Source organism: Zea mays, chromosome 8, assembly GCF_902167145.1.
Source record: "Zea mays cultivar B73 chromosome 8, Zm-B73-REFERENCE-NAM-5.0, whole genome shotgun sequence".
Lineage (NCBI taxonomy): Eukaryota > Viridiplantae > Streptophyta > Magnoliopsida > Poales > Poaceae > Zea > Zea mays.
The window spans coordinates 139,517,172-139,588,264 of record NC_050103.1 but is presented as its reverse complement, the minus strand read 5'-3'; the positions used below and the strand labels follow the sequence as shown (position 1 = coordinate 139,588,264).

Here is a 71,093-nt window from a genome sequence, read left to right as displayed (position 1 = left end):
ACTTCAACTCTCAAGCTACAACCATACTCCTCGCCTCTCTAAGCAAGGAGGAATACAACAAAGTGCAAGGGTTGAAGAATGCAAAGGAGATTTGGGACCTACTCAAGACCGCGCACAAGGGTGATGAACTCACCAAGATCACCAAGCGGGAAACGATAGAGGGGGAGCTCGGTCGTTTTCGTCTTCGCCAAGGGGAGGAGCCACAAGATATGTACAACCGGCTCAAAACCTTGGTGAACCAAGTGCGCAACCTCGGGAGCAAGAAGTGGGACGACCACGAGGTGGTTAAGGTTATTTTGAGATCACTTATTTTCCTTAACCCTACTCAAGTTCAATTAATTCGTGGTAATCCTAGATATACACTAATGACTCCCGAGGAAGTAATCGGGAATTTTGTGAGCTTTGAATGTATGATTAAAGGCTCAAAGAAGATCAACGAGCTTGATGAACCCTCCACGTCCGAGGCACAACCGGTGGCCTTTAAGGCGACGGAGGAGAAGAAGGAGTCTACACCGAGTAGACAACCAATTGACGCCTCCAAGCTCGACAATGAGGAGATGGCCTTAATCATCAAAAGCTTTCGGCAAATCCTCAAGCAACGGAAGGGGAAGGATTACAAATCCCGTTCCAAGAAGGTTTGCTACAAGTGTGGTAAGCCCGGTCACTTTATTGCTAAATGTCCATTATCAAGTGACAGTGATAGGGATAACGACAAGAAGGGCAAGATGAGAGAAAAGAAGAGGTACCACAAGAAGAAGGGCGGCGATGCCCACGTGTGCCGCGAGTGGAACTCCGACGAGAGCTCCACCGACTCCTCCTCCGACGACGAGGACGCCGCCAACATCGCCGTCACCAAGGGACTCCTCTTCCCCAACGTCGGCCACAAGTGCCTCATGGCAAAGGACGGCAAAAGGAAGAAGGTTAAATCCAAATCCTCCACTAGATATGAGTCCTCTAGTGATGATAATGCTAGTGATGAGGAAAGTAATTTGCGTACCCTTTTTGCCGACCTTAACATGCAACAAAAGGAAAAATTAAATGAATTGATTAGTGCTATTCATGAGAAGGATGATCTCTTGGACTCTCAAGAGGACTTCCTTATTAAGGAGAACAAAAAGCATGTTAAGGTTAAAAATGCTTATGCTCTTGAGGTAGAAAAATGTGAGAAATTATCTAGTGATGAAAATGCTAGATTAATTGCTAAGGTTGATTCTCATGTTTGTGATGCTTCAGTTCCCGATCTTAGAAATGATAATGATGATTTGCTTGCTAAGATTAAGGAATTGAATGATTCTCTTGCTAGCCTTAGAATAGAAAATGAAAATTTTATTGCTAAGGCTAAAGATTTTGATGTTTGCAATACTATTATTTCCGACCTTAGAACTAAGAATGATATGTTGCATGCTGAGGTTGTAGAATTAAAATCTTGCAAACCCTCTACATCTACCATTGAGCACACTTCTATTTGCACTAGATGTAGAGATGTTGATATCAATGCTATTCATGATCACATGGCTTTAATTAAACAACAAAATGATCATATAGCATTATTAGATGCCAAAATTGTTGAGCATAACTTAGAGAATGAAAAGTTTAAATTTGCTAGAAGTATGCTCTACAATGGGAGACGCCCTGGCATCAAGGATGGGATTGGCTTCCAAAGGGGAGACAATGTCAAACTTAATGCCCCTCCAAAGAATTTATCTAACTTTGTTAAGGGCAAGGCTCCCATGCCTCAGGATAACGAGGGTTACGTTTTGTACCCTGCCGGTTATCCCGAGAGCAAAATTAGGAGAACTCATTCTAGGAAGTCTCACTCTGGCCCTAACCATGCTTTTATATATAAGGGTGAGACATCTAGCTCTAGGCAACCAACCCGTGCTAAGTTGCCTAGAAAGAAAACTCCTAATACATCAAATGATCATGCTATTTAATTCAAAACTTTTGATGCATCATATGTGCTTACTAACAAATCCGGCAAGGTAGTTGCCAAGTTTGTTGGGGGCAAACACAAGGGCTCCAAGACTTGTGTTTGGGTACCCAAAGTTCTTGTTTCTAATGCCAAAGGACCCAAAACCGTTTGGGTACCTAAAATCAAGAACTAAAATTGTTTTGTAGGTTTATGCATCCGGGGGCTCAAGTTGGATACTCGACAGCGGGTGCACAAACCACATGACAGGGGAGAAGAAGATGTTCTCCTCATATGAGAAAAACCAAGATCCCCAACGAGCTATCACATTCGGGGATGGAAATCAAGGTTTGGTCAAAGGATTGGGTAAAATTGCTATATCACCTGACCATACTATTTCCAATGTTTTTCTTGTAGATTCTTTAGATTACAATTTGCTTTCTGTTTCGCAACTATGTCAAATGGGCTACAACTGTCTATTTACTGATGTAGGTGTCACTGTCTTTAGAAGGAGTGATGAGTCAATAGCATTTAAGGGAGTGTTAGAGGGTCAGCTATACTTGGTAGATTTTGATAGAGCTGAACTCGACACTTGCTTGATTGCTAAGACTAACTTGGGTTGGCTCTGGCACCGCCGACTAGCCCATGTTGGAATGAAGAATCTTCACAAGCTTCTAAAGGGAGAACACATTTTAGGACTAACAAATGTTCATTTTGAGAAAGACAGGATTTGTAGCGCATGCCAAGCCGGAAAGCAAGTTGGCACTCATCATCCACACAAGAACATCATGACTAGTGACAGGCCACTGGAGCTCCTACACATGGACCTATTCGGCCCGATCGCTTACATAAGCATCGGCGGGAGTAAGTACTGTCTAGTTATTGTGGATGATTATTCTCGCTTCACTTGGGTGTTCTTTTTGCAGGAAAAGTCCCATACCCAAGAGACCTTAAAGGGATTCTTGAGACGGGCTCAAAATGAGTTCGGCTTAAGGATCAAGAAAATTAGAAGCGACAACGGGACGGAGTTCAAGAACTCACAAATAGAAGGCTTCCTTGAGGAGGAGGGCATCAAGCATGAGTTCTCTTCTCCCTACACTCCACAACAAAATGGTGTAGTGGAGAGGAAGAATCGAACTCTATTGGACATGGCAAGAACCATGCTTGATGAGTATAAGACACCGGATCGGTTTTGGGCCGAGGCGGTCAACACCGCCTGCTACGCAATCAACCGGTTATATCTCCACCGAATCCTCAAGAAGACATCCTATGAACTCCTAACCGGTAAAAAGCCCAATATTTCATATTTTAGAGTTTTTGGTAGCAAATGCTTTATTCTTATTAAGAGAGGTAGAAAATCCAAATTTGCTCCTAAAACTGTAGAAGGCTTTTTACTAGGATATGACTCAAACACAAGGGCATATAGAGTCTTTAACAAGTCCTCAGGACTTGTTGAAGTTTCTTATGACGTTGTGTTTGACGAGACTAATGGCTCTCAAGTAGAGCATGTTGATCTTGATGAGATAGGTGAAGAACAGGCTCCATGCATAGCGCTAAAGAACATGTCCATTGGGGATGTGTGTCCTAAGGAATCCGAAGTGCCTCCGCATGCACAAGATCAACCATCCTCCTCCACGCAAGCATCTCCACCAACCCAAAATGAGGACAAGACTCAAGTTGATGAAGTAGAAAATCAAGAAGATGAACCACCTCAAGATGATGGCAATGATCAAGGGGGAGATGCAAATGATCAAGAAAAGGAGGATGAACAAGAACCAAGGCCGCCACACCCAAGAGTCCACCAAGCAATACAACGAGATCACCCCGTCGACACCATCCTCGGCGACATTCATAAGGGGGTAACTACTCGATCTCGTGTTGCACATTTTTGTGAGCATTACTCTTTTGTTTCCTCTATTGAGCCACACAGGGTAGAGGAAGCACTTCAAGATTCGGATTGGGTGATGGCAATGCAAGAGGAGCTCAACAACTTCACTAGGAATGAGGTATGGCATTTAGTTCCACGTCCTAATCAAAATGTTGTAGGAACCAAGTGGGTCTTCCGCAACAAGCAAGACGAGCATGGTGTGGTGACAAGGAACAAAGCTCGACTCGTGGCCAAGGGGTATTCACAAGTCGAAGGTTTGGATTTTGGAGAAACCTATGCACCCGTAGCTAGGCTTGAGTCCATTCGCATATTATTAGCCTATGCTACTTACCATGGCTTCAAGCTTTACCAAATGGACGTGAAGAGTGCCTTCCTCAACGGACCAATCAAGGAGGAGGTCTATGTTGAGCAACCTCCCGGCTTTGAAGATAATAAGTACCCTAACCATGTTTATAGGCTCTCTAAGGCGCTTTATGGGCTCAAGCAAGCCCCAAGAGCATGGTATGAATGCCTTAGAGATTTCCTTATTGCTAATGGCTTCAAAGTCGGCAAAGCCGATCCTACTTTATTCACTAAGACTCTTGACAATGACTTGTTTGTATGCCAAATTTATGTTGATGATATCATATTTGGGTCTACTAACGAATCTACATGTGAAGAATTTAGTAGAATCATGACACAAAAATTCGAGATGTCGATGATGGGGGAGTTGAAGTATTTTCTAGGATTTCAAGTCAAGCAACTCCAAGAGGGCACCTTCATTTGTCAAACGAAGTACACTCAAGACATTCTAACCAAGTTTGGAATGAAGGATGCCAAGCCCATCAAGACACCCATGGGAACAAATGGGCATCTCGACCTCGACACGGGAGGTAAATCCATCGATCAAAAGGCATACCTGATATGACCATGCCATTAAGCAACACATTACAACCCCCAAGTTATACTACATCAACTCAAGTACAACCAATATCGTCACCAACCCGAGTCTTTGATGGACCAATTACACGTAGCCGAGCTAAGAAGCTACAGCAAGAGGTGCACGCGCTAGTCTTTGATGGACCAATTACGCGTAGCCGAGCTAAGAAGCTACAGCAAGAGGTGCACGCGCTACTTTATGAATTTCAATTAAACACTAATGCGAACTTTATGCTACCTAAGTCGTGTATGTTGATATTACTTAGGTTCACCAAGAGGAAGGACAAAACATATCAAAGGCGAATCAGCAAGAAGAGCTACGTCCGAGTCAGTCCAGCGCTAGAGAACCGTCCAGAAGAAACAGTCATAACTTTTGATTCCCAAAAGCTATGAAGGCCCATAAGTACTTTTTGGAAAGCTCTTGAAGTCTAGTTTCCAATGCTTCTACAGCCGACTTAACCACATCTACCAGAAAGGCAGCCGACCTACTTTAGTGCTGACTGGTCAGAAGGTCAACAGTCTGCTTGATGACCAAGTTTTCGTATTAAACTGCATCATTCTACGAAGTTTCATTAAGCATGCTATATATGGTGAGAAAGCTTATCAAGTTAGCTTTCCAATGCAACCAGTCCCACGTCATTTGAAGATTCCTAGAAGAAGTTATTGTCAAAATACTGAAGGCTGCGCAGAAGTCAAACAGCCACACGGAAATCAGCTCTGCAGATCTCCCGAAGAGGCTCCTTCACATTAGCACGTGAAAATACTTTTGTTTCGTGTTTATACCTCGCTAAGGCTGGTTGTTACTAGTATAAATACCCCCCTATGTATATGATGTAAGGCAGCTTATGATAATCTAAAACAGAACCCATTTGTTCAGCTGTGTGCTAACAAATATTGAGAGTGATCTCTACCCCTTTGCTCTTGTGAATTCCTTCGCGGGATTGCAGAAGCGGCGGCTTCATCCGCTCCCAATTGGTGCTCCTACTCCCTTCGAGGTCTCCTCGATTGATTGTAGGCTGTGTTGGTTGGTTCTTTGAGAGTGTGGTTGGGCGAATCCTCGATTCAGGCTGCCGGTTAAAGACGGTGGTTGGCTTCGAGTTTTATTTGTCAGGTTGCACTAGTTATCGCTGCTTGCAGCAAGTTATCTTGGCTTCTTTGAAGCTAGTTATCTGAAGATTGATCCTACGTCGTGAAGATCGGGCATCGTGACGCATCATCTGGTATCAAAGCCTCAGTTGCCACGGTAGGATTCTTTACCCTTAGCTACATATATTTTGTGTTCGTCCTATCCACCAAAAAGCCATAAAATATTTTGTCATAGCCCTTTGTTTCAATCTGTTATTCTAGTGAGTTTTGTTAAGTTTCAGTCCTTAGAGTCTTTGTTTAGTTGCTGGTCACTCTATCCTTTGTGTTCCCTTTGAGCCTCTTATATATATCTGAAAATATCCACAAAAAGAAAAATCTGAAAACTCTCATCATTTCCTTCGCGTTAACTTTGATCCTATTTAAGTTATAGCTGCTGGTTGAGTTCTTTGTTAAGTATTATAAAGTGTGCAATATCATATCAGATCTCTGTGTTTAGTTCTATAAAAAAAGAGTATCAAAAAAAAGAGAAGAAAGAAAAGTACCAAAGAAAAGTGTTGAACAAGATTGTGAAAGAAAAGTAGAACAATCAGTTTGTTTATGTGCACAAGTGCTGAAAATTTTATCAAGTTGTTCAACCAGTTTGCTATTGTCATTTGGTGCAAAATTTTGGTTGGATCTGATTGCAACACTTGCATTCCAATCATACTCCTTGTCTGCATCAAATCTGAAATTTCTTACGCGTGTGTTTGATCTATTTACATCACTCGTATCTTGTGGTCAGCACTAGGCAGGGAACTTCTAGTCGGATGGTTATTTAACTTAACAACAACTAGAATTCAGATTGTATCCCTTGTTTATTAATCCCCACCAAGCTCCACATATAAGCCATCGTAATCGGTACTCTGGTCTTGTATTCGCTTAACCACCACTTTCTTGTTACCACCACACATTTTCTTGCAACCCGCAGGGAACTCATAAGAGCTTTGGTTGGTAAGAGTGGTGAGGTTGTGAGATTCTATATAGCTTCATATTCCACCTATATTTGTTGCCTTGTTGCCACTAACTTCGCAGGAAGATGGATCCCAACGTTGAGATTGAAGAATGTGTCTCCCTGATACAATTCAATGAGCTCAAACAAAGCATAGAAGCCAAGCAAGATCTGTTGGCACAAGATCTTCAAACACTTATGGCTGAAATCAGAGGTCGTCGTCGACTCCCCGACGGTGCAAGAAACCATGATGAAGATGGGGAAGAAGATGAAGGAAATTATTCTAGAAGAGCAAGTGAACATGGGAGGAGAAATCAAGGTGCTGCATATGGTAGAGGAAGAGGCCGGAACCAAAGAAATAATGACAATGAAGAATCTGAATTTGGGGATGATCGGTCTCAACATCGCTATGGTCGTCGTCATCATAGAGGTGTCAACCAAGAAGAGAGATTTGGGAAACTTAAGTTTACCATGCCAAAATTTGATGGTAGATCTGATCCTGAAGATTATTTCACATGGGAATTGAAGGTGGAGAAAATCTTCCGCCTACATAATTATTCAGAGGAGAAGAAACTTGCAATGGCATCTCTTGAGTTTGAAGGATATGCTCTGATTTGGTGGGAGCAACTTCTTCGTGATCGTGAAGAAGATGGAGAGGACCCTATTATTACTTGGCAAGAGATGAAGCGAGAAATGAGAATTCGTTTTGTGCCGAAGCATTATCGGCGTGATCTTTTTGATAAATTGCAGAATTTGAGGCAAGGAAGTTTCTCTGTTGAGGAGTATTATAAGGAGATGGAGAAGGCCATGATTAGAGCCAATGTGTATGAAGACGAAGAGCAAACCATTGCACGTTTCATGGCTGGGTTACACCGCAACATTCAGCGTATTGTTGAGTTTCAGCCGTACCAAAGTCTTATTGATTTGGTACATCAAGCCACCAAAGCTGAACGCCAGCTGCAACAAGATGCTAAGAGCAGCAAGCCCTTGTCATATGGTGCACGAACCATGACTGGAGGAAGCAAATCGATCTCAAGGTTTACTGCTGCATCCTCAGCAACAAAAGGTTCAACTGGAGGCTTGCGATGCAATATTCAAGGCAATTCTAGTGGAAAGAACGGTGCTACTCCAAACACGAGTTATAAACCAGCCGCATCCACTTCAACATCAGTGGGTTCAACAACCAAGAGTAGTGGTATTCAGTACTTCAAGTGTGGAGGTCGTGGTCATGTCATAAAGGAGTGTCCAAATAATCGTGTGATCCTTGTGACTGATGATGGAGAATATACATCAACTAGTGAAGAGGAAGCTGAAGCAGGAAATGAAGATGACATTGATAAATCTGAAGAACATACGGGATGTGAATTTGAGCATGGTACTACTCTTGTGGTTACACAAATCTTGAGTGTTCAAATGAAAGAAGCCGAAATTGGACAACGACATAATCTTTTTCAAACGCGAGCCAAAGTGCAAGACAAAGTAGTAAAGGTGATTATTGATGGAGGGAGCTGCCATAATCTTGCAAGTCGTGAGATGGTTGACAAGCTTGGTTTGAAGTTGCAGCGACACCCTCATCCATATCATGTACAATGGTTGAATGAATCAGGAGATATCAAGATTGGTTATAAGGTGAAAGTTCCGTTCAAGATTGGAGAGTATGTTGACACAGTGGAGTGCGATGTTGCACCCATGTCTGTGTGTCACATGCTGCTAGGAAGACCTTGGCAATATGACCGATATTCTCAGCATTGTGGAAGAACAAATCAATACACACTAGATCTGAAAGGGAGAAAGTTTGTACTCAAGCCTATGACCCCTCAACAAATCATGGCTGAACACTTACAAAAGAAAACTGAAATTAGTGCAGCAAGTAGAGGAGGAGAAGAGCAAAAGAAATTGAGTGCCATCCACAATTCGGTGAGTGAGTGCTACAAGCCAAAATCCAAAGATAAAAAGAAGGAAGAGGGAGAACATCTAGTTATGCTAGCCACAAAATCTGAGCTGAGAGAAGTGAGGAACAACCCATATCAAGTGCTCTTTGTACTTGTGAACAAATATGTTTTGATTTCTCCTAACGACATAACATCTCTTCCTAGTGTTGTGGCTGATCTTTTGCAGGACTATGAAGACGTATTTCCACAAGAAACACCGGCTGGACTACCTCCAATTCGAGGGATTGAGCATCAAATCGATCTTATTCCATGGGCTGCACTTCCTAACCGTCCACCATATCGAACCAATCCTAAAGAAACTAAGGAAATACAAAGGCAAGTACAAGAACTTCTTGATAAAGGTTTTGTTCGTGAAAGCTTAAGCCCTTGTGCTATTCCTGTGATTTTAGTACCTAAGAAAGATGGATCTTGGAGGATGTGTGTTGATTGTAGAGCTATAAATAATATTACCGTTCGCTATCGCCATCCTATTCCACGGCTAGATGATATGCTTGATGAATTAAGTGGTTCCACAATTTTTACTAAAATTGATTTGAGAAGTGGATACCATCAAATAAGAATGAAAACTGGAGATGAATGGAAGACTGCATTTAAAACAAAATTTGGGTTGTATGAATGGTTAGTGATGCCCTTTGGGTTGACTAATGCTCCTAGTACCTTTATGAGATTAATGAACCATGTTTTAAGAACTTTCATTGGAAAATTTGTTGTTGTCTACTTCGACGACATTCTAATTTACAGCAAGTCTTTTGATGAACATGTGAAACACATTCGACAAGTTTTAGATGAGCTTAGAAAGGAGAAATTATTTGCTAATCTTGAGAAGTGCAGTTTTTGCACAGACCATGTTGTGTTTCTTGGCTTTGTTGTTTCAGCAAAAGGAATAGAGGTGGATGAATCCAAGGTGAAAGCCATCAAGGATTGGCCAACTCCAACGAATGTAAGTCAAGTAAGAAGTTTTCATGGTCTTGCTGGTTTTTATAGAAGATTTGTGCGAGATTTTAGTACCATCGCTTCTCCTTTAAATGAATTGACAAAGAAAGGTGTTGAATTTAAATGGGGAAACTCACAAGAAGATGCTTTTATAGAATTGAAGAAACATTTGACTGAAGCACCTGTACTTATTCTTCCTGATTTCACTAAAACATTTGAAGTAGAATGTGATGCTAGTGGGATTGGGATAGGAGGAGTTTTAATGCAACAAGGAAAACCTATAGCATATTTTAGTGAAAAATTGGGAGGTGCTCAATTAAATTATTCTGTGTATGACAAAGAATTGTATGCTTTGGTCCGAGCGCTTGAAACATGGCAGCACTACTTATGGCCAAAAGAGTTTGTTATTCATTCCGATCATGAAGCTTTAAAGTATTTGAAAGGGCAAGCCAAACTGAACCGTCGCCATGCCAAATGGGTTGAGTTTATCGAAACATTTCCATACATTGTGAAATATAAGAAAGGTAAGGACAATGTGGTCGCTGATGCCTTATCTCGAAGGAATGTGTTGTTGAATCAACTAGAGGTAAAAGTTTTGGGTCTTGAAAATTTGAACGAAATGTATAATGATGATCCTGAATTTTCAGAACCATACATTCATTGTAAAGATGGAAAAGGTTGGGAAAAATATCATATACATGATGGATTTTTGTTTAGAGCTAACAAACTTTGTGTACCAAATTCTTCGATTAGATTGCTTTTATTGCAGGAGCCACGAGGGAATGATCCATTTCGTGTTCTTGCCAAGATCAATGATAATGCATACAACATAGATCTTCCACCGAGCTATGGTGTGAGCAACACGTTCAATGTTGCTGACCTCTTACCATATACAAGTGAAGACACTTTAGAGTCGAGGACGACTCCTTTTCAAGGGGGGGAGGATGATATGACCATGCCATTAAGCAACACATTACAACCCCCAAGTTATACTACATCAACTCAAGTACAACCAATATCGTCACCAACCCGAGTCTTTGATGGACCAATTACACGTAGCCGAGCTAAGAAGCTACAGCAAGAGGTGCACGCGCTAGTCTTTGATGGACCAATTACGCGTAGCCGAGCTAAGAAGCTACAGCAAGAGGTGCACGCGCTACTTTATGAATTTCAATTAAACACTAATGCGAACTTTATGCTACCTAAGTCGTGTATGTTGATATTACTTAGGTTCACCAAGAGGAAGGACAAAACATATCAAAGGCGAATCAGCAAGAAGAGCTACGTCCGAGTCAGTCCAGCGCTAGAGAACCGTCCAGAAGAAACAGTCATAACTTTTGATTCCCAAAAGCTATGAAGGCCCATAAGTACTTTTTGGAAAGCTCTTGAAGTCTAGTTTCCAATGCTTCTACAGCCGACTTAACCACATCTACCAGAAAGGCAGCCGACCTACTTTAGTGCTGACTGGTCAGAAGGTCAACAGTCTGCTTGATGACCAAGTTTTCGTATTAAACTGCATCATTCTACGAAGTTTCATTAAGCATGCTATATATGGTGAGAAAGCTTATCAAGTTAGCTTTCCAATGCAACCAGTCCCATGTCATTTGAAGATTCCTAGAAGAAGTTATTGTCAAAATACTGAAGGCTGCGCAGAAGTCAAACAGCCACACGGAAATCAGCTCTGCAGATCTCCCGAAGAGGCTCCTTCACATTAGCACGTGAAAATACTTTTGTTTCGTGTTTATACCTCGCTAAGGCTGGTTGTTACTAGTATAAATACCCCCCTATGTATATGATGTAAGGCAGCTTATGATAATCTAAAACAGAACCCCTTTGTTCAGCTGTGTGCTAACAAATATTGAGAGTGATCTCTACCCCTTTGCTCTTGTGAATTCCTTCGCGGGATTGCAGAAGCGGCGGCTTCATCCGCTCCCAATTGGTGCTTCTACTCCCTTCGAGGTCTCCTCGATTGATTGTAGGCTGTGTTGGTTGGTTCTTTGAGAGTGTGGTTGGGCGAATCCTCGATTCAGGCTGCCGGTTAAAGACGGTGGTTGGCTTCGAGTTTTATTTGTCAGGTTGCACTAGTTATCGCTGCTTGCAGCAAGTTATCTTGGCTTCTTTGAAGCTAGTTATCTGAAGATTGATCCTACGTCGTGAAGATCGGGCATCGTGACGCATCAATACCGGTCGATGATTGGTTCATTGCTTTATTTATGTGCATCTCGACCGGACATTATGCTTTCCGTTTGCATGTGTGCAAGATTCCAATCCGACCCTAAGGAATCCCACCTTACGGCCGTAAAACGAATCTTGAGATATTTGGCTTATACACCTAAGTTTGAGCTTTGGTACCCTCGGGGATCCACATTTGATTTGATTGGTTATTCGGATGCCGATTGGGCGGGGTGCAAAATCAATAGAAAGAGCACATCGGGGACTTGCCAGTTCTTGGGAAGATCCTTGGTGTCTTGGGCTTCAAAGAAGCAAAATTCGGTCGCTCTTTCTACCGCTGAAGCCGAGTATATTGCCGCAAGCCATTGTTGCGCGCAATTGCTATGGATGAGGCAAACCCTGCGGGACTACGGTTACAAACTAACCAAAGTTCCTCTTCTATGTGATAATGAGAGTGCAATCCGTATGGCGGATAATCCCGTTGAGCATAGCCGCACTAAACACATAGCCATTCGGTATCATTTTCTTCGGGATCACCAACAAAAGGGGGATATCAAGATTTCATACATTAACACTAAAGATCAATTAGCCGATATCTTTACCAAGCCTCTTGATGAACAAACTTTTACCAAACTTAGGCATGAGCTCAATATTCTTGATTCTAGGAATTTCTTTTGCTAATTTGCACACATAGCTCATAAATATACCTTTGATCATGTCTCTTTGATATATGCTATGACTAATGTGTTCTCAAGTATATTTCCAACCAAGTCATAGGTATATTGAAAGGGAATTGGAGTCTTCGGCAAAAACAAAGGCTTCCACTCCACTCTACTACTCATTCTTCGCCGTCGCTCCGCTTCACTCTCCGTCTTTGGTACAATCTTCACTCATTTATTTATGACCAAAGGGGAAGAAAGTGCTTCTAAGGGTTCTAATGATTCCGTTTTTGGCGATTCATGCCAAAGGGGGAGAAAGTATGAGCCCAAAGCAAAAGGACCGCACCACCACCCTAATTTTAAAATTAATGGTTTTCAATTGGAAAATTTCAAATTGGTATCTCTTTGTGTTCTAAAGGGGGAGCAAGTAGTATTTTCAAAACTTGATATCTTAAAATCCTCTTGAACACTAAGAGGAGAATTTATTTGAGGGGGAGTTTTGTTTAGTCAAAGGAAAAGCATTTGAAACAAGGGGAGAAAATTTCAAACTTGAAAATGCTTTGAAAAATCTTATTCATTTACCTTTGATTATCTTGCAAAAGGACTTTGAAAAGAATTTACAAAAGAGTTTGCAAAAACAAAACTTGTGGTGCAAATGTGGTCCAATATGTTAAAAACAAAGAAACAATCCATGCACATCATGTAAGTATTTATATTGGCTCAATTCCAAGCAACCTTTGCACTTACATTATGCAAACTAGTTCATTTATATTTGCTTTGGTTTGTGTTGGCATCAATCACCAAAAAGGGGGAGATTGAAAGGGAATTAGGCTTACACCTAGTTCCTAAATAATTTTGGTGGTTGAATTGCCCAACACAAATATTGGACTAACTAGTTTGCTCTAGTGTATAAATTATTCAGGTGCAAAAGGTTCACACTTAGCCAATAAAAAGACCAAGTATTGGGTTCGACAAAAGAGCAAAGGGTCAACCGAAGGCTCCTCTGGTCTGGCGCACCGGACTGTCCGGTGTGCCACCGGACATGTCCGGTGCACCAGAGAACTCAAACTTCAAACTCGTCACCTTCGGGAATTTACAGAGGCCACTCCGCTATAATTCACCGGACTGTCCGGTGTACACCGGACATGTCCGGTGCTCCAAGGAAGGGCGGCCTCCGGAACTCGCCAGCCTCGGGAATTAACTTCGGCTGCTTCGCTAAAATTCACCGGACTGTCCGGTGTGCACCGGACTGTCCGGTGCAACAGCGGGGCAACGGCTATTTCGGCGCCAACGGCTACCTGCGACACATTAAATGCGCGCGCTGCGCGCGCAGAGGTCAGGCATGCCCATACTGGCGCACCAGACAATCTACAGTGCATGTCCGGTGCGCCACCGGACATCCAGGCGGGCCCAGAAGTCAGAACTCCAACGGTCAGATTCCAACGGCACTGGTGACGTGGCTGGGGCACCGGACATGTCCGGTGTGCACCGGACTGTCCGGTGCGCCATCGAACAGACAGCCTCCACCAACGGTCAAGTTTGGTGGTTGGGGCTATAAATACCCCAACCACCCACCATTCATAGTATCCAAGTTTTCCACTTCCCAACTACTTACAAGAGCTCTAGCATTCAATTCTAGACACACCAAAGAAATCAAATCCTCTCCAAATTCCACACAACGCCCTAGTGATTAGAGAGAGAGATTTGCTTGTGTTCTTTCGAGCTCTTGCGCTTGGATTGCTTTCTTCTTTCTTGATTCTTTCTTGCAATCAAACTCACTTGTAATTGAGGCAAGAGACACCAATCTTGTGGTGGTCCTTGTGGGAACTTTGTGTTCCAAGTGATTGAGAAGAGAAAGCTCACTCGATCCGCGGGATCGTTTGAGAGAGGGTAAGGGTTGAAAGAGACCCGGCCTTTGTGGCCTCCTCAACGGGGAGTAGGTTTGAGAGAACCGAACCTCGGTAAAACAAATCCGCGTGTCTCACTTCATTATTCGCTTGCGATTTGTTTTGCACCCTCTCTCGTGGACTCAATTATATTTCTAACGCTAACCCGGCTTGTAGTTGTGATTATTTTTTGAGAATTTCAGTTTCGCCCTATTCACCCCCCCTCTAGGCAACTTTCAGGAAGCAAGGAGCGGAGCAAAGAACCGTCACCAGACCCTCCCCCGAGTATATAAAGACCAAGGCGAGACCCGCTCAACGCGTCGCCCGAACCTGCCGCGGGATTCAAAGACTCAAAGCGAAACGACCGTTCCTCGAACGGCTCGCACACGCGCAACGGCCGCCTCGCGAACCACTCGTCCCGTCGCATTAACTCCACGGCGGGACAGGCGGCGCCTCAGGCAGGAGAAGCAAGTGACGCTTCGCCTTCGCCATAATGACCGCGTCAAAAAAGGTACGCCACGTCATTCAATTTCGTATCCTTTTCCTTTTCCTCTTTCTCTCTCTTACATCAGGGACCGGGAAAGGGGGATACCCCGAAAAGGATCCTTCTCCGTGAAGGAAACAGGCCCCGAGCCTCCCTACTGATCAGAGGTTCAAAGGCTGGCCCCTCGGAGGGGTTTAACAGCCGCCTCAGAGCGCTTGGGTTCCGCGCCCACTACTGGTCAGAGGTTCGAAGGCCGGCCCCTCGGAAGGGTTCAACTGCCGCCTCAGGCCGCTCGGGCTCCGCGCCCACTACTGATCAGGGGTTTGTAGGCTGGCCCTCGAAGGGTTCACAGCCGCCTCAGACACAGAGCGAGGGATGACCCTGGGTACGTTCGATACATAATCAAGGCTCAGGCTACGCTCCTGAGGTACCCTAGGACATTTCCGAGACCAGCGGGATCGATCTTGTAACGGAATCCCATCAGAGGGAGGCATCGAGCCCTCGGACCCCATCGAAAGGGGACCGGGTCCGGCAGATCACCCGCAGGTACTTTTGGAGCGCGCCTCCGGGCCTCTAGCCGACCCCTAACAAATGGGGCACGGGCGTCCACTCGGATTACCCGCCAGCAGCTCACCGGAGACACCATGTTCGGCTCCCTCCGAGGGCAACATGGCGCTTTCCCCCCCTCCTCCTTGCGGAAAGGCGACGCAGGGGCGTATGCAAAAAAGTCAAGTCTGTCCTTGACCGTCCTCTCGCCCTGTGCAGAGGCTCGGGGGCTGCTCTCGCAAACCCGGCTCCGGCCAAACCGTTGACAGCGCCAACATACCAGCCCGAGAACTTGGGACCTGACCGTGCACCCGGGCTACGACCAGCTCACATGAGGGAACGATCAGACCAGCCGAAGCATTGCGCGAGGCATTAAGACCTTGGAGGAGTCAAACCACTCCTCCGAGGCCTCGGGGGCTACACCCGGCGGGTGCGCTCGCGCGCACCCACCGGAACAAAATGCAACCGAGAAAGGCTGGTCCCCTCGCAAAAAAGTGCGACAAAAGCCTCCAAGCGAGTATTAACACTCCCTTTGAGGCTCAGGGGCTACTGTCGGGGACCATAATTAGGGGTAGCCTCAAGGCTCCTAAATCTCAGCTGGTAACCCCCATCAGCACAAAGCTGCAAAGGCCTGATGGGTGCGACCAAGTCAAGGATCGGTCCATTCGAGGGACACGATCACTCCTCGCCCGAGCCCAGCCTCGGGCAAGGGCAACCGACCCCGGAGGATCTACGTCTCGCCCGAGGCCCCCCCTCAAGCAACGAACACACCTTCGGCTCGCCCGAGGCCCAGTCTTCACCAAGAAGCAACCTTGGCCAAATCGCCACGCCAACCGACCAAATCGCAGGGGCATTTAATGCAAAGGTGGCCTGACACCTTTATCCTGACGCACGCCCTCCAGTCGACAGAGCCGAAGTGACCGCAGTCACTTCGCCGCTCCACTGACCGGTCTGACAAGAGGACAGCGCCGCCTGCGCCGCACCGACTGCTGAGCCACTCGACAGAGTGAGGCTGACAGCTGCCAAGTCCGGCCTCAGGCGCCATAGGAAACTCCGCTTCGCCCGACCCCAGGGCTCGGACTCGGGCTCAGCCCCGGAAGATGACGAACTCCGCTTCGCCCGACCCCAGGGCTCGGACTCGGGCTCAGCCCCAGAAGACGACGAACTCCGCTTCGCCCGACCCCAGGGCTCGGACTCGGGCTCAGCCCCGGAAGACGACGAACTCCGCTTCGCCCGACCCCAGGGCTCGGACTCGGGCTCAGCCCCGAAAGACGACGAACTCCGCTTCGCCCGACCCCAGGGCTCGGACTCGGGCTCAGCCCCGGAAGACGAAGAACTCCGCTTCGCCCGACCCCAGGGCTCGGACTCGGGCTCAGCCCCGGAAGACGACGAACTCCACTTCGCCCGACCCTAGGGCTCGGACTCGGGCTCAGCCCCGAAGGACGACGAACTCCGCTTCGCCCGACCCCAGGGCTCGGACTCAGCCCTGACATCAGCCGACGGTCTACGCCTCGTCCAACCCGGGGCTCAGACTCGACCTCGACCTTGGAAGACAGAATCAACCTCGACCTCGGAGGAGCCTCCACCTCGCCCAAACTAGGGCACGAACCGACCACATCAACAGGAGGCGCCATCATTGCCCTGCCCCAAGTTGACTCAGGCTACGGGGAACAAGACCGGCGTCCCATCTGGCTCGCTCTGCCAGGCGAGTAATGATGGCGCCCCGCACGCTCTATGACGACGGCGGCTCTCAGCCCCCTTACGGAAGTAAGAGGACGTCAGCAAGGACTCGACAGCCCCGACAGCTGTCCTTCCGCCAAGCTCCAGCGCTCCTTCAACGGCCACGACACCACACGTACTGGGTGCCAAAACCTCTTCGGCTGCCATGATGGCATGTACTTAGGGCGCTAGCTCTCCTTCGCTAGACACGTTAGCACACTGCTACACCCCCCATTGTACACCTAGGTCCTTTCCTTGCGCCTATAAAAGGAAGGACCAGGGCCCTCTTACAGAGGGTTGGCCACGCGGAGAAGGACGGGACGACGCTCGCCTGAGGCCGCTCGCTCCCTCCCGCGTGGACGCTTGTAACCCCCTACTGCAAGCGCATCCGACCTGGGCGCGGGACAAACACGAAGGCCGCGGGATTCCACCTCTCACGCCCGTCTCCCTCCGGCTGCCTCACCCCTTCGCGCTCCATCTCGCGCCGACCCATCTGGGCTGGGGCACGCGGCGATAATTTACTCGTCGGTCCAGGGACCCCCCCGGGTTCGAAACGCCGACACTTATAGATTGTGATTCAGACTGAAGAAACTTGTAGCCTGTTATGTAGTATTTATTATCCAAAATAATTTAGAACTCTACTTGAATATCTAAAATAGTTTAGAACTCTAAATATGTGTTACTTATTGCTTGTCATGTTTTTACAATTTACAAAAAAATTTGCAAGAGTTCCCCTTGTTTTATTAACAACCACAGTTCAAATAATCACATATTATAAGACATGACCACATTTCAACATATAATACATCACAAAATAACATCGAATATAAAATCATCCACAGAACATAGTTCTTCATACAATGTCCACAAACAAAGTCCAAAATACAATGTCCACAAAACATAGTCCAAAACACATAACATAGTTCACATTACAACGTCTCCAGCATGAGTCCAAATCACAAAGTTTTCAGCATAAGACCAACATCACAAATGTATTCATTTCCTCCTAGTCTTACCCTTGCCCTTGGCCCCAAGAGCGTCGGTGCCTGGAGTGTAAGGGTCACGTGGACGCCTTCTACGTGGTGTCAGCTGTGATGGCTGAGTTGTAGGAGCATCCTACAACTGTGATGGTCCAATCTCCTCCTGACCTGCGGTGCCAGCGCCAGTGTCTTCGTCGTGGTCGTCGTCGTCGTCGTCCTCGTCCTCGTCGTCGTGGGCCACGTCCTCAAACGTGTCCCGCGTCGATCGCGAGGAGCTCAGTCCTGCTATAGATGGTCCAACTGCACAAATGGGAGGCTGAACGTCCTGCTGCATAGGAGGCACAGGCAGCTGCACGTCAACACTCGCTAGAGACCGGCATCCACAACGAGCCGATGCACGACGAAGATGACGTGATACCCTCTGTAATCGAAATATTAGTTACAGACATATGTTACAACATACGAATAAACAAGTTTTCTTTTAAACATTGATACTCACTGATAGTAACGAAAGTGTAGTACTATCTGAAGTTCTCTGTGAGATACGCTCAAGTTCAACAACAGATACGAGCATAGAGTTTCCCTATTCACAAGTTAAAACATTAGGATGCTCAAAACTAGACATAAAGCATTGAATTTAAATCTCTAATTTTAGTAAAGAAATAGTTACCACTCTGTCAAGGATTGGAGCAGCCTCAATTTGGGACCCGTGCCGGGCAGCTATGTCGAAAGTTGTGTCTTCGTCGTCTGACGATTCTTGCTCGGCATAGTCTGCAGCTGTCCACTGTCCCTTAAGCTTGCACCTAGTCACACCAGCATACCAAATCAAATACCTCCGGGAGTGGTAGTTTGTGTGCGCATGTTCGTTCTGATAGTTAAGATCCCCTGTTGTTCCCATTTATCAATGTAATCACGGTGGTGGGTCTCGAAATCCGTGACCTTCTTCTGTCTCTGTCTGTCGAACCTACAAAAGTTAGAAACATATATTAGTAACTCATTCAATATTTGAATTATTAGTTAGAATAACAAGTGCATGTAGTCACTCACTTATGAAGTCCTATTGAAGTCGAGAATGGCTCCACCGGAAACTCCTGTCGCAATTTGAACTGTCGAGCAACTCTATGGGGCAAGTGGTACTCAACAGCATAAAAACATATGAGGGGACACCTCATTAGGTAGAGGTCCTCGTCTATTGAGCACATGTTGCTCAACTGTATGCTGGCGAAATATGGATCAAGATACGATTGCCAGGTCACCTGCAAAAGTTTTACAAAGCACATCTAAGTTTATAGTCATTTTACCAACTGTTTAAGGAAAAAGATAAAAGTAGACAACTCACCATCGAAGGAGTAAGTGCGTCGAGCTCGTTTGAGTACTCCACGTAAGCACGCTGGTGTCGTGCGAATGGCTCCTCGACCTGGTCCCAGCGGTAAGCAGCTGTGGGCTTAAGCCGATGTCGGGCTACCACGAACCACTCACGAGGAGCAAACTCTCTGGGTCGTCCGACGGGTATGTGTGCCCACATCCACAGCTATAGTAGGTAGACACATCCACCTAAGCTAGCGGTCCTCGACGAACGACGACAAGCCTCGCGAAGTTGCCTGTACAGGAAGGCCAACACTGCAGAAGCCCAGCTATAACCTCCTGTCGTATCCTAGTCAGTCAGGCAGGGCAGAAACATCCATGACGCGTTGTCGCCTGTCGCGTCTGGAAAAAGAACTAAACCAAATAGGTGGAGAATCCAAGCTCGACAATGGTATCCAACTGTCTGCTCGTCTGCACCAGGTGGACACTGCCCAAAAGCCTGCCTAAGCCAGGTCAGTGGGACTCCGGTGTTGTGGCTACCTCGTAGGTCATCCGGAAGCAGTCTCCCAAGAAAGGCCTCCACCCTCTGCCTCCATCCGCCTGGTGATGTCTGACCGGTCACTGGACGACCAGTAATGTTGAGACCAAGAATCTTCTGGCAATCTTCCAGCGTCACGGTCATCTCCCCGCAAGGAAGGTGGAAAGTGTGAGTCTCTGGCCGTCACCTATTGGAAGACAAACGAATACAAAATCATTAGTATGCAAAGTAGATTTGATAATTGTAAATATTAAACAACTAGAGAAGTCTTTACCTGTCGACCAGAGCCGTCAACGCTGCTGTGTTGAAAGTGGGCAGCCCACGGCGAACCTGGTACGATACGACGTCCAAGCCAGCCCTATGTAGGAGAGGAGTGTACTTCTCATTGTACCTCATCTCCTCCAGAAACCGGTCGTGGGTCCGGACCCGCAGAACGGGCAACACCTAGCAATCAAAAGAATTTCATTAGTCAAATATACGTCGCATATATTAATTCAAAAATTTAATATTTGTGCAAAATATTACATCTCCCTCTGTGGTGAGACGGCCCCTGTGGTGCTCGTCGTAGTGAGGGTCCAGCAAGTGGAACTGCGCCATCCTGCAAATTAAGATATCAACGAACGACGACAAGCCTCGCGAAGTTGCCTGTGGAAACTTAAGAACGCTTTTACCAAACCAAGAAAGCGTATCACTTTTCAATTGATTGGATCATCATAAGATCGACTGTGTTTCACCTCCCAACCCACACCGGGTTATGTTCCTCAATTCCAACAAGGGTATAATCAGCCGCCCCGGCACATCGACCGGCTCAACCCATGACGAGCCACCTTCACCAAAGCAGCTACAACCTCCCTATTAAAGTGACCCCCGGACCTATACCATACCCTTTTAGAATCTCCGCAAATTGGCAATTACCATTCCCAGGCTAGACCGATTAAAGAAACTAAATTCATACCCATCCTCTGGTCTAAAGAAGAGTTTTTTTACTTTACTTAACTTTACATTAGAGACCTAATTCAAGGCGCCGCATCTCAGCCCTTCTCAATAGAATCCATGTGCCATTGCCTGAATGTCAATCAGCCCCTCCTGTCCGAAAAGAAGCATATCCGAATAAAGCAAGGTAACCCACAAAGCATTTTTAGCTATTAAGGACTGACTTCAAAAGGCTCAAAAAAATTGGAATCAGTTGGAGGAAACTAAGGGCCAGGTTCACATTATCAGTGAGCGCGGATAAGAACGTTTCCTGGAATTCCACATCCCATATTGACTCTACCATCCCGGCACGTTGGCCACTAAGTCCAATCTGACCTATCTCAAATAAGATCTTTTAGGATAAATTTTATAGGCATCCCTCGCACTTTGTTTCGCTAGCAGCAGCCCGGACTCGTATGTCAGTGCTCGCTATCCAGCCAGTCTAAAGAGTTCGCCTAGAAAGAACTTCTCACTTCCAGGCTTAGCGGCTAACCTATGAACCACTTCTACTGGTGGCTGCTACTGCTATCAATCGTATAATAGACTGACTCCTTTTTCGCAAAGCGGAAAGAAACATCCCAAGTCAACATTGCCAAAAGTGGACCACTTCTGCTTGATACTTGCTTGCCAATCCTTTACTCTTTTTGTTCCGCCCTGGCATCTTTACCCGCCTACCAGAAATGTGTATCACAAGGTATGATGGGATTAGAACAGTTCCATGTCCATGCATTAAATTAAATGCCGCTCCAATCGATGAAGGGCACAAGATCTCGTCCTTGACATAGGAAAGCTCAATCTCTTAAAGACATAGCATTGAAAGAGTGAGTAAGAAGCATGAAATCCAGGCTTATCCTTTCTATGACTATGAACCAAGACTTATTTATAAAATCAATAGGTTTCTAAAATCAATAGGTGAGCTCCCTAGAGGAGTATTTTCTGTCCCTCGACCTTTGTCTTCAGACTACTTTTTCTATTTCATACAGACGACGAAAAAGAACTCGATTTTCCAGGGAAGGACAGCTGGAGGATAGGATCCTTTTTTTCCGACATTTAGACGATAAAGTAACTGCTTTTCTCACTATTCTCAGAATGAGGGATTGGGATTGACCAGGACCTATTCTCTGGGAACTTCCGCCTCCTTAGCCAATCCACCTTATTCTTGATAGTTCGGTATGAATGGTATTCTTTTTAGTCTTAATCCTAATACTTCTATCATGGTATTAAATACCCTAGTACTGTTAGGAGAATGCCCAATAGCCCTTGGGCATGGAAGGAATGATACGAAAATAGCGAATTTGCTTATTAGGAGTAGAAGCACTTTTCGATAGTAAGATAGATATAGATCTAAAGGGCCTAGCAGTTCTTACAATACCAGTAGTAATAGATAGGATACCTTATGGAGATACCTTGAAAAAAAGACTAGTTAGAGTTTCTCAAAAAAGCTTAGGAAAGCAGGTTTAGGAAAGGAAGTTTCACCAGTGTCTAAGTAAGAAAAGTCAAGTTAGTCATCTAAGGAAAGCCTTGGGCGAAAGAAAAACCCTTTTCTCTGCGCATATTCCCTTTCTAGAGTATTATACTGTCAATAACTATCCTTTAGTTTCCTAAATCCCTTTTGCCGCCTCAAGTAAAGTATAATATCTGAAGTAGTAGATGCTACTGAAAGAGGTATGTCATAATCATAAGTAGTTACTTCTTCCATTTTGACTGTAATAGAGTTCAAGTAGTTGATAGCGCCAGTCTAAGTAGTTATCTCTGTTCTCTTTTGGAGATGTAGTAAACTATGCGTAAGCTGTATTTTACTATGGATAAGGAATAGTTCTTGCTTATCTATTCGGAGTATTTGCCTATTCCTAAGTAGTTATTCACTATCCATAACCTTTATCAGTATCTGACCTCTTGGGCAAGCCAAAATCAGTAATTCTTAAAAGCTAGTATCTTTACCTCTTTCTTTCCTCCGTCTAAGGCCAGTCATTTTCCTTCTCTGCGGTTGCTTATGGTGAGTGCTAATTCCTTCCAATTGCAGTCCTTCGAGGTTATATCCTATCCTAGTATATGAAATACAGGAAGGCCAACACTGCAGAAGCCCAGCTATAACCTCCTGTCGTATCCCAGTCAGTCAGGCAGGGCAGAAACATCCATGACGCGCTGTCGCCTGTCGCGTCTGGAAAAAGAACTAAACCAAATAGGTGGAGAATCCAAGCTCGACAATGGTATCCAACTGTCTGCTCGTCTGCACCAGGTGGACACTGCCCAAAAGCCTGCCTAAGCCAGGTCAGTGGGACTCCGGTGTTGTGGCTACCTCGTAGGTCATCCGGAAGCAGTCTCCCAAGAAAGGCCTCCACCCTCTGCCTCCATCCGCCTGGTGATGTCTGACCGGTCACTGGACGACCAGTAATGTTGAGACCAAGAATCTTCTGGCAATCTTCTAGTGTCACGGTCATCTCCCCGCAGGGAAGGTGGAAAGTGTGAGTCTCTGGCCGTCACCTATTGGAAGACAAACGAATACAAAATCATTAGTATGCAAAGTAGATTTGATAATTGTAAATATTAAACAACTAGAGAAGTCTTTACCTGTCGACCAGAGCCGTCAACGTCGCTGTGTTGAAAGTGGGCAGCCCACGGTGAACCTGGTATGATACGACGTCCAAGCCAGCCCTCTGTAGGAGAGGAGTGTACTTCTCATCGTACCTCATCTCCTCCAGAAACCGGTCGTGGGTCCGGACCCGCAGAACGGGCAACACCTAGCAATCAAAAGAATTTCATTAGTCAAATATACGTTGCATATATTAAATTAAAATTTAATATTTGTGCAAAATATTACCTCTCCCTCTGCGGTGAGACGGCCCCTGTGGTGCTCGTCGTAGTGAGGGTCCAGCAAGTGGAACTGCGCCATCCTGCAAATTAAGATATCAACATATTAGAATATAAGTTGTGTACAAAGTGTAACAAAAAGTTCGACATATTAGAATAAAAGTTGTGTACAATAAAATATTAAAATGTATCACACCTGACTAAGTGTCCAAATGCATGTACGTGAGTTGTGGCCAAGTCTCCCGCATTTTCCGCATTCATTCTGCTCTGGGTCCACGAGAAAGGGGGACGCTCGACCTCTCCTACTGCGACCGAAAACCTGATCCATAACCATGTTGCACCGGCTCCTTTTCCTACTACCACGTTTGTCCCATCGATGCGCTGGATCAGCAACGTATACCGGACCGGTGTACGTTGGCCATTGTGACTCATCAAGAAATGGCTCAAAACGAGGGCTCCAGGTACGTACTAAGCTCTCTACACTGAACTCAGAAGGTATTCTGCTTTCAAATGCAAAGTTACGATGACGTGCGGCCGCAACATAATGAGAACATGGAAAATGGTATTGTCTAGGTTTACCACAACCGCACGAGAATGCATCAAGTAACACGACATGTGTCCTCGAAGGCCGCACCTCACCGTCGGAAGTTATGCCGCCTAGTGTTGTTACCTCGTATTTACCCAACTCCTCATCAAAGCATTGTACCTCATGTCTATGGGCACGTTCCTTTGCATTATTAAGGTGTGATGTTGGTTTAGGTGCCCATCTCTGCCCTCGCGTCTGCATTGCCTTGGCCTGTGCGTGTCTATCATTAAACCAAGCCACAAGCCTATAAAAAGTTGTCGGGGACCATAATTAGGGGTACCCTCAAGACGCCTAATTCTCAGCTGGTAACCCCCATCAGCATAAAGCTGCAAAGGCCTGATGGGTACGATTTAGTCAGGGATCAGTCCATACGAGCGACTCGATCACGCCTCGCCCGAGCCTAGCCTCGGGCAAGGGCAGCCGACCCCGAGGGGTTTCCGCCTCGCCCGAGGCCCCCCTTTTACGGCGGACACATCTCCGGCTCGCCCGAGGCCTTGCCTTCGCCAAGAAGCAACCCTGACTAAATCGTCGCGTCGACCGACCGAGTCGCAGGAGCATTTAACGACAAAGGAAGCCAGGCCCTGCCAAAGGCGCCGTAGGAAGCGCCGCCCGACCCAGGGCTCGGACTCGGGCTCAGCCCCGGAAGACGGCGAACTCCGCTCCGCCCGACCCAGGGCTCGGACTCGGGCTAAGACCCGGAAGACGGCGAACTCCGCTCCGCCCGACCCAGGGCTCGGACTCGGGCTAAGGCTCGGAAGACGGTGAACTCCGCTCCGCCCGACCCAGGGCTCGGACTCGGGCTAAGGCTCGGAAGACGGCGAACTCCGCTCCGCCCGACCCAGGGCTCGGACTCGGGCTCAGCCCCAGAAGACGACGAACTCCGCTTCACCCGACCCCAGGGCTCGGACACCACCCTGGCCTCTGCCGACGACCTCCGCCTCGCCCGACCCAAGGGCTCGGACTCGGCCTCGGCCATGAAGAACAGACTCGACCTCGACTTCGGAGGAGCCTCCACGTCGCCCAACCTAGGGCACAGGCCAGCCACGTCAACAGGAAGCGCCATCATCACCCTGCCCCGAGCCGACTCGAGCCGCAGAGAACAAGACCGGTGTCCCATCTGGCTAGCTCCGCCAGATAGGCAATGATGGCGCCCCGCATGCCCTGTGACGACGGCGGCTCTCAGCTCTCTTACGGAAGCAGGGGGACGTCAGCAAGGACACAACCACTCCGACAGCTGTCCCTCCGCCAGGCTCCGTTGCTTCTCCGACAGCCACGACACCACACCAGCTGGGTGCCAAGATCTCTCCGGCTGCCACATTGGCATGTACCCAGGGCGCTAGCTCTCCCCCGCTAGACACGTAGCACTCTGCTACACCCCCATTGTACACCTGGATCCTCTCCTTACGCCTATAAAAGGAAGGACCAGGGCCTTCTTAGAGAAGGTTGGCCGCGCGGGGACGAGGACGAGACAGGCGCTCTCTCGGGGCCGCTCGCTTCCCTCACCCGCGTGGACGCTTGTAACCCCCTACTGCAAGCGCACCCGACCTGGGCGCGGGACGAACACGAAGGCCGCGGGATTCCCATCTCTCTCTCTCTCTCGCCGGACTCCGCCCTCCTCGCTCCTTTCCCCCCTTCGCGCTCGCCCACGCGCTCGACCCATCTGGGCTGGAGCACGCAGCACACTCACTCGTCGGCTTAGGGACCCCCCGGTCTCGAAACGCCGACAGTTGGCGTGCCAGGTAGGGGCCTGCTGCGTGCTGACGAGCAGTTTCTCGTCAAGCTCCAGATGGGCAGTCTCCAACAACCTCTCCAACCCGGGACGGTGCTCCGTTTCGGGAGTCTTGAGTTCATGTCCCTCGACGGTAGCTACGACATGATACTCCTTCCACCGCCGCGCGACAACGACAATGGCGGCCGACAACCCGCCCGCCGGCGGCGGAATCGGCGACATCTTCCCCGCGTGGTGGAAGAACGACATTTGAGCTCGCCCCGTCCTCTCCCCCGCCATCGGAGGAGGAGGCGGGGCAACCAAGGCCAAGCGGGAGGCCGCGCTTCGTCGGCTGTCGAGCGAATCGACGTCCCCAGCGCCCCAACGGGGGATGCGTCGGGCGTCGACCTCGCATCTGAGACGGAGGCGAGCGTCGTCCCCCCGCGACACGCCAATCCCGAGCAAGTGGACGACACCAGCACGCTCGCGGAGGGCCTGCAGGACGTCGCCCTCGTACCCAAGACGACGGCGCAATCAGTCCCTGACGTGACTCTGTCGCTCCTCGTCGACCAAAAGGTACTAACTGATTCCCATCCTACGTCATTTCGACTCGACCTCAACCCGCCTAGCGACCTCGCTTTGGCGGGCGCTCTCGTTGAGGCGAGTGCAACCCCTCTGGGGTTTCGTATGTGGTCGCCTTGGGACCGATTGACGGACGTCTCGACCTACGGGCCCTCTGGGTCCGAGGAAGATGACGATCCCAGCATCTGTTGGGATTTCTCTGGATTTGGCAACCCCAGTGCCATGCGGGACTTCATGAGCGCATGTGACTACTGCCTCTCCGGCTGTTCCGACGGTAGCCGCAGCCTTGACGACAAGGACTGCGGCCCAAGCCGCGAATGTTTCCACGTCGAGCTAGGGGATCCCTCCAAAGGCAACCATCTCGGCATGCCGGAGGACGATGACCTCCCTAGGCCGGTGCCTCGCGCTGACATCCCGCGGGAGCTAGCTGTGGTCCCCGTTCTGGCGGGGGGTCACGACCCACAGCTCGAGCAAGTCCGCGGGGCGCAGGCCAGGCTCGACGAGGGAGTAGGAGCGCTTGAGTCGATCCGCCGGGACGTCGGGCAGGTATGGGCGGGCCAGCCCCCGGCCGGAGAAATACGTCACCTTCCCCAGGGTTTCCAGCACCGCGTCGCCAACGACGTCAGGGTCAGGCCGCCTCCCGCATCCAGCGGGGTCGGTCAGAACCTGGCAGCCGCAGCAATGCTCATCCGCGCGATGCCGGAGCCATCAACCACCGAGGGTCGGCGAATCCAGGGAGAGCTCAAGAATCTCCTGGAAGGCGCTGCGGCCCGACGGGCCGAGAGCTCTGCCTCCCGAAGGCAGGGATACCCCTCGGAACCTCATGCCGCGACTTCCCGATTCATGCGGGAAGCCTCGGTCTACACCAGGCGCACGCGCAACACCGCGCCTGCGGCCCCGGGCCACCTCGGCAACGAGCACCATCGTCGCGACCGTCGGGCTCACCTCGACGAAAGGGTGCGCCGAGGCTACCACCCCAGGCGTGGGGGACGCTACGACAGCGGGGAGGATCGGAGTCCCTCGCCCGAACCACCCGGTCCGCAGGCCTTCAGTCGGGCCATCCGACGGGCGCCGTTCCCGACCCGTTTCCGACCCCCGGCTACTATCACAAAGTACTCGGGGGAAACGAGACCGGAACTGTGGCTCGTGGACTACCGCCTGGCCTGCCAACTGGGTGGAACGGACGACGACAACCTCATCATCCACAACCTCCCCCTGTTCCTTTCCGATACTGCTCGTGCCTGGTTGGAGCACCTGCCTCCGGGGCAGATCTCCAACTGGGATGATTTGGTCCAAGCCTTCGCCGGCAATTTCCAGGGCACGTACGTGCGCCCCGGGAATTCCTGGGACCTCCGAAGCTGTCGACAACAGCCGGGAGAGTCTCTTCGGGACTACATCCGGCGATTCTCGAAGCAGCGCACCGAGCTGCCCAACATCACCGACTCAGATGTCATCGGCGCGTTCCTTGCCGGCACCACCTGCCGCGACCTGGTGAGCAAGTTGGGTCGCAAGACCCCCACCAGGGCGAGCGAGCTGATGGACATCGCCACCAAGTTCGCCTCTGGCCAGGAGGCGGTCGAGGCCATCTTCCGAAAGGACAAGCAGCCCCAGGGCCGCCCGTCGGAAGAGGCTCCCGAGGCATCTACTCCGTGCGGCGCCAAGAAGAAAGGCAAGAAGAAATCGCAAGCGAAACGCGACGCCGCCGACGCGGACCTTGTCGCCGCCGCCGAGTACAAGAACCCTCGGAAGCCCCCCGGAGGTGCCAACCTCTTCGACAAGATGCTCAAGGAGCCATGCCCCTATCATCAGGGGCCCGTCAAGCACACCCTTGAAGAGTGCGTCATGCTTCGGCGCCACTTCCACAAGGCCGGGCCACCCGCAGAGGGTGGCAGGGCCCGCGACGATGACAAAAAGGAAGATCACCAAGCGGGAGAGTTCCCCGAGGTCCGCGACTGCTTCATGATCTACGGAGGGCATGCGGCGAATGCCTCGGCTCGGCATCGCAAGCAAGAGCGCCGGGAGGTTTGCTCGGTGAAGGTGGTGGCGCCAGTCTACCTAGACTGGTCCGACAAGCCCATCACTTTCGACCAAGCTGACCACCCCGACCACGTGCCGAGCCTGGGGAAATACCCGCTCGTCGTCGACCCCATCGTCGGCGACGTCAGGCTCACCAAGGTCCTGACGGATGGGGGCAGCTGCCTCAACCTCATCTGCGCCGAGACCCTCAGGCTCCTGCGCATCGATCTGTCCTCCGTCCGAGCAGGCGCTGCGCCCTTCCACGGGATCGTTCCTGGGAAGCGCGTCCAGCCCCTCGGACGGCTCGACCTTCCGGTCTGCTTCGGAACGCCATCCAACTTCCGAAGGGAGACTCTGACGTTCGAGGTGGTCGGGTTCCGAGGAACCTACCACGCGGTATTGGGGAGGCCATGCTACGCGAAGTTCATGGCCGTCCCCAACTACACCTACCTGAAGCTCAAGATGCCGGGTCCCAACGGGGTCATCACTGTCGGCCCCACGTACAAACACGCGTTCGAATGCGACGTGGAGTGCGTGGAGTACGCTGAGGCCCTCGCCGAGTCCGAGGCCCTCATCACCAACCTGGAGAACCTCTCCAAAGAGGTGCCAGACGTGAAGCGACATGCCGGCAACTTCGAGCCAGCGGAGACGGTTAAGGCCGTCCCTCTCGACCCCAGTGGCGACACCTCCAAGCAGATCCGGATCGGATCCGGGCTCGACCCCAAATAGGAAGCAGTGCTCGTCGACTTTCTCCGCGCAAACGCCGACGTCTTTGCGTGGAGTCCCTCGAACATGCCCGGCATACCGAGGGAAGTCGCCGAGCACTCGCTGGATACTCGGGCCGGGGCCCGACCCGTCAGGCAGCCTCTGCGCCGATTCGACGAGGAGAAGCGCAGAGTGATAGGCGAAGAAATCCACAAGCTAATGGCAGCAGGGTTCATCAAAGAGGTATTCCATCCCGAATGGCTTGCCAACCCTGTGCTTGTGAGAAAGAAAGGGGGGAAATGGCGGATGTGTGTAGACTACACTGGTCTCAACAAAGCATGTCCGAAGGTTCCCTACCCTCTACCTCGCATCGATCAGATCGTGGATTCCACTGCTGGGTGCGAAACCCTGTCCTTCCTCGATGCCTACTCAGGGTATCACCAAATCCGGATGAAAGAGTCCGACCAGCTCGCGACTTCTTTCATCACGCCCTTCGGCATGTACTGCTATGTCACCATGCCGTTCGGTTTGAGGAATGCGGGCGCGACGTACCAGCGGTGCATGAACCATGTGTTCGGCGAACACATCGGTCGCACAGTCGAGGCCTACGTCGACGACATCGTAGTCAAGACGAGAAAGGCTTCCAACCTCCTCTCCGACCTTGAAGTGACATTCCGGTGCCTCAAGGCAAAGGGCGTCAAGCTCAATCCCGAGAAGTGTGTCTTCGGGGTGCCCCGGGGCATGCTCTTGGGGTTCATCGTCTCCGAGCGGGGCATCGAAGCCAACCCGGAGAAGATCGCAACCATCACCAGCATGGGGCCCATAAAGGACTTAAAAGGCGTACAGAGGGTCATGGGATGTCTCGCGGCCCTGAGCCGCTTCATCTCACGCCTCGGCGAAAGAGGTCTGCCTCTGTACCGCCTGTTAAGGAAGGCCGAGTGTTTCGCTTGGACCCCTGAGGCCGAGGAAGCTCTCGGGAACCTGAAGGCGCTTCTTACAAAGGCGCCTATCTTGGTACCCCCAGCCGATGGAGAAACCCTCTTGGTCTACGTCGCCGCGACCACTCAGGTGGTTAGCGCCGCGATTGTGGTCGAGAGGCAAGAAGAGGGGCATGCATTGCCCGTCCAGAGGCCAGTTTACTTCGTCAGCGAAGTACTGTCCGAAACCAAGATCCGCTACCCACAAGTCTAGAAGCTGCTGTATCCAGTGATCCTAACGAGGCGGAAGTTGCGACACTACTTCGAGTCTCACCCGGTAACTGTGGTGTCATCCTTCCCCTGGGGGAGATCATCTAGTGCCGAGAGGCCTCGGGCAGGATTGCGAAGTGGGCGGTGGAAATCATGGGCGAGACCATCTCGTTCGCGCCTCGGAAGGCCATCAAGTCCCAGGTCTTGGTGGACTTCGTAGCCGAATGGGTCGACACCCAGCTGCCGACGGCTCCGATCCAACCGGAGCTCTGGACCATGTTTTTCGATGGGTCGCTGATGAAGACGGGAGCCGGCGCGGGCCTGCTCTTCATCTCGCCCCTCGGGAAACACCTACGCTACGTGCTACGCCTCCATTTTCCGGCGTCCAACAATGTGGCTGAGTACGAAGCTCTGATCAACGGATTGCGAATCGCCATCGAGCTAGGGGTCCGACGCCTCGACGCTCGCGGCGACTCGCAACTCGTCATCGACCAAGTCATGAAGAACTCCCACTGCCGCGACCCGAAGATGGAGGCCTACTGCGATGAAGTTCGGCGCCTGGAAGACAAGTTCTACGGGCTCGAGCTTAACCACATCGCTCGGCGCTACAACGAGACTGTGAACGAGCTGGCAAAAATAGCCTTGGGGCGAACGACGGTTCCCCCGGACGTCTTCTCCCGGGATCTGCACCAACCCTCCGTCAAGATCAACGACATGCCCGAGCCCGAGGTACCCTCGGCCCAGCCTGAGGTACCCTCGGCTCATCCCGAGGCGTCCTCGGTTCAGCCCGAGGTACCCTCGGCCCCCGAGGGCGAGGCGCTGCGCATCGAGGAGGAGCGGAGCGGGGCCATGCCTGACCAAGACTGGCAAACCCCGTACCTGCAATATCTCCGCCAAGGAGAGCTACCCCTCGACCAAGCCGAGGCTCGGCGGGTAGCGCGACGCGCCAAGTCGTTCGTCTTGCTGGGCGATGAGAAGGAGCTCTACCACCGCAGCCCCTCGGGCATCCTCCAGCGATGCATCTCCATCGCCGAAGGTCAGGAACTCCTGCAAGAGATACACTCGGGGGCTTGCGGCCATCATGCAGCGCCTCGAGCCCTCATCGGGAATGCTTTCCGGCAAGGCTTCTACTGGCCAACGGCGGTGGCCGACGCCACCAGAATTGTCCGCACCTGCGAAGGGTGTCAATTCTATGCGAAGCAGACCCACCTGCCCGCTCAGGCTCTGCAGACGATACCCATCACCTGGCCCTTTGCTGTGTGGGGTCTGGACCTCGTCGGTCCCTTGCAGAAGGCGCCCGGGGGCTACACGCACCTGCTGGTCGCCGTCGACAAATTCTCCAAATGGATCGAGGTCCGACCCCTGAACAGCATCAGGTCCGAGCAGGCAGTGGCGTTCTTCACCAACATCATCCATCGCTTCGGGGTCCCAAACTCCATCATCACCGACAACGGCACCCAGTTCACCGGCAAAAAGTTCTTGGATTTTTGCGAGGATCACCACATCCGGGTGGACTGGGCCGCCGTAGCTCATCCCATGTCGAATGGGCAAGTAGAGCGTGTCAACGGCATGATTCTACAAGGGCTCAAGCCTCGGATTTACAACGACCTCAACAAGTTCGGCAAGCGATGGATGAAGGAACTCCCCTCGGTGGTCTGGAGCCTGAGGACAACGCCAAGCCGAGCCACGGGTTTCACGCCGTTCTTCCTGGTCTACGGGGCCGAGGCCGTCTTGCCCACTGACCTGGAATACGGCTCCCCGAGGACGAGGGCCTACGACGATCAAAGCAACCAAGCTAGCCGAGAAGACTCGCTGGACCAGCTGGAAGAGACTCGGGACAGGGCCTTACTACACTCGGCACGGTATCAGCAGTCCCTGCGGCGCTACCACGCCCGAGGGGTCCGACCCCGAGACCTCCAGGTGGGCGACCTGGTGCTTCGGCTGCGGCAAGACGCCCGAGGGAGGCACAAGCTCACGCCCCCCTGGGAGGGGCCATTCGTCATCGCCAAAGTTCTGAAGCCCGGAACGTACAAGCTGGCTAACAACCAGGGCGAGGTCTACGGCAACGCTTGGAACATCCAACAGCTACGTCGCTTTTTCCCTTAAGATGTTTTCAAGTCGTTCATATACCTCGCACCCACGCAAAGTTTAGTCATCAAGGAAGGGTCGGCCTCGCCTCGGTAAAGCCCGACCCTCCCTCGGGGGCTAAAAGGGGGGAGACCCCCTCTGCGTCAAAATTTTCCTCGAAAAAAGATCTCTTTTACCAGAATATCTTTCGTGCTTTTTGGCTACTTCGAAAAGTGAGTCCTGGAAACGACGGAGTACACGTAAGCAGCCAAGGCTGACCGAGCCGAGGGACTCCTACGCCTCCGGGATACGGATACCTCACTCATCACCTTCTGCGATAAGTAACTCGCGGTCGGATAAAGTGGCTCAGCGGATCGAACAAGTCTTTACGTTCGGAAGCCCTTCTGCCAAAGCGATCCTTCGAGCCTTCTCGACCGAGTCAGTGACAGGGCCTCACGAACGGGTGAAAGTACGCGTAAGCGGCAAGGCCGACCGAGCCGAGGGACTCCCACGCCTCCGGGATACGGATACCTCACTCATCACCTTCCGCGAGAAGCAACTTTCGCTCGCACAAACATCCCTGTTACCGACAAAAAGTCCAGATACTCGAAACAAGAAGAAAAGAGACGCAGCTTTACAGCGCAGCGAGGGTGTGTGTTCTGGCCTCGGCGGCCGCACAAGGCACATGCTACAAGACACTTTGACCCTGCAGGCTCGGGTCTTGACGCTGGAAGGGGGCAGCAACACCCTCGGCATCGACGATACCTTCAGCGAGGCTCGACCTAGCCTCGGACGGAGACGCGGTCCGAGGTTCTCCGCTCCGAAGGACGACGTCATCACCACGCCCGGGCAATCGCTGTCAGGGACTTCTCCGGGAATCCAGCCCGAGCAGGCGGCTCGGCCGGTTGCCCCCGGGGCCTCGGCCAACCATCTTCCAAGGGCGCCGGCCCGGTCCGAGGCCTAGGCTGATCGACTCCGGCATCGGTCCCGCTGACGGACAACTCGACTAGGCTCCGGCCAACCAGGTTTCACTTTCGAGCCAACTCCGCCTCTGTTCATGCTGATATCGCTACCCCTGGCCTCGGCTCATCGAAGAGCGGCCGAGAGGTCTCTTTAACTAAGCTAGAGGAGCCTCGGACAGCAAGGCCGACCGAGCCGAGGGACTCCTACGCCTCCGGGATACGGATACCTCACTCGTCACCTTGACACGGGGCGACTCATGCTTGGTGAAGCGATTCAGATAATCAACAGACGAGTCTTAGCGCTCGAAAATGAGGAAAAAAACACGGCTCCGTACCGTAATTACATACATGTTCAGGCCCCGAAAGCCGAAATGAACAAAAACACCGGCATTCGAAGTGCCGTCTCAAACGGAACTCCGGTTCCGTCCCCATGGGCACGAACAACCCCACAAGATTGGGGAGCCCGCGGAACGATCGCGGGCCGACGGGTGGCCCGCCGCCGCCCGATCCGGCGACGACGATAACTACCCTCGCCCCGAGCGACGAAGCAGCTTCAGCAGCGGCTTCGGGGCGGGTGCTACGGCAGAAGGACTCTCACCCACCGAGGACGAGAGCCAGCCATTCAGGCCGGGAGACGGAGACCCAGGGCTACTGGCGGAGTTGGCAATCTCATCAGTAGAGAAGCCATCTCCGGCCGCCGACGCCTCGAAGCACGCCGGCAGGTCTTCGCCCTTGCCGGGACCACCCAGAGCGTGGGCGCTGCCCTCGTGATGCGCGGCGCAACCGTCGTCCGGGCGGAGGACATGGTGCTGCGCCCTGGCTGAGTGACGGCGGCCCGCCTTTCCCGGCATGGCTGGAGGAAGTCTCTGTGAAGCTGGAGGATGCCGTTCTCTCCCAGACGCCAGGGGAAGAAGAGGGCAACCGACCCCCACGGAGGCAGCCCCCCGACTCGCCTCATCCTCCATCTTGGCCTGGATGACGAAAATCCTTGAGGCCGAGGTAGGGGCAGAGGCCGCAGCCCGGCTCGCTTTCCCCCACCATCAAGCCGGAGGTCACCATCTTGGGTGACCGCCGGCGGAGGGGTGCAGCCGGGCTGCATGATGAAAATCCTTGAAGCCGAACGATGGCTGAAAGGTACCAACTCCCACGGAGTTGCGTCCCTCCAACGACGAGGCACAAAGACGACGGGCATCCCCCCATCCGGGGGCTTGGAAGGAGGAAGGACGCGGTGCATAAGGGAGCGAGAAGACATGGTTGCCTTACGAAAGGGGTCGCCCTCCTTTTAAAGGCAACTCTCCCTGCTTGCGCCCCAACCGTCACGGGCTGGGTCTTCTCCAACACGCTCCAAAGCCCTCCCCTGCGGCGCGGGGACTGGGTCCCGCATGTCATGCAGACCGGCTCCGAGCAGAAGAAGCCAAACCGCCGCGCGTGGTGCACGCAACCACCCAACGGTTACAAGTAACCCTCCACCTTTGCCCAGACCAACGGGCGAAAGAGGCGGGCAGCCATGCAGGCGGCATGCAACCGCGCCAAGTGGACACGCTTCTCCGACTCCTGACACGCCAGCATGGAGGCCCAGGCCCACGCGTCGTGCAACCGGCGCGTCGGATGCTGCGTGCAAGCAACTGCATCGCCTGCGCCACCACCGCGCCTCCTCGATTGCGGAACCAATACCGCGACTCGAGGCGACCCAGCGCGCGACCCAGCAGCGCCAGCCTGACGCGGCGGCCAACGCGGCCAAAGGAGGGCCGGCAGTAACGACGGTGGCCGGTGCGCGGGAGCAGCGGTCACGTCGTCAGCCAAGCTCACGTCCCATCCGGGGGGCAGCAAAAGAGCCCCCTCTCACGGCGTGAAGACAACACGCCCGTGATCCGTTCCTCGAACGGCTCGCGCACGCGCAACGGCTGCCCCGCCAACTACTCGCCCCGTCGCATTAACTCCGCGGCGGGACAGGCGGCGCCTCTGGCAGGAGAAGCAGGCAACGCTTCGCCTTCGTCGTAATAACCGCGCCAGAAAAGGTACGCCACGTCGTTCGATTTCGAATCCTTTTCCTTTTTTCCTCTTTCTCTATCTCTTGCAACAGGGACCGGGAAAGGGGGATACCCCGAAAGGGATCCTTCCCCGTGAAGGAACCAGGCTCCGAGCCTTCTTACTGATCAGGGGTTCGAAGGCTGGCCCCCCGAAGGGTTCAACAGCTGCCTCAGATCGCGTGGGCCCTACACCCACTACTGGTCAGAGGTTCGAAGGCCGGCCCCCCGAAGGGTTCCACGGCCGCCTCAGGCTACTCGGGCTCCGCGCCCATTACTGATCAGGGGTTCGAAGGCTGGCCCCCGAAGGGTTCACAGCCGCCTCAGACGCCGAGCGAGGGATGACCAGGGGTACGTTCGATACATAACCAAGGCTCGGGCTGCGCTCCCGAGGTACCCTAGGACATTTCCGAGACCAGCGGGAGCGATCTTGTAACGGAATCCCATCGGAGGGAGGCATCGAGCCCTCGGACCCCGTCGCCAGGGGACCGGGTCCGGCAGATCACCCGCAGGTACTTTTGGGCGTGCCTCTGGGCCCCTAACCGACCCCCAACGAACGGGGCACGGACGTCCACTCGGATTACCCGCTTGCAGCTCACCGGAGACACCATGTTCGGTGCCCATCGAGGGTTGCATGGCGCTCTCCCCCCCTCCTCCTTGCGGAAAGGCGACGTAGGGGCGTATGTAAAAAAGCCGAGTCTGTCCCTGATCGCCCTCTCGCCCTATGCAGAGGCTCGGGGGCTGCTCTCGCAAACCCGGCTCCGGCCAAACCGTTGACAGCGTCAACATACCAGCCCGAGAACTTGGGCGCCGACCGTACACCCGGGCTATGGCCAGCTCGCATGAGGGAACAACCAGACCAGCCGAAGCATTACGCAAGGCATTAAGACCTCGAAGGAGTGAAACCACTCCTCCGAGGCCTCGGGGGCTACACCCGGCGGGTGCGCTCGCGCGCACCCACCGGAACAAAATGCAACCGAGAAAGGCTGGTCCCCTTGCAAAAAAGTGCGACGGAAGCCTCCAAGCGAGTGCTAACACTCCCTTCGAGGCTCGGGGGCTACTGTCGGGGACCATAATTAGGGGTACCCTCAAGACGCCTAATTCTCAGCTGGTAACCCCCATCAGCATAAAGCTGCAAAGGCCTGATGGGTACGATTTAGTCAGGGATCAGTCCGAGGCCCCCCTTTCACGCCTCGCCCGAGCCTAGCCTCGGGCAAGGGCAGCCGACCCCGAGGGGTTTCCGCCTCGCCCGAGGCCCCCCTTTTACGGCAGACACATCTCCGGCTCGCCCGAGGCCTTGCCTTCGCCAAGAAGCAACCCTGACTAAATCGTCGCGCCGACCGACCGAGTCGCAGGAGCATTTAACGACAAAGGAAGCCAGGACCTGCCAAAGGCGTCGTAGGAAGCGCCGCCCGACCCAGGGCTCGGACTCGGGCTCAGCCCCGGAAGACGGCGAACTCCGCTCCGCCCGACCCAGGGCTCGGACTCGGCTAAGACCCGGAAGACGGCGAACTCCGCTCCGCCCGACCCAGGGCTCGGACTCGGGCTAAGACCCGGAAGACGACGAACTCCGCTCCGCCCGACCCAGGGCTCGGACTCGGGCTAAGGCTCGGAAGACGGCGAACTCCGCTCCGCCCGACCCAGGGCTCGGACTCGGGCTAAGTCTCGGAAGACGGCGAACTCCGCTCCGCCCGACCCAGGGCTCGGACTCGGGCTCAGCCCCAGAAGACGACGAACTCCGCTTCACCCGACCCCAGGGCTCGGACACCGCCTTGGCCTCTGCCGACGACCTCCGCCTCGCCCGACCCAAGGGCTCGGACTCGGCCTCGGCCATGAAGAACAGACTCGACCTCGACTTCGGAGGAGCCTCCACGTCGCCCAACCTAGGGCACAAGCCATCCACGTCAATAGGAAGCGCCATCATCACCCTGCCTCGAGCCGACTCGGGCCGCAGAGAACAAGACCGGTGTCCCATCTGGCTAGCTCCGCCAGATAGGCAATGATGGCGCCCCGCATGCCCTGTGACGACGGCGGCTCTCAGCTCTCTTACGGAAGCAGGGGGACGTCAGCAAGGACACAACCACTCCGACAGTTGTCCCTCCGCCAGGCTCCGTTGCTTCTCCGACAGCCACGACACCACACCAGCTGGGTGCCAAGATCTCTCCGGCTGCCACATTGGCATGTACCCAGGGCGCTAGCTCTCCCCCGCTAGACACGTAGCACTCTGCTACACCCCCATTGTACACCTGGATCCTCTCCTTACGCCTATAAAAGGAAGGACCAGGGCCTTCTTAGAGAAGGTTGGCCGCGCGGGGACGAGGACGAGACAGGCGCTCTCTCGGGGCCGCTCGCTTCCCTCACCCGCGTGGACGCTTGTAACCCCCTACTGCAAGCGCACCCGACCTGGGCGCGGGACGAACACGAAGGCCGCGGGATTCCCATCTCTCTCTCTCTCGCCGGACTCCGCCCTCCTCGCTCCTTTCCCCCCTTCGCGCTCGCCCACGCGCTCGACCCATCTGGGCTGGGGCACGCGGCACACTCACTCGTCGGCTTAGGGACCCCCTGGTCTCGAAACGCCGACAAAAGTGAATGTTACTATAGCATTGACTGGCATGCCGCGTATACCCTTGAGCACACTGTTAAATGACTCGGCCATGTTGCTAGTCTGAAACTCGAACCACCAGCCACCTTCGTCGTAGGCCCTTGTCCATTTCTTTGGTTCCCTCAGCAATCCAGCAATCCAGTTCTTACCTTCAGCATTTGTTGCATCTTTTATTTCCTTCAACTTATCCTCGAAAAACGAAACTTCCAACTGTCGACATACCTCCTCAAAAAGGGGAAAGTTAGCCTTGCTATGATCCTTTCGAAGAAGATTTTCTGCTAGATGTCGAGTGCACCATCTGTGGTGCATGGGTGTGTAGCCAGGAATCTGCTCTTGCACTGCATTAAGAATACCTTGGTGTCTGTCAGATATGACAGCAACCTCGCGACCAGGGCCTACGACATGTATGCGTACAAGCCGCAAGAACCAAGACCAACTACCTCGGTCCTATGCGATGTGCCAGTGGGAGGAGGCTATAGGTGAGGTCAGGCTATATAGACCGACACTAGCCACGATCATTTTGACATGACACGAGCACGGCATGGCACGAGGTTTGTCGGTGTTTGGGCTTATGTATCAGTCCATTTATGCGACTTATTCCAAAATGACTTCTACTTTTTCTATAATATTTTGTCTCTATAAATTTCAGTTGCATCAGTCCGAACAGTCGGCTTAAAGGCACATCTAACATGCTAACGGGCACGACCTATTTACTGTCGTCCCATTTAGCCAATGGTACGCATGAATAGCCCATCAAACCGAGAACATTCCGACATAGCTCGTTTGTGGCCCAACCTTACTTGTCATAATCTAGTCTACTATATATATAAATATGACCAACTCGATCCGTACTTTAAAGCTATTTTCGAGTTATGTTACAAAAATTGAGAAAATGAACAACAAAATAGAAAAAATAAGCTATTTTGTGCTCTGTTGACGGGCCTTAGGTCGTCCAACACAACACGATAGCCTGATACAGCCAGTTTAAAACTAATAAGACTGTGCTTGGACTTCTACTTTGGCTCATGGATACACACAATACACCTCACTATATATTCACAAGTCAGATTAAATCGGTACGACATGTAACAGGCTCGGACTGTGTCGACACGACACGGTCCTGCGGCCACGTGTAGGAGGGCAGGGGAGGGCTGCCGAAGTAGGCCAGTAGCCGAACACAGCTGCATCTATGCGCTCTACCTTTCCTTTCCTGTAGCTGCTGAAAACGGCCTCCCCGGCCATCCTCCGGAACCAGAAAGCTGTCGAACGAGTGCCACGACGGTTCGTTTTGTCTTCCGGAGGGAGAAAGCAGTAACGCTCCGATACTGCGCTACAGGGAGGTTGCCACGTACACGACTCGTATACTGCGCAACGTGAAAGAGAAGAAGCGTGCGTGACCCTCGGGCGATCCGATCCGATCCGATCCAGATCCAAACCCCAGGACGGCACCGCACGTGAGAGCCGTCGCCACCAGGCGGCGCGCGGTCGGGGGGCTCGGTGGGACACGTGTCGTGCTCCGGTAGGGCTGGTCCAAACGCATCAATGATTGACTAACGAGCAGCCAGTAACAGTACTCCTACTGCTACTAGCCTACTACCGAACCACCTCGCCTACCGTACTCCGCCTTTTCGAATAGGAGAACGCAACGTCGGGGGGGGGGGGGGGGGGGGGGACGTGGCAGCTACGAAGCAGATAGGGTGAGACCCACAGAGCAAAAAAAAAAAAAAAACAAATCCATCGGCTGCGCTCCCTATGCATGCATCTCCTGCACTGCATTGCTCCCGTTCATCTTCTCTATCCTGCTGCTGCTACTGCAAAAAAGAAAAAAAAAAGTGATTGCAGACTCGGAGTGGAAGTGGATAGGAATCTAGGGCACATATGCCATTTTTCACCTCCACGAACTCTTCGTTCTTAAAAAACCATTTTTTTTTGTCTCTGGATGGAGCTACTAACCATTGACATATCACATATAGGAGGGGTACGTAGCTTCCTTTCGTTCGTGTGAATGAACACAGCAAATTACATGCTGTTCCCGGAGTCTCTCAGAAACGACATGGGATGGGACGAGAGATTCGTCGGCAAATAAGATGAGAATAAGCATAAAAAAGAAAGAAAAAAAACAGACAGACAGACAGAAAGAAAAGATCTGGGAAGAGAGGAACTGTGGCGTGCTGGGGATATGCATCAGCAGGAAGCCGGTCGCCGTCGCCAATCGTTACGTACGTGGCCCTCCCTCGCCGTGGCGCCCGGCCATTGGCCCAAGTGTCCCTGGGACCACCTTGTCGTGCCCAGCGCAACGCTGCGGCATCTTTTCCGCACACGTACGTAGCTCTCGCAGTCGCAGCACACCACGTACCGGTGGCACGCGGCATGCAGCGCAGCGCAGCTCGGCCGGCCGCCTTTCTGGTTCGGCGTGGTCGCTCGCTCGCTCATGCATCTATCGGAAGGAACGCTACTAGCTGCATGCAGGGACCAGACAGCAGGATGATGATGCAGCATGCCATGCGAAACATATGCCCGGGACCTGGTGCCGCCGGAACGAAGAATCGAGAATTCGAGGGATCGGTGGTGGTTCGGCGGAAAGAAAGGGCTGGGTGCTGCTGGGTCCGGGCACGGAGACGTGGAGGTCGTGGGAAATGGAGCGCCTTCCTTGTCAGGTCGCGATGGTTGTGGCGTCACGTTGGCACGTCACAGAAAAATATACTAGAGAGTTGGAAAGCAAGCAAGCAAGCGCCGTCAGTAAAGCAAGCTGTGGGTACAAATGTTTGCCACCCAAATGTAAAAAGATGCTGGCAAACTTTCTATAGCAATTAGCAAATACATCGCTGATGGAAAATACGTGCGTCTGTGCGGCCTTTGGTCCTTGCTTTGGGCTTTATTGGGCCTGACGCTATCTTGTGAGTTGTGAGGAGTTGCTACCACTTCTCCAGTGCTTCTTCAAACGTAATCCAAACCACAAAGTAGTACTGTAGTACATACACATGCTACGTAGCACACAAGTTTGAATCCATTCCGTTTCTGGAAGAAGAAGAAGAAAAATCCGCAAAACTTTAGCTTTGCCACGTGTGTGAAATAAAGCATCTTTTATCTCACTCTCGTACGTAGTTGAAATCTCCCGACGTTGAAGTTGTTTACAGAAGCGACGACGTTGAAGCTAGAGATGTCCAAATGGGCCGCCCAGTCCGGTCCGTTTTGGGCCCGGCCCACTAGGCACGGTTAGAAAACCGGGTCGGGCCGTCTAGGCACGCGGACTCAATTTCCTGTCCGAGCCCGGCCCGCAGCGGGCTTAAACGGGCCGGGCCGGCCCATTTAGCACGAAAAAACAGGCCGAAAAACGGGCTATGCGGGTCGGTAAGCACGTTTTAGTGTAAAAAAACGGGCTTATAGGTAAACGGGCCATGCCGGGCTAGCCCACCGTGCCTAGTTTTTTGTCCGAGCCCGGCCCGCTTATTCGTGCCGGGCGGCCCGGGCCCGCATAGAACCGGGCCGTGCCGGGCTCGGACCGGGCTCAAACAACTGGCTTCGTGCCGGGCTCGCGGGCCTCGTGCTTATTGGACATCTATAGTTGAAGGGCCAGCCGCGCCTAGGGCCGCATCGGCCGTGCCAGGTGCTAGGCCCGCGCCGTCCTTGCTGGGGGTGGGGGTCGAGCTCGCACCGCCCAAGCCGAGGCCGAGCCCGCGCCTTCCACGCCGGGGATGGGGGCTAGGCCGAGGCCGCACAGAGCCCCTCGTCGGGGCCGCGCAACGCCAGGGTGCCTGTCGAGGCCGCGCCGCGCCACACGCCGTGGCCGCACATCAGGAGAGACGGCGAGACGGTGAGCGCGAGCGCTCGCGGACATCGTCATCGTCGAATGGTCTTGTTGTCGCAGACCACGACCACCACGGCGCGCGCGGCCATGGGGAAAGGTGGTGCACTAGCCGACGGACCACCCGATTGCCACTCAGGCTCAAGAGCGTCGACGGTGAGGCAGTTCCCGAGGGGCAGACGTTGGGGGTCGGAGTAGGCAGCCACTGATGCACCCCGTCGCCGAGGACTAAGCGATCCTCTCATCGTCGGAGGAGGAAGAGGTGTCGTCGACGGCAACGGTCGCAATAGCTGTTGATGCGATCTGGCCGATGGGGCGGCCGCGAGAGCCGATCGACTTCTGCGCATTCAGCCGTATCTGGGCACGAGGACGCGCTGGAGAGGTGACTTAGACGAGCAGCCCGCTCGATCGAACAGCGGTAGCGGAGGTGTCTTCATCCGGTGGAGAAGCTCATGGTTGCCGAGCAGGGCACGAGCCCCATCCATAGAGGGGGCAGTACCGCATCGGATGGAGCGGCTGCTGGGTCTCGGACTCACGCAACCGCTCTGCAACTCGCTCCGGCGAAGGCGATGGCGGACGCACCCATCCGTCTTGACGTGGCGCTGGCGGTTGCTAGGGCCTGCGCCGGGATCGCCGCCGGTCCACGAACACGCTCAGGGTCAAGGGTAGCCCGAGCGTTGTTGTTGCGGTGCTTTTTAGCAGGGCGACATCCATGTCGATGCGCAACACGTAGAAAGCGACGTGCGACGACATCAGCACCTCGTCGGCGACAATGGCCGCCGTTCAACAACCTAATGATGAAGGTGAGAAGGGCAACAGAGAGATCCTTGTAGATCATTGCGTACCCGACGGTTGTTTTCTTCGATGGAGAACTTCCTTGCCTCTGGTGGTGGAGTTCTATAGTCATCTTCGATTCTTCTCTTCGTAGAAGCAAATTTGGTCTTCAGTAGAGCAGTGCCTCTGGTGGTGGAGTTCTATAGTCATCTTCGATTCTTCTCTTCGTAGAAGCAAATTTGGTCTTCAGTAGAGCAGTGCGTGATAACATGGTAAAAGTAAAAATTGTTGCTTGTGAAATGAATCCAGAGGCACCTTATTCTTTATTGCTTCTGATATTTATACATGTACAGGAAAAAGGAGTAGATGCCGGTACAGGACCCAGACGCCTCAATAGAGAAGTGGAGACAACCCTGTAGGACCCAGACGCCTCAATAGAGAAGTGGAGACAACCCTGTAGACCAGGAGCCGTCTGTTCCTTCCTGAGTGGCCCCTGGAACGTCGGCTGGGAGCAGTAGTAACTGTTTAGATCCGGTAACAATAGTTAGATTGTCAAAACTGGACTACGACAACAACCAAAGAAACCTGCTGGTGCAAGAGTAACTACCGGTGGCTGGCGTTAAAGTTCACAAATCTGCTTTCTTTATTTCTAAAGACCAAGATGAATTCCGGAACTTCTGAAATGGAGTCTGGAACGCTAGAGCGGTACAAAAATAAAATCTTCACGCAGTTACCCCCATGAGGCCTAGCGCGCTCACTGGGCAGCATATCTCCTGATTGTAAAACAACAGACAAAATTCAAGACCCGTATGCAAGATGCAATTCGCAAAACATTTTCAGGCAAAAGGCTAGCCTTTCCCCTAGAGCAAAATTTCTCAGCGGCACGGCACGCTTGATGAAAGTACAGACAGCACACTATGCCAGTGGTATGCACAATAAGACATACCAGAGTGGCAACCATCTTCACTCCAAGCATAAGAACACATATAATATCTGAAACCCAATACAGAAAGTGAAGAAACTACCCACATATAATGATATAACGCCATGTCCCAGAAAAATTCCCCAACCAATTCCATAAAACCAACAAGCGCCCCCTCGAAGGTTCCACAAACCAACTCAATGACCTTGAGCATCAAGCAGAACCAAACTAATTGCTCCACAAACAATGCCTGCCAACATTCATTGTGCAGCACCTCACTGCTGCTTGCACTCTGCAGGTCGTTCGCCCTGCTGCCCTTCCCCTCCGGCAGTTCCCTTGGTCTTCTGTTCCAAAGAAAAAAGGAAAATAAAATGGCAAAACATACTCAGAACTCAGAAGCTGGAAAGGGTGAAGTGATATTCCCCATTAGGCCTTGTTTGGTTATTCCAATTACACATGGATTGGATGGGATTGGAAAAAATTAAAAAGAAGTTTGACTTGCTTGGGATTTAAACACACCCAATCCCACTCAATCCACATGGATTAAGAGCTAACCGAACAAGCCCTTAGAGAGACAAAAAAAGGTTCCCATACCTTTGAATCGTAATCATCATCATCATCATCATCCTCGTCATCTTCGTCTTCATCATCATTGTCTTCATCATCGTCATCCTCACCATCCATAACTTCAAACTCCTCATCTTGAGCAGCCTCTCCAGTGAACCACGAGACAGCATGTGGGATAATCTTGTCTCTGATGGTAGATCTGGCAGATACAGAAAGGATAGTTTAGAAGTAATAAACAAACTCTTAATCTTGGTGCATCAACAGATTGATCAAATCCCCTGATCACAAAAACATAATCTGTAACAAGACGGCAACCACTATAATACATAACACGTAACAACATACCCAATATCATAATCTTGTTCCATTTCGTTCTGCAACTGTTCAGCCTATTGAAAAGGGAAAACCAAATCAAGTTCAATGATGTTCGTGTATGCATGTTTAACCATAAAAGCAGGTACATATAAGATAAACTTACTATATCCTCATCAATTTCCTCATCATCATCAGGGACTTGAGGTGGACTGAAGAAGTTGAAGAAGCTCTCACAATCTTCAGTTTTTGTGATAGGTTTAGTGTTCTTTGAACCCTTCCGTGGCTTCTTTTTTAGCACCTTTTGTGTCAAGCACTTCCCAGGGTACCATTCAATTTCAGTACTGAAATTGGTAAACACATGTATTACTAAAACTTTCTATTCATCCAAAAGAAAACTGAACTGCACGTGAGGAAAATATTAATAATTACCCAATGGCTTTCTCCAAAATTGGTTCATCCTCATCAATCATGTGATATGTTTTTGTAAGCACTGAATTCTTGAAGAACGGATTTGTACCAAATTGAAATTCAAGCTTAAAGCCCTTCGGCTCGCTGATCCTATACCACGTGATGTTCTTGAGGTACTTGAGAGCTTCCTCGTCCCTCTCCTGGATCTGAAAATTGAAGTGCCAAAATTATTTACAGCCAGTAAAAGACTGGTTTGTGTAAAAATGCATTACAACATATTGGAACACAAAGTATTGATGGTTCTCATGACAAAAAAAAATAACTGTAAAAAGATGCAAGACTTCACCTCCTCAGCTAGAATTTCATGATTCTTCATTGCATTAAGCCAGAAAGCTGGTACACCTTTTTCTTCTGCAGAGAAGCATTATGATTGAAGTTCAAAAAAAAGTTGAGAGGATATGTTTCTTCTAATCTTCTTTAACAGAGTTTCATTATCCAATAGAAACAAGAGATCTCAAACTATGTTCACCTTTTTGATCAGCAGAGGTCTCATCTCCAGTCTTTTGCTCCGCAGGGGTTTCAGCTGCACTTTCTACTGTGATACCCTCAACCTCGACCACACCATTGACAATTTCGTAACGCTGTCAATGTCAGGTTCAATAAAACAATCAGATGGCTCATGGCATCAAATAGGATGCAGAAATAGTGAAGGGATGCCTGTACTTTATGGAGCATCGGAATACTAACCATTTCTATTGTGTACATGTTAACCTAGTGTCTATTGCTATGGGGGACATGAATTCTAAGAACAGTTCAGAAGCTGAAAAAAATATATAGCAATAGTACAAAAAAGAACACAACAAATGCAGAGGCATCATTGTATCAAGAGAACAGGCTTACCTTTGAGTAAAGTGGTTCATACAACTTCTGATACTTAGCTTCTAGAGCAGCTCTCTCCTCGAAAAATTTTGCCTCAAGTTCGTCGTGTTCGCCCTAGAAGACAGTACACAATGGTAATGAACTAACTGCAATTGAATCTAGAGAATCAATTCAAATTGCCCAAGTGATTACTATGTTACATAATACAGAACCAAGTGGCAAACCATTCGGCGATAGATCCACATGGCAGTAAGGCAGAAATATATTGCACAAAGTAAACCCAGTCTAGGCACGTGTATAATAACGAAGCTTCTGTCCAGACTAAACTAAGGTTTTCACATGGTTAGATTTATAAAGATAATATGTATCAGTAATTCAGTATCATGTCATTTCCAAAATATTCTAACAAAATCCCAATACACCTTGAGTCAAGAACCAAGGGCAAACTACAGTCAAAAATAAATCTAGAGCTCGCAACTAGGCATCATAAAAAGCATCCAATGCGTGACACAACCATTCACAATAGCTGGCACTTCTCCAGAATCTCCACTGATAATAGTATCTAACAGTGTCCTAGATCCTATTAGCGTTGGAATTTCCGGTGCTAGTGTGCACCACCCATACCACTGTGACAAGTATCTACACAACCACATAATGCATCCTTTATTAGACAAACAATAATACAGGACCACACAAAGCTCCCTACCGAAGCATGCCACATCCGCAGGGTACTTGCACAAGTGTAAGCGCAACTTTATACCTGGATCTCCCTGAGCTTCTCGACGCGCTTCCTGACCTTGGGCTCGAGGCTCTCGAGCACGTCGGTATGCCGCGACGCCAATCCCTCGAGCGTGTTCTAAACAAGGGCAAAAAAACACTGATTCAGCATAGGCTCGCTATAAAATCCCCAAACCGCCCAACCCAACGACAGGCCCGCCAAAACTGCAGCAAAAAACAGAGAACCGCGGCCCGGTAATGCAATATAAAACTCACCTTGATCGACGCCACAAGGTTAGCCTTGTCCTCCGCGCTGAGCTCTGCATGGGAACAGCCGCAAACCAATCAGACAAGGACACCACGCCCAAGCAACGGCAATAGAAATCCAAAAGCGAAGCGAAGCAACGAACCGGCCGAGTTGGGGATGGCAGCGCCGAGGGCGGAGAGGTCGAGGGAGTCCTTGCCGTCGCTCATGGCTGCGGCGCACTGGAAGCTTCGGAAATGATTTAGGGGTGGGCGGGGAGGGAGGAGAAACCCTAGCGGCGGCGGGAGGGGGGCGCTGGGTTGAGGGGAGAGGGAGGCGATGGCTGAGGAGGGGATAAAGAGTGGGGATTGAGGGATGCGATTTATAGCAGGCGGGCGCGTGGGAACTCGAGAAGACGTGGGAGAAGCGCCGGTTTGGTTTGGAGTTTGGACTCCGCCAGTCGCAAGCGGGGAAGAGCGGGAGAGAGAGGTACCTTTGGGCCCACCTGTAGGCCAGCGAGATGCTGCAATATGCTGCCTGCACGCTGTCACGGTCCGCGCGGTATAAAAGGTCACAATTCAAATTTTTTAGTTGAAAGCATCCGCAACTTTTTGGGAAAAAAATAAAAATAAATGTTTCGTTGTAGTTTTGCACTTAAGTACTCAACGAATTGATTATTAGGCTATCCTCACCTGTGGACGCAAAATAATATTTCAGCATTAGAGACATATTGTATACTAGGCGAGTGCTCGTGCGTTACAATGGAAACATATAGTAGTATAGATAACGTATGTACAAATGTGTGTTATACTGTTAAGATGGAGGACGACGTCCGCGACCCGTCTGAGATGATGTTGAGGTGAAACTTGGATCGCGGTCGAGCGCATCAGCGTCGCGAAATAAGACCGCCTGTCTGTGAGGCGCTCGAGGAGAAGGGCCGGGTAGTCTCGCGGAGGGAGCAAGGTCTGGGGGACGACGGTGGAGTGGCGACGTGCGGTCACGGGGGTGGCGGCCTTGGCGACGATGGCGCGCGGTCGAGAAGGTGCGCGTGGGAGCCCAACAGACGGAGCCTGTTAAAGGATTACATCACAGGACGAGAAAGTTTACAGTTGAAAGTGTACTCATGAGAACGAATGTTTAGCTGGTTCGAGTGCTATAGTAAGATCATATATGGGACACGAGTGCCATCTAGGTTGCTCTTTCTGAAGCATCAAGTGCAGCGATCTCAAGTGGCAATACTTTGCAAGTGTTTTCACAGGCTTAACAATGGCATCATCTACAGTGACCAAACCAGTGTATGCATACTCCAAAATTTTCTTCAGAGCATACTCCAAAATTTACATCGTAGTTGGATGTCGTATAATCTAGATTTTGACCTTAATGTTAGAGCAAAATAATTTATCGTGCCCTAAATCCTATAAAATATATTTATTTTAAAATTCTAGGTCATTTTTATAAGTCACCCGGTTTGACATAGTCATCACGATCCATACACCATAAGTTGGAAAGTATTCTGCTCTCATCTTCCTCTCACAACAGCAGGAGTCTAGCATTTTTGTTTTTATGCTTTCCAAGATGCAATCACAACCATTGATTTAGCCACCAAATCAATGGTGCAGAAACACTAGGCTGTTGATTTAGCGACCAAATCATGGGTGCAAAAACACTGGGCTGTTGATTTAACCACCAAATCAATGTTGCTTATTCAAATAAAAGTGCATGCTTACTAAAAATGCATCTTCACGATCCTATAAAACTGCATAGTCCGTCCATTACCGCGAGGACGTCCGTCGTGCTCGGGTATAAAACTCGCTCTCACCAATCCCACGCCAAAAGGACGTGAGTTTGAAGTAAATTCTAAGCGAACAAATATGTGAGAAGAACAAGTAAGAAATGACGAGCAAAGCCATACAAACTAAAACCTAGTCATCCAGCCAAACATTGGAATCATACCCCAGACTTCAGTAGCAAAGTCAAATCCAAAACTATCACATTTTTTAGCTTTGTTTGGAAAGATTTGTGAAAACACAACGAACTCAGATGGAACCCAAGAAACAATATTGAGTCTTCAGAATTAAGGTACCAAGTGAAAGCACAACACTTGCATCTGGACGGTACGGATACATGAGATAAAACATAGCTAAAGCAGTATCCCTCAAGAGTCCATTCCTGGTGGAACTACGTGCAAGACCTACTGGTTGATCTCAGCCTTCTTCTTCTGCCACATCCTGTCCAACGAGCTGTCAACATCACCCTAGGCACAACAAAAAATACGCAATCAGAACCATAACCAAGCAGAAGAATCCATGACACAGCAGAAGCAACATGTAAAAATTCACTTGACTAACAGCAATAAAGACATAAAACCATAGCAAGAAAATGTGTTAGTTAACAGTGGATGGTGGTCAACCTAGCGACACATAAAGATCATAACTTTGGACTTCCTGAAAGTCAATTTAGCCACACATAATAAATTCTTTCCAAATCCATTCAGTCATTCACTGTGTCAGGTGCCAACAATGTGAACTCAATAAACACGGAATTGCAGTAGAAAGTTGCATGTAGGCATCACATCCTGGACTATCACCTGAGCACGGACAAAACCGGAGAGAGCAAACGTGGTGAAGTGACATCGTACAGATTCCCAGTCTGAAATGAGGAGCTTCAGGTTATCCAATGAATAAATGTGTCACAACTCACAAAATATCAGTAAAGCAACACTATAGAACCAGTACTACCCCATAGCATAGAGATTACATGCTTGAGAAACACAATGTCAAGACAAATAACTTTTAACTAACCGACATTTACATAATTCATAGCCAACTTTCAAATGTGTTAGAAGTTATTAAGGCACTAACATAAAATGTGTCAGAACTCATTGAAGTACCTGCATCTCACTCCTAAGCAATCAATTAACGTGCCCAAAATAAACAAATTAAGCAAGCCATTTAAATGTTCAAATGCCCAATGTTGGAACTTGCTCTCCTGGGCAAGTTGATCCAACTGGGGAGTGAAAGTAACGTAAATAAGGTTTCAACTCGAGATGGCAATTGCTCTCTCTAATCCAGCCTCTCAAGGGCACTGTACGGGGGTATTTATAGGTGCCTGAGTGCCCAACGTCTTGATGTAAGGACACATGTACCCTCAGGCACCTAGACTATCCCCGGAATATTCCCATAAAGGAGGGTTACAGACTGTCATTACAGAAAAGCCATTACAAATCGGGCCCGTAACACACTTCTCCGTGCGGGGCCTGTTACAATGGGTCGAATCCCACGTGGGCCTCCAAGTCAGGGGAGGGCGTGGGACGGGGCAACGTCGCCGTAGGCCTTCGTCTTGTAGTGTAGAAGACGAAGGGTGGACCTCGCCAGTCGTTTTGCTTCCGTTGGTGCAGCGAGAAAGACGAAGGCTGGTGACGAGGGGTAGCGTCTTCGCCTTCGCCCCAACATTTGCCCTCCGAGGGACCAGTTCGACTAAGTCATCTGGTGCCAAAGACGTCGCTAGATGGTGGAGACGCTGCCCTCGCTCGAAGTGGTGCCGCGGGGGGTTTTGATGTGACCGTTGACGGACGCGGTACTGTAGGACTACGGGTTTCCTGAAGCGTCGCGTCCTGTGTATAAAAAGGGGTGGGGCGGCGCGGGTTAGGCTCTCTTTCTGCGAGCCGCAAAACCCTAGCCTCCTTTTGAAACCGTTCGCCCGCTCGCCTACCCTCCTTGCTCCCACTCGTCGGAGATCTGGCCCGCGTCAAGCAGACCGCTCGCCGCCGCCGACGGTACGTAGCCATGTCGTCTTCTTCCTCGTCTGCTGCAAATACGCCGACGGCCGACGCATCGTCCGAGGATACCTTGAGCAACGTGGCGGCGAAGGAACTACGTCTGGGTGATACAGTGGAGTTTGGCGTTTCGCGGATTTCCTTGGTCCGCGTGCAGGACATGCAACAACTTGGATATTTTGGCAGCGGAGTGGGGCGTGTCCCGGGGGGCGGAGGAGGTTCCCAAGCCCGAGGGCGAGTTGGTCGTTTTTGAGGCGTTTTTCACCGCTGGCCTTCGTCTGCCTGCACATCGCTTTGTGGCGGAGGTCCTGCAGAGATTTGAGGTCCAGGTCCACCAGCTGACTCCGAATGCCGTGGTGGCCCTGGCGAAGTATGTCTGGGCGGTGACCTCGTATGGTGGTCAGCCTTCTGTGGAGGTCTTCGCCAAACATTACTGTTTGCATTGGCAGAAAAGGAAAATTGGACATAATATTGCACAGTTCGGATCGTGCACGTTTACTCCGAGGACCGGAAAGACTTCAATCGAAGTCGTGAAGTTAGTTCCCTGTGCCCGCAATAAGTGGGGCAACTGGTGGGATTTCTGGTTTTATGTTTCCAAAGGCGAAGTCGAAAACCACCCAGGGCTCCCCGTGGCCATGATGTGCTCCCATTATTATGTGGCGTACCCGCAATTTGAGGTGGCAGAGGATAATGAAGACGAAGGAGCCCTTCAGTGCGCGACCCGCATGAGTAGCGAGCGCGATTTAGTTGAGGAATTTATCGGGTATGGCCCTTGGCACATGGCTGGGCGTTGGGCAAAGTATGCCCTCGCGAGATGCCCTCCCTGGGCGGGCAGCGGGTGCGAAGTCCAGCCTTCGCTTTGGAGCTGCATGGCCGGGATCCCGCCACATTCGTGTGTGAAGCGGAAGACGGGGTGGCGAGGATCGTGGGGCGCTATGTGCCGAGGACAGAGGGTCTGTGGAGCTGGGATATCCGTGGGTCCAATGTTAGATTGAATTGGGTCTTCGAATTGAATTGCTTGCCATACGGTGGTTATCCCGGGGAGGACGCTGCCTACCGCCGCGGGAAGAAACCGGTGGACGTGACCGAGGAAGGGCCTTCGCAGGAGGCTGCCCCGGCCACTAAGAAGAGAAAATTAGGTATTGCAGTGGGGGTGGGGGTCTCTGGAAGTTTTGCTATGGATTTGATGGGGACGTGCGCAGCCCTCGGGGGAAGGATATCTTCGCCCGAGCTCCGGGAGTCTTCGGCGCGAATGCTGGAGGTTACCGGGGGTCGATGGCCCAAGAATGTTCCGATCCCCCACGCGTCTAGCGAAGACTTCTTTACGTCCCGCATGGCTCGCGACTTGAAGGTTTTTCCTTACGGGCGGAATATTGCTGCTGTTGTATCGGCAGTGATGGAGAGGGACCGTCAAGACGCTGCGCAGAAGCGCCAGGCGGTCGTCAGGATCGTGGATCCAATGCGCGAGGCGAAAAAGGCGCGGGGGAGCACGAAGGTTGCTGCCTCTGGCGGTAGCAAGCCGGTGCCGGCTGCGAAACCGGCTTCCCCCGGGCTCGACAAGGCGTCGGCGAGTACAAAGGCTGCCGCCTCTGGCAGGAGCAAGCCACCCCCGGGCGGGGTCGTGAAAGGGCGAAGGCCGCTTTTGCCGGCACGACGTATTGCCAACTTCGGCACAGACATAAGTGTCGACAATTATCTTGTTGGTAAGTTAAGACCTTCTTGTGCTTTTTTTGTTGCTCGACGAAGTCTTTAACCAGTGTCATGGTGCAGGTTCGAGCGAGGGGCAACTGGTTGTTGTCCCGCCTCCGGTGGTGACCACTTCGCCAACGGCGATGGTGGGGGCGAAGGGTGTTGCACGGGACCCGTGGGCCACTTTCTACGCGAGCGGCGAGATTCTATCGGTCGCTGTCGCTAAGGACGTGGCGGGCTCCATGTCTCAGCGACTGAGGGAAGCGTTGTAGCAGCTGTCACAGCAGCTGAAGCAAGTAAGTTGTGTTGGACTTTGATATTTGTTGTCTTTATGAGGGTTCGAGTCTCATGGGTTTATTTGTCAGGCGGCCGACTTCGCCGATCTCGTCGCGTTGGGTGCCCTGACTGCGGACGTTGCTGCCGAGGTCGAACGTCTCCGGGCACAGCATGCGGATGCTGTGCGGGAGAAGTCGGCTGCGGAAAGAAAGAACCACAGGCTGACGGAGAAGGTGGCCGCCATGGAGGCCAAGAAGACGGATCTTCAGCGCCAGCTGGCGGAGGAGAGGAGGGAGGCGAACAAGGCCATCGCTGATGCGCAGGCTGCGCAGGCCAAAGCTAAAGTGGCACGGGCGGAGGGCAGTCTCGCTCGCCAACGCGCCGAGGAGCTGGAGGCGAGGTTCAACGCCCTGTGTGGCCGCGTGGACAAGGCTGAGTCCTCGACGCGCGCGGAGGTCGAGCGGACGCACGCGCAGGTTGTGGACGCGTACCGCGAGCTGGGTGCGCGGACTGCTGACTTCGAGGTGCCTGGCCAAGAAGCGGGCCTTCGCCTTCTCGAATGGTTGCAGGAGGAGCTGCTGGTGCTCTCGACCATTGTGACAGGCTTCATGTCCTTCGCCTCCCTCGTCACCTGCGAGGGGGCTATGAATGCTTTGTCCCGCGAGGGGTGCAGGCATTACGAGGTCTTCGACCAAGCGGACGAAAACTTTGAACGTGAAATCTTCAAGGTCGAAGACCCTATGGTGAAGCAGTCAGCGGGGGCACTTTTTGATAGGATGTGGGGTCCGCACGACCGAGAGGCTGTCAGGGATCGGTCCGACCGGGCGATAGAGCAGGTAAAGGCAGTTTTTTGTGTGGTTGTAAGTGTGGGTATGTGTGGTTTCACTAAATGAGTGTGTTGTTGCTGCAGATGGCACATGCCGAAGACATCGAGGACCTTGTTGGTCTTGACGGCGCGCTGCCCGAGGCCGCGGAGGTCGGTCCGGTGCCGCCGTCGGATGCCGGTGAAGGCACCTCGACGATCCCTGAGCCCACTGCTGCCGGCGAAGACCCCGCACCGGCCCCTGCGCCGATGGGCGAAGCCGCCCCGAAGGTGGTGGCCGAGCCGGCAGCCGATCCGGCAGCCGAAGACCCCACAGCCGTGGTCGGGCCTTCGCAGGTGGCTGAATAGGTGTTGAGGAGTGTGTAAATTTTGTTTGTGTGATACTGAACCTCGGTTGCAGCGCAGGTTCTTAGGTCTGGGCCTACGCACGCAACCGCTACTGATAATGATATTTTTGTGGCGGCTTCGACCGTGGCTGCTGATGATGATTCGTTTGGCTCTGTGTCTAAGTGTTTTGAGTCTGATGATTCTGGGAGTTCGATTGCATGGACAGAGGAGTTTTCAGATGAGGATTTGGATTATTTTGCGGCATTGGATGTGGCTGCAGCAGAGCCTTCGCCGCGCGCGGAGGGTTCCGAGGAACTCCCGGGTGCGAGTACTGGGTATAGGCGGCAGAGGGCGGTGGTGAAGCGGAGAGTGAGTGAATTGTCGCGAAGTGGTAGGCGTTATCGTAGCGAGGTGGAGAGAGGTCGTCTTCGCGTGGATGGGACTGGTAAGCGAGAATTGTTGTCCTCGCCGATTGGGGTGAGTGTAGGTGAGGGGGAGCTGCGAAATCTGTTTGAGGGTGAGGAACTGATGATAATGCTGTTCAACTACAGGGAGATGGGTATCATCCCGAAGGTTGAGCCAGTGTAATATGTGATGCCCTCGTTGTGTGTATGTAACCATAATTTTGTGTGATGAAGCTGTGCGCTTTCGTTGATCAGGCCGCTCCCGTAGGCGACTTCTGTACGGAGTCTTTTGGAAAAGACTTTGATTTTGCGTACCTATTATTCCGGCTGCACCCGTAGGCGACTTTTGCGCGGAGACTTTTGAAAAAGACTTCGATTTTGCGCGCCTATTATTCCGGCTGCGCCCGTAGGCGACTTTTGCGTGGAGTCTTTTGGAAAAGACTTCGATTTTTCGTGCCTATTATTCCGGCTGCACCCTTAGGCGACTTTTGCACGGAGAGTCTTTTGGAAAAGACTTCGAGGTTGCACACTTATTGTGCTAGTCCGGCTGCACCCTTAGGCGACTTTTGCACGGAGAGTGGTTTTGTGCACTTATTGTGCTAGTCCGGCTGCACCCTTAGGCGACTTTTGCACTGAGAGTCTTTTGGAAAAGACTTCGATTTTGTGCACTTATTGTGCTAGTCCGGCTGCACCCGTAGGAGACTTTTGCACGAAGAGTCTTTTGGAAAAGTCTTCGATTTTGCGCACTTATTGTGCTAGTCCGGCTGCACCCTTAGGCGACTTTTGCACGGAGAGTCTTTTGGAAAAGACTTCGATTTTGCACACTTATTATGCTAGTCCGGCTGCACCCTTAGGCGACTTTTGCGTGGAGTGTCGCACGCGAGGGTGGCCAGCGCTGCCCCTCGCGGTGACTTTGATGTGGTCGAATGCCGAAGTCCGTCGATGCGGTCTTTTTCGACATTGTCTTAATTTTTGCGGGGGATTTTTGCATGTATATTACATGGCTCCGCCTCATTAAAAACCTCACCCCTCGGGAGGAAAAGAGAGCGGGCCGGAATGATACTGTTTGGTGAATTACAAGGGCGTGTTAGCCCTGAGGATTCAAACAAAAAATTTACGGAGATTATCAATATTCCAGGAATGCTCTAGGTCTTCGCCGGATGGCGTTGTTAGCCTATACGCGCTGGGGGACGCCTTCGTCTTGACGATGAAGGGACCCTCCCACTTTGGCTCCAGCTTGCCCCGTGACTCTGTCTGAGTTATCCGGATGAGTACGAGGTCCCCTTCATTGAATTCTCTTTGGACGATTGTGTGGTCGCGCCATGCTTTTGTTTGAGCTTGGTATTTATTGAGGGCCTGCAGGGCGAAAACACGGTCTCCGTCGATGAGGTCCTTGGAAGTTGGTTCGTCTACGTCGGGGACGGCTGAAGTGCTTATCCGCGGTGACCCATGTTTTATTTCCTGTGGGGTCATGGCCTCCGATCCATATAGCAGGCGGAAGGGAGTGAACCCAGTCGCCCGACACTCGGTCATGTTCAGCATCCAGACTGCTTCAGGTAGCAGGTCGGCCCATTTACCCTTCTTGTCGTCGAGAAGCATTTTCTTGATGGCCGTGAAAATTTTGCCGTTGGCGCGCTCCACGACGCCGTTAGATTGTGGGTGATATACTGAGGCGAAGGCAAGCTTGGTGCCAATGGAGAAGCAGAAGTCCTTGAAGTCCTGGCTGTCAAATTGTTTGCCGTTGTCAACTGTGAGCTCGGACGGGACTCCGAATCGGCAAACAATGTTTTGCCAGAAGAATTTCTGGGCAGACTTCGATGTTATTGTGGATACTGCCCTTGCCTCGATCCACTTGGTAAAATACTCGACGGCGACGAGGGTGAACTTGAGGTTCCCTTGGGTCGTGGGTAGTGGTCCGACAATGTCCAGGCCCCAGCGCTGAAGGGGCCACGTGTGGGCGATCAGCTTTGTGAATTGTGAAGGGTTGCCCGAACGGGGGGAAAACTTATGGCAGGCTTCACACGACCTTGTGACTTGATTCGCGGCGCAGATCATAGCGGGCCAGTAGAAGCCTTGACGGATCACCTTGGCAGCGAGGGCCCTAGGCCCCGCGTGAGAGCTGCAAGTTTCGCTGTGGACTTCGCGCAAGATTTGGACGCCTTCTGTCTCGGTGACGCATTTAAGCATGGGTTGGCTGACCCCCTTCTTGTAAAGCTGACCCTCAATGAGTGCGAAGTCTTGGCTTCAGTGCTTGAGGCGCTTGGCCTCGTTGATGTCACTTGGATGGTAATATCCCTACAGAAACAGGGTGATTGGTGCTCGCCAGTCTTCGGTCATGATGAGGTTGACTATGAGGTGGCCTTCGGTGTCGTTGGTTATTTGTAGGCCCTCTGGGCTGCGGACGGCTGGCGTGCCGATGACATGGTAGAACACATCGGAGGGCAAGGCCTCGCCTCTGGCTGCTGCTTTGGCCAATGCATCGGCCTCCTCGTTCTTGGCTCGGTCCACATGCTGCAAGGTAAAGCCCTTAAATTGTCTCTCAAGACTGCGGACAGTCGTGAGATACTGCATGAGTGCGGGGTCTTTTGCTACGTAATCTTTTTCGAGCTGGCCGGTAACTACTTTGGAGTCTGTTTTGATTATGCATGTAGTGACACCGAGTGCCCGTAGCTTGCGAAGGCCGAGGATGACAGCTTTGTACTCTGCTACATTGTTGGTGCATATGTCGGACTCCAAAGCAAAGCTGAGGCACGCTGCGTATCTATGCTTGACCCCTGTGGGTGATGTGATGACTGCAGCTGTGCCTGCCCCCACATGGCACCATGCGCCGTCGCAATGGATGGTCCACACCTTCTCTGCAGGCGCGTCCGACTGCGTTATTGGCCCTGTCCAGTCAACGATGAAGTCTGCCAGGACTTGTGACTTGATGGCCGTCCTGGGCTCGAAGGTAATATGGTAACCGGAGAGCTCGGCTGCCCCATTTGGCGATCCGGACAGACGCCTCCGGATTTCTGAATAATTCGCCAAGTCCCCTGTCCGAGGTGACCCGTACCTTGAATGCTTCAAAATAGTGGCGCAACTTGCGCGATGCCATAACGACTGCGTAGGCAATTTTCTCCAACTCCGTCATGTTGCATTTGGAAGTCGTGAGGACTTCGGAGACGTAATAAACTGGACACTGCCGAGTTGCGCCCTCTCTGGCCTGCTCTTGGACCAATGCTGCGCTGACTGCGTGTGGCGAAGCTGCGACGTAGAGCAACAGGGGTAGCGAGGGGTTGGGGCTGGTAAGGATTGCCAACTCTGACAGGTGCTGCTTTAGTGATGCGAAGGCCGCCGCTTGCTCTGGTCCCCATGCAAAGTCTTTTGCGCCGCGTAGCGTTTTGAGGAAAGGTAGGCTTCGCTCTGCGGACTTGGAAATGAATCTGTTGAGGGCGGCCAATCTTCCTGTCAGACGTTGGACGTCTCTGGCTGACTGTGGAGGCGTCATGTTGATGATAGCCTGGATCTTGGTCGGGTTGGCTTCGATCCCGCGGTGCGACACCAGGTAGCCCAGTATCTTCCCCTGGCGAACGCCGAAGACACACTTCTCGGGGTTTAAGCGAAGTCGTGCGTCCCGCATGTTCGCGAATGTTTCTGCGAGGTCGGCCAAATGGTCCTCTTTGTTTTTGTTGGCGACGACAATGTCGTCCACGTACGTGAATATGTTCCGGCCGACTTGGCTCTCGAGCACTGTCTTGGTGAGGCGAGAGAAGGTGGACCCAGCGTTCTTTAGTCCCTCCGGCATTCTGACGAAGCAATACGTGCCGAAGGGTGTGATGAAATTGGTACTGGCCTTGTCTTCCTCCTTCATATATATTTGGTGATAGCCAGAGAAGCAGTCAAGGAGTGACATGACTTCGCATCCGGCCGCACTATCGACGATCTTGTCGATCTGAGGCAGCGGGAAATTATCCTTGGGGCAGGCCTTGTTGAGACTGGTGAAATCAATGCACATCCGCCACTTGCCACTCTTTTTTTGCACCATGACTATGTTAGCGAGCCACGTAGGGTAGGCAACTGGTTCGATGAAATTGGCCTCAAGCAGGCGGTGTACCTCGGCTTTGGCGACTTCTGTTTTTTCATCAGACATTTTGCGCAGTCTCTGCTTCTTCGGCCGCACCGAAGGGTCGATGCCCAGGCTGTGCTCGATGATAGTGTGAATGACGCCGACCAGGTCGAGGGCGGACCAGGCGAAGACGTCCTTGTTTTTGGAAAAACAGGAGATGAGTCTCTCCTCGTCATACGAAGTAAGGTCTTCGCTTATGATGACCGTTTGCTTGGGCGTTGCCTGTTCAAGGGGAACTGTCTTCGTTCCATCGTTGCTCTGCAGCTGTGCCTTTGCATGCTCGTTGGCGGTTGGGTGGGCAGCCTTAGGGACTTTGCGCTGCGTCGTAAGGCAGTGTACGTTCCTTTGCCCTGGAACGAAGTCTCTTTCAATGTTGCGCGCGGTCTGCTGGTTGCCATAGACTGTGATCATGCCTTGCGGACCCAGGATTTTCATGCACAAGTAAAGTCCGTGAATGGCTGCTTCAAACTTGTTGATGGAGCCCCGACCCATTATGGCGTTGTACGGGTATACCATGTCGACGATGTCGAAGGTGACCTGCTCACTTCGTGCATTGGGTGCTACACCGAAGGACAGGGGTAGCTCTATCTTGCCCACAGGAAAGGTGCCCTTGCCGCTGAAGCCATATAAGGGGTTGTCCGAAGGCTTGAGTAGGCTGTGGCTGATGCCCATGCGGTCGAAGGCGTGGAGGAAAATGATGTCCGCCTTGCTGCCATTGTCAACTAAGACTTTGTGCAGGTCCCAGCCTGCCACGCTGCAGTTGATTACCATGGCGTCCATGTGGGGTGCGCTGCGCAGGTCGACATCTCTGGCGTCGAAGGTCAGCGGCACGTGGGACCACTTCGTTTGCACGACTGGGCCGGTGACGGCGACGTGGTTGATACTTCGCTAGTGGTCCCTCTTCGGTCGCTTCGTGTCGAAGTCGACGCTGGACCCCCCAGTGATCATGTGAATGACTCCACGATACGGCTGATCAGCGAAGTCTTCTTGCTTTGGTGCTTGGGGGTGATTTGGGTGGTGGATGTTTGGCTGATGCGAGTGCGGAGGCTGGAGCGGAGGTGGTACGATTTGTACCTCCTGGTGGTGTTGGTATGCGTGGTTAGGTGGATGCTGAGCGGGGCCGTGGTTGTATGGTTGTGGGAGGTGGTGTTGATATGTATGGGCGACAACTCTTGGGTTGTCGGCGGGTTGTGCCTGGGACATCTTGTCTCTGGTGGCCTTCGTTTCCGGGCAGTCCCTTGTCGGGTGCGCGTAGTCTTCGCCGTGAAACAGGCAGTAAAATCTGCGCGGCTGCTGTGCCCGTCCTTGACCCCGACCACGCGTGCTATTGTCGCGGCCCTGGGGGGGATAATCTTGACGGCGAGGGGCCTCACCAGCGGGGTGCTGGTTGGCAATGGTATGCACCTGCTGCTGACTGCGGCTGTCCCGACCGGAGTCTGACTGCGAAAGTCTTGTCCACGTTCGGCTGGACTGCGGAGGGTCCTTGGGTTTCCTCTGGGACTCGACCTTGCGTTGGTGGAGCTCCTCGGATCTGGCATATTTTTCAAATAGCTGGTAGAGCTCCTGGAGGTTCTTGGGTGGGTCCCTGATGCAGTGGCTATAAAGGACGCTAGCCCGAAGGCCACTGATGGCGTAGTGAATGGCAATTTGGTCGTCGACCAAAGGCAGTTGTGACTTTAGAGTCAAGAACTTGCGATAGTACTCCCGCAGGGTTTCTTTCTCCAGTTGCTTGCAGAGTGACAGTTCAGCCAAGGCGTCGGTGTCTGGGCGGTACCCTTGGAAGTTGAGCAGAAATTTGTCCCGGAGACTTCTCCAGGAGTCGATGGACAGCGGGGGCAACCTGGTGTACCAGGTTAGTGCCGGACCTTCGAGGGCGATGATGAAGGACTTGGCCATTGTGGCGTTGTCCCCTCCGGACGACGCGACAGCGACTTGGTAGCTCATGATATACTGTGCTGGGTCGGTGCTGCCGTTGTACTTGGGGTAGGCCCCTGCCCTGAAGTTGGTGGGCTAAGGTGACACTTGCAGTTGCGGGGCTAGGGGACTCCGCTCATCAAGGTAGTTGACGCCTTGGAATGCTGCGGCGTGTGGGATGACGGGTCCGCGCTAAGGAATGAATAGGTCTCCGATTGGCGCGCATTGTTGGAGGGCGGATCGTGCTGAAGATCATGTTGGCCTTCGCGCTGCATGAGCGCAATCTCTTGCTCGAGTTCCTAAGCCCTCTGCTCCTCGTCTCGTATCATATGGCGCACCTTGGCCTATGCAGAGACATGTTAGCGCTTGGCCTCGAGGATCTCTTTCTGCTTCTGGAGGTTACTATTCTTGATGCGCAAGGCCCGCAGCTGTAGCTGTTCCTCTGCTGAAACACCGATGACTTCGCCATCCTCTGTGGCGTCCTCGCCCTCTAGTGGAGCGAAGCCTGGGGGTGCTTGCGGTTGTCCTCCGGAGCTGCAGGTGCGGAGGGTGCCTTCGGGTGTTGGTTGATCATTGCGCTGTCTCTTGCTGAGTGCATCGTCTTCGCAGGCTTCTTGGTGGGTGGTGTCTGCAAGGGCCTTGCCCTTTTTCTCGGCCAGCAGCGCTGCCTTCGCTGTTTCGTCAACGGTTGGGGCTGCCTTCGAGCTAGCTCTCTTGGGTGCCATCGCAGGTGGTTTTTTCTAGCACGAACGGTGGGCGCCAAATGTTGGAACTTGCTCTCCTGGGCAAGTTGATCCAACGGGGGAGTGAAAGTAACATAAACAAGGTTTCAACTCGAGATGGCAATTGCTCTCTCTAATCCAGCCTCTCAAGGGCACTGTACGGGGGTATTTATAGGTGCCTGAGTGCCCAACGTCTTGATGTAAGGACGCATGTACCCTCAGGCACCTAGACTATCCCCGGAATATTCCCATAAAGGAGGGTTACAGACTGTCATTACAGAAAAGCCATTACAAATCGGGCCCGTAACACACTTCTCCGTGCGGGGCCTGTTACAATGGGCCGAATCCCACGTGGGCCTCCAAGTCGGGTGAGGGCGTGGGATGGGGCGACGTCGTCGTAGGCCTTCGTCTTGTAGTGTAGAAGACGAAGGGTGGACCTCGCCAGTCGTTTTGCTTCCGTTGGTGTAGCGAGAAAGACGAAGGCTGGTGACGAGGGGTAGCGTCTTTGCCTTTGCCCCAACACCCAACAAAACAATCAATCAGTTGCAAAACCTCATCTGACATGCATCAAACTGGATCCCATCACCAAATCCATAGAGAAGCACTGAGCTACAGAGCACGCCCAATCAGTCCCCCGACCATGGTTCAAATAACAAAGTGCAGTAAAATCTGCATAACCCAGGCACATCAGCGAGCACAGATCCACGCGCGTTCTCCGAATCTAATGTCGGGGTACCAAGAGCAAAGTGCTAAAAGCACGGAACACATGGAATTCAAGCTCGTCAACAAGGGTGTGGGCTGCGGAATGGGACCTGGATGAGGGAGCAGGCCTGCTCGATGGCGAGCATGGTGGCCTATAGTTGCTGCGGATCGGGGGCGCCGCCGGGGAAGCCCTGCATGGCGGCGGCTGATCGCGCCTGAAGCGTGGTTGGCCTCCGCGATCGCCTAGCGTGGTTGGCCTGTAGCAGCAGACACCCATTGATGACCTTGTTAATCAGCCCATCATCGATGAAGGCGTTGTTGATCTTCTTGAACAGCTTGTACAATGCCTCGACCTCGCTCACGCTCAATGCAAGAATAACAAGCAGAAGCAACACAACCAAACAGGAAAATGATGACCAACACTGAGTACAAAAAGTAAAGGAACACCTCCAGCTATCAAAATTTTAAAACAATGTGAAGCCCTCAAAGAAACAGGACAACACTTCTCCATGCATCTAAAATGGGGTCAGCTGCTCTAATAAGCTTCGGGGGAGCGAGGTAGGGACGATACTATCGTATCCCGAACTCTTGCCGAGGGATCATGCCAGGAACAGGGTGCTCCCATCCGAGACAAATATTGATTGGCAGAGCGCTCCTTACTCTAGGTTCTCCCTATATAGTTGAATGAAACAAATTACAAGAGTAGCTTAGAATGGAATATCTGGCAAATATTTTAAAAAATTGAGAACGCTTATCTAAACAGGAGGTAGATGATTCATACATAATTCTAGAGATGCAATACATAATGCACAACCACATTTTATTTTCATGTTCAATGTAGCAACACAACTCGGTCCATTGCTCTTAAGAAACACAGGGCCTGACCTTATGCAAGATTATACACATTATTCTGGAACACAGCCGGTAAAATCTATTACAGTCAAAAGTAATATTGACACTGTCAAAAGCAATACCTAGAGCAAAATGTCATGGAAGGTTCCTCGCTAACTTTCGCAAGTTAGTCAGCTCTATTGTTGGTAAGGGTCGAATGCATTCCTTAATGCTATGAATTGTTTAGGTGTGATCTCCCATTGCCACGCAAACAAAAATGAATTGTTTAGGTGTCTTTTCCACTGCCACGCGTCAGCACCGGTGATAAGAAAGATATCAGTGAAACACGGAGAAGCTCTCAAATAGCCACGAATTTCAATAGAAAAGATTACAAAAATGGTCTGAAAGTTGCCAGTAGCCACAAGTGCATGCCCCAGAATCCAGTTGACCAAAAGTAACTTAACTGTAAGTGAATTTACCATACAAGTCGCCGATCTTGTGAGGCTAGAGATCCAATCTTGAACCAATAAATATAGTCACTAGATTGTCCTAACTATACATACAACTGCAAAGTAAAAGAAATGGCAACAGTTAAGATAACTGACAAAATAATAGCAAATGGGTCAGGTCAAGATATAATAAGATACAGATTTATATCAAGGATTCAATATGGTTGTAAGTGATATGAAAAAGGTAACAAATGCTTGCAAAAAGACAGTAAAAAAGCTATATTGTACGAGTCAGTACTCAGTATATATTTAAAGAATAGTTAGATGCCGGGTGTTGCACGCCTAGCTTCTTTCCTAAGGGAAGATGCCTCTTGTATCTTGACGAGTTCAGCATCCTATAGCCTCTGCAGAGCATGATCTGTGTGCCAAAATGGATATGCTTGATTAAATTGTGTGCTAGCTTCAAAGCAGCACAACAACATTATAAACATTATAGGAAGTAGCTAAAAGAAGATATAAAAAGCGACTTTTCAATATCGGCATTCTTTTTCTAGCTAATTCATCTTCAAAGTGTAATGCTTGAGCTTTTGCTTGTGCTTCTTGTTGCAAACTATTTATGTAATCTTCATCTTTTTTCTACAATTGATTTACCAGTCAACCACTGTCTGAAAAGAAAGACAAGCTTTCAAACATAGTTCAAAGTACAAAAATAAATGTTGTTATCGGTTGCTACAAGCTAAGCAACACCCATATCCTTGAAAAATTGTAGCGGTAGTGTCACTGGATGTACAACTGGGCAAGGTCCATCTCGTATGCCTTCTTGATGACCACCCTCTTAAGCTCGACGTCCATGGCTGCAGTGTCAGCTTGATTTTAGCTGGGATCTCAAACTTCTCCGGTCGTGCTTGCTTACCAGCCTGAAGAACAAGCAGTATCAGTAAGACCAAGTAATTATCATACAACCAGTGACATCATGTGGTACCTATTATGGCGGCAACATTTGATTTCTAAACTGTACTGCTATGAGCTATCATATACAGTGCCTTCTGTGAAAAATTGGAATGGAGAACAGAATGGTATTGTTCTATCTACCAGAAAATGCAACCATTACTGATGCATTAAGTTGAAGGAACAAACCTTCACCAAACCAGAAAAAAGTTGAGCAACCTGACATAGATCAAAAGGCACACTATAGAGCACTTGCAATAATAACACACACCCTGTAAATGTAAATGATAGGTCCAAATATAGAGCACTAACACACACATGAAATTGGCTACCAAGATCTACGACATTATATGAACTTAGGAACTAACAAAGTCATCTTCAAGTAATGTTTTGGACCATAATTACAAGGTGTGACAGAAAGCAAAACACAACAACATCCTTGTGCCATATAAAATTTTGGACCATAACTACAAGATCACATAATCACTTATTAAGTAACATGCTCGTACCAAAAATAGGAATTAAAAAAATGCCTCCAAACGTAGGAAATTGACATTCACCTTATTAAGGGCATACTGTCTAAATTAACATATGAAAAAATAAAAGAATGTCACAACAAAAGTACCTCTACTTGGATGGCCTTGCTCCTCCAGCATATAGATTTCAAAGCCTGCGAGATCTTGTCTCCTCTAGCTCTCAAATCAAATACGCGTACTTAAATGGCCTACGCACAGTAAAGAAATATATGAATCTGAATCCACAATCATTTGCCATTTAACCGAAACAAAAAGGTAATAGCAGTTTTCTTAAAACAGATAGACAGGTGTTTGGGTTTGAAATATGCACAGTTTGCACAACCCCAAAAGTCAAATGTTTTACTGTACAGATCCTCTGCAAGTATCCAACCGGTAGCAAATTTAAAAAACAAATAAAAAGTTTTATGTCAGAATAACCAGGCGAAGACAAAAGCAGTCCCAAAGGCCTTCAGCCTACCCCACAGCAAACTACGAATCATCTCCTACACATCTTGCGCCCTAACATTACTTATATTAGCCAAAACTTTTTCTTTCACGATGATTGATGCTAAAAGAGAAAGCATAAATCCAGTGAACAAAAGAGCCTGATAAAAGAGGGTGGCATAGTGCTGGTTTGATAAAAAAATATTATTGGTACGTTCACAAATAGACATTATTTCTTACCTTTGATACAAAGATGACATTACTGATATTCCTTGGGAAGAATCAACACAAGTACCTCAAGCTAAAAAGAAATGCCACATCGGCTTCAACTTCCTTCAGTCAAGCCCAAAATTTGCTAATGTAAGGTTCTTTCATAAGGTCATACCTGTGGGGAAGGATAAATGGTGAAACCAAGCTTGGACTTCCTGCCATAATCAACTGAAAGGCGCTCCAACAGCAGTGAACCAAGTCCAGAGCCAGTACCACCACCAACAGCATTGAACACCAAGAATCCCTGAAGCCCAGTGCAGTTGTCTGCAAGCTTGCGCACACGGTCCATGCATAGATCGACAATCACCATCCCAACTGCATTGAACCATAATTAGAATTGAACATATCCACAGTTGCAGAAGCATAGGACCAACTCCTATTATCTATTCAGACACAAGGTGAATTACCCGTGTAGTGGCCACGAGCAAAGTTGTTAGCTGCGTCCTCCTTCCCTGAGATGAGCTGCTCTGGGTGGAAGAGCTGGCGGTACGAGCCAGTGCGAACCTCGTTGATGACAGTGGGCTCAAGGTCGACGAAGATGGCCCTAGGCACATGCTTGCCGGAACCAGTCTCGCTGAAGAATGTGTTGAAGGCATCATGTGCGACGCCAACTGAGGTATCACTGCATCACAATCAAACCAGTGTTATAAAAAATGGATAGCAAGGAACTCCAATAACAATAAGGCACTAACCATTGGCATATGCGTTTAAAGAGAATTTATAGCCTACGAAACCTGCCTCCTTGGGGTCCTAAACAAGATTTTTCTATTATTAGGTGGAGCAGCATTAGGACAATTTTCTATGGTACTACAAGATCAGGCAAACAAAGAGAAGGGTGCTACTTTTAACAGAGGGCCAGATGAAACTCGTGAATCCAGGGAGATCCATGGTCTGACACTCATCAGAACATCCCAGTAAAATAAATAAATTAGATGACATCCCAGCAGATTAAATTCTTCAGATCTTGTGCCTTAAATTATTAAAGGGTGTTCATGATTATCAACACAAGTACCTCAAGCTAAAAAGAAATGCCACATCGGCTTCAACTTCCTTCAGTCAAGCCCAAAATTTGAAGCCCATAAGTACACAGGAACCCCATTTGGTTTACTTGAACGAATTTTAGGGCGCAATTCAATCTGCGGGGATGTCATATAAATAAATAATTTATATCTAAACTTTGAAAGGTAAATACACTATCCTTGTAAAATGATCCAAAATTCGAAGTACAACAAAAAATATACTAACCACATTGTCATTGTCGGCAAAACTTTGCCTTTAAAATTTTAGTTCAGCTTGCCAGCTACTTATTTTTTAACTGAAAGCTTTCCATGCATTTAGTACTGCAGCATTTTGACCACAACGGTTTAAATCGTCTCCTGAAATTCTAAGGTATTAACCAATTGCAGATTTACATGTATAGTACTATCGATTGCAATGCGACCCAAACAACATAATGAAGCGACGTTGGTGTAATAAGTGCGTGCAATTCTCGGATTGATAGGCACCTTAGCGTCGCGGAAGTTGATGAAGACCTTGCTGGTGCCCTCCTGGAGAACGAAGCGGGCGATGGCCGTCTTGCGACGGCCTGTGGCGGTGATCCGCTGCGCCGCGAACCTGCCCGGCAGTCGATGCTTCACATACTTTCGCAGCACGATTCCCGACAGGGCATCCTCCTCTACCTCCTCCTCGACAGCCATCACCTCCTCCATGGGCAGGCCCGCCTCGAAGGCTTCGGTGGCTTCGCCTGCGGCAGTAGGTGGAGCGCAGGCGCAGGAGCGGGGCTAGGTGAGGCTTGGGGGTGGAGGTCGATGGGAGGGAGAGGTGGGAGAGGGCGACGGCGAGGGAGGAGACGGAGAGCGCCATGCTTCGGACGGCGGGGATGCGAGCACCAATGATGGAATCGTGGGGGAGGGTAGAGGATGGGGAAGGGGCCTCAGAACACGGGTGGGAGAGGGGCAGGGGCACGGGACGGGGGCTCGGGTGGGGGCATGGCCGCGCCCTTGTTGCCCTTCTTCTTGAGGGACTCGAGCGCCGCGAACATGTTGTCAATGTTGAGCTTCACCTCCTCCTCTGCTCCTCCCTGTCTTCCCCACCCACCATGCTCCCTGACCGCGCGTGATGGGGCCCTTGCGAGGCGAGGCAACCTGAGCAGACCCTGGATCCAAGGATGGCGCGGAGACGACGAGGGCAGGGGAAGGGGCGTCCTTGCGAGACGACGGGCCCTTGCGCGGAGACAACGGGCCCTTGCGAGACGACGTTGACAGGAGAAGGGGCACCGAGGATGGCGGAGAGCGGGTGGGGGCGAGGATGGCGGACGAGGGCGAGAATGGTGGGGGCTGCCACAGAGGTAATCGGTGGCGAGTGGGGAACCCTAATCTCCGGATCGATGCTTCTCCTGCACGGCGGATGGTGGAGCGCGCGGTCAGGGTCGGCGGGGCGCGTGCCCCAGCAGCACGGCCACAGTGCGCCCCGCGTGATCTGCAGCGATGCCGCCGCGATGGGCAGGTCAAAGGCGGACCGCAGCCCTGCGCGCGACCGCCAGACCGGGATCACGGGGCGTCAATGGTGGTGGGTGGGCGGAGGGATCTCGTGGGTGAGATTTCCGCAGGCGGGGGGCGAGGTCGGGGTGGTGGATGTCGCGGGCGTGGGCGCGGCGGTGGAGATTGCGGGCGAGGCGGGGTGGGGGGAATCGGACGTGGATGCAGAACATGGTTGTGGACGCATACACTGCAAGCTTATAGAGTAGTATATATATATATTACTCTATATATATATACTACTTATTAAGGCTGCAATAGTAGTCTGCCATTCCACGTTCTGCCATTCTCTGTTCTGCCTTTCCGATTCCCTACTCCCCGCGCACAATCCATTCCCATGTTCTGCCACCATTCTATATCTATCGACTATCATTCTCATTCCCCCTCCCCACAAAGCCCATTCCCATTCCCCCGTACAGCAGACGCCTAGCTAAAATTAAAAAAATACACATGGCCCCAAGGGGATTCGAACCCACAACCTCTCAAGTAAATGCTAGCAGTAGCTACCACTACACCACATGTGTGTTTATATCTACATCTACAATAGAAAACACATCTACTACATCCCTCCCCAAGCCCACCTGGTACCCTTGCACAATGCGTAGTAGTAGATAAGTATCACCGAGATTCTTGAATTATATTTTTGGATAGAGGGAGTAGTATTTAAAGAAGAGCCTTGCATGCAATTTCTTTTGTTTGAATAATGTTTTCAACTTAAATTCCTTTTTTGCATGCGTGACATTTATTCTTCATAATATTTTTTCCATGGATCTGAATTGTGAGTCATTTTTATAAACCAATGCCAAACATGAATCCATGTTTTTTACTTGAAAACCCCGAACAAACACCATTAGCAGGAGGCACTCGCGTTGGGGTCGCTCATCGACGACAGGAAGTAACTTGGCGACTGCCAGTTCGACCTCTAGAAACAGTCCTACGTGGCCGCATGTGCCGCTATGTACGACAAGCTCCGGCGTAGCCGCCGCTTGGACCCGGTGCAGAGCGGCTGCTCCGCGCTGTCCATCGACAAGCAGAGGGACCTCATGGTCATCGCCAACGTCGGCGACTCTCGGGTTGTTTTGGGCACCGCATTCGACGACGACGCCATCACATCGTCTAGCTCATCGTCCACCTGAAGCCCAACCTGCCACGTAAGTCGCTACTGACTGGCCATGAATTCTTGTGCGCTGAGACGATGGCCGTTGCTGACGTTGTATGCGTGTCCTTGAACACAATGTATGTAGAGGAGTAGCGCATCCGGTGGTGCAACAGCCAGGGGTACTACCTTGCTGATGAGCCCGGGGTGCACTTCGTTTTACAGCCCAGCCAAGAGTCATCAGTACTCGGTATGTCGCGCGTGTTCGACGACTACTATATCAAGGACTGTGGCGTCATCTTGGCGCTAGAGGTGACGCAGAGGAGGACCGACAACAATGACCAGTTCGTCATCCTCGCCACCGTTGGGGTAGCTTTTATGCCGACTTGCCTTTAATTCTCTTCGCAAACACACACTTGCCTTTTTGTTTAAGCAAAAACGTATGGTGGTACGTGTCTGATGACTAACGATGTACGAGGGAATTTCTTCCGGTATGTGTGGAACGTGCTCTCCAATGATGCGACCATGAAAATCGTGACATATATCGAAGTCTGCATGATACTGATGGTTGCAATGTAGTGGTGAAACAGATAGATTATAAATAACAAAATTTATGTATGGCCAGAATCACAAATTGATTATGAAACATTTTCTCATAAGAGTATAACACACATTTTGTATATAAGTTATCGTAGTATACTGGTATTATATATTCCCGTTGCAACGCACAACATTTAGCTAGTATTTATATAAGCGCTATTCTCATAGGTGAAGCCTAACCTAGACAGTAATTACTGAAGAATACTCAGCAATTTCCGGTTATGACTGAATATCGTTTAGTAATTACCGGTTGAGTGTGTTGCCCTATAAATATACCATTATAATGTACATGTGTTGCCATGGACCCATTAAACCACAAAAGATAACTATAAAATGAATTTAACATCAAAGTGAACATATGGTCCACGTACCCAATATATTAAACCGATAAAATAAATATTACACTTTGTATTAGCCAAAATGAATATAAGGTATAAGTTAAGAAAGTAGCTCGATCCCTTTTTTATACCTCACTCGTTCGCTTGTCCTCTTTCAAGTAGCGAGGTGGCACTATGTGGGAGTGTTGTGTTGCGTGGAGCTTCCTGTCTAGTAGAGACACAACCCATAGATAATAGCCCACTGGTAGACGAGAAGCGAGGGAGAGGAACGACCTACATGCTTCGTGCGTGATGTATGAGGCACATGTTTGGATCGTGGATTAGATTAGGAAGAAGTATAAGTGTTTTTTTGCAAAAGGAATGATGTGGAAACCAAGAAAACATGTATTTATAGGAGTAGCGATAAGAGGTTGAACTGTAATAGACTCTGATAGGTGAAGATAACCTTAAACCTTATTTAGCATAGCTCTGAACAACTTTTGCTATATGTTATAGTACATTCAGGTATCAGAGCTCAAAGATGAAGGTAATGTCTTCTACCTCTCATACATTAATGTCATACTTTATACTCTCAACTTAATTAAACTTGAAAGACTTTAATATTGTAAAAGTTCCAAGCAAACCAAATTGGGATTAAGGACAACCTCTTTCCCAAAGAGAAACCTTCATGAGCTAAACAATGATAGGAAATCTAGAAATGTAAAAAAGGAATGATATATAATCCAGTTTACCTTCCATCTTCCACCCTCTCTCAAATCGTAGGAACTAGAGACAAAATGGCTCCTAGTTTATTTTGTGTAGAAAAATAAAAATAGCTTCATGCTATAGTGCATGAAGTTGAGCTTTTATAGGAATAAAAATGGCTCCTAGTTAACCTTGCTAGATTTATAGATATTACAAAAGGTGAATGCAACTGCATACCATCAAGCACTAAACCATTTAGAATTTATGAGACAACCATGTCCTGCTAATATAGGAGGTGATTCAAAAGAAATTTTATACAAGAATATGAAGAAAAAAATCTATCGTGTACTCGAGAAGTTTGGCAAAGCAAGTAATTCAATATTTATGGATATTGTTTCTAGCTTTTGGGAAGTCTGCATGAGCGAATGACTTTTTATTCATTATTTTATTTGAAAAGTCATATCCATGCCATCTAATCAACAACGATTTTGAACTAATCCGAAGTGTTGGTAAAACAAACATATAGGGAAGTCTATGAAGTCTTCTCAAAATGCAATTCCTAAACAATATTGTACTCTTCCATCACAAAATCTAAAATATTTTAGTTTTTTAATTCGTAGTTTTTGCTACATTTAGAAATACATTAGGTATAAATATACAATGGCAGTTTATTGACCAAGGATATCTCTACACCTTGTTATAAATAACCCCTTAGGAGATCCAGATGGAAGCTAATAGTCAAGATTTGTAACTCACACAACCACATGTGTGCCTTAAGGGTGTAATAGGCGCAATAGGGAAGATGAGATGCAACTGATTCCCTAG

General features: G+C 50.7%; 2 protein-coding genes, 1 long non-coding RNA gene and 1 pseudogene across 3 annotated transcripts; all 4 read right to left on the bottom strand.

The window, feature by feature from the left end:
• Window positions 1-23,606: 23,606 nt before the first annotated feature.
• LOC103635986 (uncharacterized) lies at window positions 23,607-23,985 on the bottom strand. The gene is made up of 3 exons (XR_557747.3): window positions 23,943-23,985; window positions 23,757-23,829; window positions 23,607-23,676 (listed from the first exon to the last, which is right to left on the bottom strand). It is a non-coding gene; the product is annotated as an uncharacterized lncRNA (long non-coding RNA).
• Window positions 23,986-43,742: 19,757 nt separating this feature from the next.
• On the bottom strand, window positions 43,743-47,122 carry LOC100279994 (Nucleosome assembly protein 1-2). Its single transcript, NM_001152942.1, has 11 exons — window positions 46,986-47,122; window positions 46,852-46,895; window positions 46,619-46,714; window positions 45,880-45,972; window positions 45,509-45,620; window positions 45,326-45,390; window positions 45,001-45,185; window positions 44,735-44,912; window positions 44,602-44,645; window positions 44,284-44,455; window positions 43,743-44,033 (listed from the first exon to the last, which is right to left on the bottom strand). Exons 1-11 carry the CDS (start codon window positions 47,047-47,049, stop codon window positions 43,965-43,967), a joined length of 1,122 nt encoding a protein of 373 aa, NP_001146414.1. The 5' UTR covers window positions 47,050-47,122; the 3' UTR covers window positions 43,743-43,964.
• A 14,586-nt stretch (window positions 47,123-61,708) lies between these two features.
• On the bottom strand, window positions 61,709-66,269 carry LOC118473216 (tubulin alpha-3 chain). The gene is made up of 4 exons (XM_035961985.1): window positions 66,259-66,269; window positions 65,421-65,635; window positions 65,129-65,328; window positions 61,709-61,978 (listed from the first exon to the last, which is right to left on the bottom strand). The coding sequence occupies exons 1-4, from the start codon at window positions 66,267-66,269 to the stop codon at window positions 61,709-61,711; spliced, it is 696 nt and encodes a 231-aa protein (XP_035817878.1).
• A 78-nt stretch (window positions 66,270-66,347) lies between these two features.
• LOC118473215 (30S ribosomal protein S9, chloroplastic-like) lies at window positions 66,348-66,876 on the bottom strand (annotated as a pseudogene).
• Window positions 66,877-71,093: the final 4,217 nt, after the last annotated feature.

Excerpts from the sequence above, each read along its gene's own strand:
- LOC100279994 (NM_001152942.1), bottom strand. The coding sequence starts at position 47,049 with ATGAGCGACGGCAAGGACTCCCTCGACCTCTCCGCCCTCGGCGCTGCC. Across the intron at positions 45,621-45,879 it reads ATGAACCACTTTACTCAAAG|CGTTACGAAATTGTCAATGG; the intron begins GTAAGCCTGTTC and ends TGACATTGACAG. Across the intron at positions 44,913-45,000 it reads ATTTTGGAGAAAGCCATTGG|TACTGAAATTGAATGGTACC; the intron begins GTAATTATTAAT and ends TACCAATTTCAG.
- LOC118473216 (XM_035961985.1), bottom strand. Across the intron at positions 65,329-65,420 it reads TGCTCGTGGCCACTACACGG|TTGGGATGGTGATTGTCGAT; the intron begins GTAATTCACCTT and ends GGTTCAATGCAG. Across the intron at positions 61,979-65,128 it reads CCATTTATCCTTCCCCACAG|TGTTGGTCATCATTTTCCTG; the intron begins GTATGACCTTAT and ends TTTTGTACTCAG.